Below are 60,948 nucleotides of genomic sequence, written 5' to 3' on the forward strand. Positions count from 1 at the left end.
CCTCGTTCCTGGTCTCTCTCTGCACAAGGCGCAACAAAGGTGTTACGCTGCTTTAGAAAGTATTTATGAAAGTGAAGATACAAGCTGTTTGTGTAATATGATATTAAAAATATGCCTTGCGTTAAATCAAAAGAATGGGGTGAGGAGTAATTAGATGACGTCCCGGGTGTGGTAGTGCATCACTCATCAGTAGAAATTCTATCAAAAGAACCAAAAAAGAAATCCCAGCCGCACATGTGACTCACAATCATTCCTGATTTGTGGGCGATGCATCGCCATGAGCTGAAAATAGTCACAATCAATATTCTCTAGATAAGTAATCTGCTATTTTACCACATTATAAAAGCTATTTACACAGTTTGAGTCTTGTTTAGCCAAGCTTCACCATACCGCACCCATGCCCTGTGCCCACAGATCTGTGCTGCTGCTTTCAAGCCAATAGGCCGCAATCATATTCACCTAGGGCGTCATGTGACACTGTGCCACCATGGGTCCTGAGCCAAGGCTGCGGGAATGGCAGAGCACTATCTACTCCCACTCCAACCATTGTTTCCCTTTGTAGTGAGCCCGCAATAAGCTCCTCATGTGGGTTGGAACGGGGCCTTTGATAAAGCCAATGCTACTTTATCCTCTGATCTATCACCTGCTGTCTGTAAAACTGCCTGCCGGTGTGTTTATACAGCACAGTTACATTTGAATATGACAAACACAGGAGTCCACTGTGGAGACTGCAGACAGGAAACGGGACAGATGATGCTCTGTTGTGTCAGCAGCATGTACTTTTGCATTTGACACAGTTCAAAATGTATTTTGAAAATAGCAGAATAAAGACTCACATGAACAAAATTGCAAACACAAGCAGGCAGACTGCACCAATCGCGTATACACTCAATGCACTCAAGTAGCACTACAGCGGAAACCAAATCCCCCTAGTCTTGTCACGAAATGCTCGTCTGTGAGCGATATAGAATAGAAATTATGTTATAAACACACACACACACACACACACAAGCAGATAGAAATACAGAAAAAAAAAGAGACAGTTCCTTCTCGGTTGTCTGCACAGCAAGCAAGCCACCAACCACAACCACAAAGCCCCAGTATGTCAGCAAGCACCTGGCTATACACCCGCTCCCAGACAGACAGCAGACACACACACTCACACACACCAATCTGCACATAAGCACCCAAAGATGCACACTTGGAATGGAAGAAGATTCAAAAAGCACCTGCTTCCTTCAAAGCACTGCCATATAATGTATATAGGTGGAGCAATGCATGGATCGCAGTGGGAGTCACATCGTTTCTGTGTCGTGTGTGTGTGTGTGTGTGTGTGTGTGTGTGTGTGCGTGCGTGTGTGTATGTGCATATGTGTACGGATGAACCCAGCAGCCTCTAGACCTATTTACAGCAGTGAGCGTGGGAAACAACATCAGAAGTGTTGTCTTCTAAACTGAGAGAGCGTACCAAAGCACTATCATGTGTTACATGTACATGAAATATAAACACGCTGTATATTCCTCTGGCTTTTATAATTGTTGGATCATTATTATGTAAGCGGGTTATGCATATCATAGTAATATATTCCATTCACAGTTTTTATTTCCAAGCTAGCAGAGGTGCCACACATTTCGATAAAGGCAGACAGCTATAGGCATGTATCCATATATGGACAAATACATGTGTAGACGTCTGCACACACACAAACACAGACACATAAGCTAGTCTCGGTAGATAGTAAGACAGATTCCGTAGATACAGTGGAAATGTTTGCCAGCGTTGAGATAATGACACACACGCAATCACGTGCTGGCTGAAACCAGCATGTCACAGAGGACGTCTCCCTCAATCACCTCTACACACACCGCTCACCCATCTTTTAAAAGTTTTATAGCAGCGGAAAATACATTTGGACTTGACTCGACTCGCTCGATGAATTCACTGCATCACTGTATTGTTCCTTATCACTGTGAGCACTTTGTATTCAAGGCGCAAAAGGTGTTAAAACCACACGACCAGCGTGGATATTCACTACTTCCTCATTTCCACGTTGGTCTCCGCCAGATAGGCAATGAAACCCAACAGATGTGACTAGCATTATTATCTCAAGTGGAGTTATCTGCCGCTTATCTGATGCCCTTTTTCTGTTTAGAGATGTTTTAGCAGGCGGACACCTCCTCGTTCATCATCGCTGCATATGAACAGAAATGTTTGGAAACAGTCATATTAGTCATAAATGACAATGAGCATGAATTTAAATGCAGTTGGTTGTTTTATTTTGTGTGTGTGTGTATGTGTTGGAGATAAACAGCAGGAAGTATTACTTAAAGTCCTAGACAATTTTGCGATTACAACAAAGTGTATGACATTACATGCAACCCAAAGCTACAACAGTAAAACATGGTGTTAAGTTGTCTAGTGAACTTTCTGGTCTCACTGCCTATTCACAGTTATTTTGGAATAATTCATGTGTTTCCAACAAAGAAATCACATCCTCACCAAAATGATCTTGTTTCTTTTTTTTTATATCTTATATAATCTATTACATTACAAACTCAATTCTGAATTGCCTATCCTTTCTGCTAAGGATGCTAATCTTAAAACGATCGCAAATCTACATTTTAATTTTTAAAAAGGCTAAGTAATTTCTTAAAAACAGCTGAGCACTGTAGATTTTAGTAAAAGTGATTCAAACAGGAGTAAATAGTGTATTTGTTTGGGACTTTCAGCTGCGGATGGAGATCTACAGCACAGAGAAACAAGCTACACAGACTGGTTATACTTGTTAGCAGGATCAATTCACTGCTGGTTTGGGTATTGTCGTGGAATTTGTATACAATAAGAAAAAAACTGTGGCCACAGAGATGGAGGCAATTCCTAGTGTCCAAGTGTTTTTTTTTGTCTGACTTCTCCGTGCTTGAGGTCAGAAACACAGTAAGCGTCATTTGCTGCAGTTTTCAAGGGGGAAGATTGTCTTCATGTAAACCAGTATGGTGTCTATGAGGCAAGTAATTGAACATTTAATAAATTACTATTTTCTTCTTCTTTCTTCTTTTGACAAACATTTCTAAATGTTTTCATAGGAGTGAATTGGACCCAGACCTGTTTGTAATCCACTCGACCTGCATTTCCTTCTGTGAATAGTAGCACTTCAAAGCCTGAGGAGCCCCCTCCATATCAAACGTCCGTCTGAGCAGGAGATTCATTAGAGGCGGTCTCAAGGTGCTCTTTGACACTATGTAGCATGCATGTCTTTAGACTGGGGGAGAGCAGTGTGAGAGGCTGAGTGAAGCAGGTTTATGCTGTATACCTACTCTGCTGGTGTGCACCCTTGAGCCCCACCAGTCATCCAGCCTGCCAGCCAGTCCAGGGGGCCTGGGATGCATTAGAGGCCAGGGGAGAGGCCGCCCTGAGTGGCCTTCATTAGGAGCAGCAACCCCCCCACCCAAACACACACACACACACACACACACACACACACACACACACACACACACACACATTCTCCTCCCACAAAGGAAACACTGTATGTCTCCCTCAGAATAAAAGCCAGCCCTGGATCATAGATCAGACATGTGTAGCGTCTGCTGAGTCTGGTTCTCTCCTAGTGAGGAGGGCCCGCCAGTCCCGCCGAGGGATTCACACACACACACACACACACACACACACACACACACACAGACAGCGCAGGCATGCATTGCAATGGATGACAAAGAGCAATGAGCTCCGATATTAAAGAGCACAGAGGATGAACGGGGAGGCAGCGAGAGACAGGGAGGCTTGAGAGAGTGTGTGTGTGTGTTCGGGGAGTTGAGACAGTGTTAGGGGCCGTCAAGGGCGCCCTGTGTCACCATCACCTCATAAAGCATCCTAATGGACGTCGCTCCTATTTGTCAAAGAGAGAGACAAATGAAAGAGAGGCAGTGCGAGGGAGGGGTGAAAGAGAAAGTGAGAACGACATTTTGGAGAAAAATGGAGTGCGCTATTATGTTACTGGTTTTCAAAAGACTGTAAAAGCTTAAGCGCATATGCCTACATTTAAAGTTACACGGACACACACGGACACAAGCTCACACATGCGCTCAAACATAACTGTGGATTTCCTGAGCCCCCCACCCCCTCCCGTGTTCTAGTTCAGTAAAACCCACGAGGTACTGAAATGTGTGGGCTGCCATATGAAAGCAGGTCACTGCTGCAAGCACACAAACACACACAAACAGAAATCAGTGGCAGAGAGTTGGGGGGGGGGTTCGGGGGTGCTGCCCATCACATCGAGCCACAGAATCCTTGGTAAGACAAACATGCACTTTTGTATTTGAGCATGTGCAGTGTTACTGATAATGAAGTGGGCACATATCTGCTTAATATATAAATTGACTTGTGCACTTCACAAGATGTGTTTTCATTTTCACGTGGCCGTTTGATGGCAGCAGCTTCAAAGCCACAATAGTTATGAAATGTGTTTAAGATGAAGAACAACATCACAACTAGATTTGTGTTCAACAAAGTTACAGTGACCAGACCTGTCAATGTGCGCACATGAGCATGATTTGAAATGACACACTGGACAGAAATTGCTTATCAATTATGTTGATTAACCACAGTTCGTCTTTTATGTTCATTAATTTTTATTGTGTAGTTTTAATGGGTAACACCAATATTTCTCATGTTGTTTTTTTTTAAATAGTAACTTCAAAAATAAATAATTTAAATATTAGTGTTGTTGTTTTTTGTTTTTTTTGTTTTTGTTTGTTTCACATGTGAGCAAATCTTAAACCACACCACTAATTTGGTGAAACCTGCTGTATTTTCAGTCATGTGTTATCATGCTGCAGACTCACGTTATGTCTCACATGCTCTGGTTGGTTATTCTGTCTACATGAGACAGTCAGGTACAAGTTGTCAAACTGTTTGTGAACGGGACATTTTAAAAAGTACATTTACATTACGTACAAGTTTGAGTAAAATGTATATGTAAATAACAAAAATGTTATTATATATACTGATATAACAATGAAAAGGGGAATTTGGCCGGCATAATGAACACTTTTACTTGTGATACTTTTGTGCATTTTGCTGATAATTCCTCTGTACTTTTATTTATTCTAAATGTAGGGATTTAACTTGTAATAGAATATTTTCACATTGTACTGGTGCAATTTTTACTTGAGTAAATGAGCACAAAACATCTTACACAACCGTGTAACTCGGCAACTTAGCACTTCATTTACATAAAATCTTTATACTTAAGTAATACTTACGTAATACTAAATTACTTCAATTGCTGCAGAACTACTCGAATTACAGTGTGAAGACAGGCCTTTGCATGCACACTGGACATATGACTGTTTTCAAGCAGCAATGAAGCGACACATGCTCACACGCACACAGTGTCTAAGTAAACCACTTTGCATCTGCTGTACAGGAACATCCTGCCCCACACAGACTTGCATGCTTGCAGGCTCGTCTGTCACATCCAAAACCCATGTCTGAACCACAGGAAATACGTACAAGCGCACACATAGACACGCACGCATACACGCACAGGTAATAAAACATGGTGAGAGTGGCAGTCTGACACACTAACTGCAACTCTGCAAAGCGAAACACTCAGCTACTCAGAAAATGCACATTTCTCATGAGCTGCATTTCAGCGGTGACGATCAAACGGGGAAAAGCAAAAGAAAAAAGGACAACACTGCAACATTCCACCTGTGTTAGCTCAAGAGATCCTGATGATGCACTGAGGTCAATGGGATCAGTTGGGTTTGTGGCAAGACCATGGTCTGCTCTATTCTGGTCTGGCTGGGGCTGAGCTGTGTGTGTGTGCAGCGTTGGGGCATTTGGGGTAACTGAGGTCTCGGGTTTACGGGTGCTTTTATGTGAGGCTGCAGCACTTCACCCTCCAGCTGCTCCGTTGCCATGATGTGGTGCCTCTGTGTACCTCAAAGCTGAGTGTAAATTTACCACTCTGGTGAAGACAAGTGGTTCACAAAACACACAGGGACAATGTGATAAGCATTGTGAACCAAAACATGATAAAAACTTGAGGGACTGCTTAGTTTGTTTCATCACTCATCGTCCTGATTCGATTTTCAAAGTAAAAGCAAAAGAATGCGATGCACATTTAGCACCCGACATGTCACATATGTTGTGTCTTATCACCAACACTTGGAAGCAGCATTATGTTATATCTAAAAACAAAAAACAGATAAAGGGAGCAGGATAAATCCCAGATTACTAAAACTCCCCAATGGATCCACAGGGCCATTTTAATCCAGGTTAGGTTTGCTTAAGAACTTGGAAATTGCTGAACAGAATTATGCTATCTTGAAAAAGTAACCCAGCTGCCTCAAAATACTGATACTTTTGTTTTTATATTTGTGCAACTGTTCTTCAGCTATGTCACCCTAACTTACCATTTTAAAGTACCAGAAATCAGATAAAAGTGTCAAGAACTGGACAGCCTAAACTGTAAGCGTAAATTCTTATCAAAGCACAGATTACTTAACTTCACTTGTTCTTTTTTGAATAGCTTTATTTAAATACTGAAATCATTATGATTGAAGACTGATGTGATGCTGCATAAAGGTACAAAGGAGGAACTATTTGACAGCCATAAATTGTCGAATAAGCCGAGACAGCTCATTTGCCAGTGGTTGCGAAGGCTTTGAATCGACCTGCTGTAAAGGAAGCTGGATGCTCGCTCTTTTTGTTGGCATGGTTTCTGAATAACAGGAAGAGCTTGGGTGAAGGGGGTTGGATGGAGGGTTTACTACCTGTAAACATGGTAAATTTGTCTTAAAGAGCTGCAGCAGGTGCCAAAGGTACAACGCTGCATTAAAGGAACACAGCTTCATCCCTCTCTCGGCAGCTGCCACAATGTTATGCACTTAATCATGATCTTCAATCTCATCTGTCCTCACACGGCTTATCTCCGATCACTGTTCCTGACAGTGACCTCTGCCGTGTCGACTTACTCCATAAATATCCACGTTGCAGCGACAGCGCTCCCGTATCAGACTTTCTGTTGTCTCGGCCCCCGCCACAAGTTACCGTACACATGTAGCGCTCCTCTTGAACTCTGGGATACGGCCTACGCAGTGTGTGTGGCGACATGGCGCTCCCGCTCCCCTCCTCTCTGTGTGGTTACCACAGTCAAGTCTCCATGTCTGCTGGAGCCAATAAATAAATAATGGGTCCGGTGATCACCTCCAACCGTAATACTGCACGCTGAAACCACTGCATCTGGGAGTGCCTCGCTTACAATGACAACAACAGAAACACATGTGACACACACGTGACACACACGTGACACACACGTGACACACACACACAGATTAATGCCGAGCTGGTTACAGTGAACTAATACAGCCGCAACTTTCTAACAACTTAGATCTCTTTAGAATAATGGCTTCAACTGTTCGGATGTGTTTTCACACCAGTTTATGGTTTATGGTAGTTTAAGTTAGGAATTTTTACATACATACATACATTTTACAAACTTCGTCTTTGAGGGTGACAGTGCTTCTGAAAATTAGCTTGAGAATTTCCAGAAGAAATCTCTCAGTAAAAAGTGTCTTGCATCAATATGATTTATATTTCTTTTATGTAAAACTTGTATGTTAAGTCAATGAAGACTCTCTTGCAATCTGTTTGTACATCCAATCTGTGCAATGTTATAAATCATAAGAACGGACTGTGCTGTACTGAAAGTGGACAGGAACATCAGTCAAAGGAATGAGCAGTGTAATATAATTAGAAGAAAATGGCCAGTATGAGGTGTGAGTGAGCTGGTGGGACATTGGACCCGTGTTTGCAGCCCAAAGACGGGCTCCCATGGCCTACCCTGGAGGCAGGCAGGACCGTGGTGTTTGATGCAATGACGGCCACTTCATTATAAAAGCCTCCTCAAGTCCCACGCTGCATTCCACGTTTATAGGGAACATATGGGGAAGCCTGCAATTTTTAGACCACAAAATAAGCCCCTTTGCAGCTGGACGCACGACCGCACTGGGTCCTTTTTGCCTCGCGAGCCACACCCGAGAGGCGTAGGACCACTGACAGTGATTAAACCACCACAGTTTTCTCAGCAAAACAGGAGTTATATTAAGCTTAAATACAGGGGCTTGATAAACAAGGCCTGGGCAGGGGAAAAAAAGAATTGAGTGAAAGACGGCCACAATGATCTTCAGACTATTTTCCCCTCACGGTCATGGGCAGCGCAAAGCCATGAGATACATTTCAAAACATGAAGCAGATGTTTACCTAGACAAAGAAGCAAAAACAGAGCGGACTGAGGACCGAGAAAAAGGCCTTGACTCCAGCGCTTTCTTCAAATGTCAAGTTCGGCCTACACAACAATGGAGCCAATTCCCATTCTTGCACAATGCTGTGGGATGGTCCTATATTTGTTTTGCTTTTTCTCTATACCTCATTGAAAATCCTGATCCAACATCTCTTACCACAAATGGACAAGAATAAGGAAACTGACAATAATCTGAAACAGTCTCTCCTTGTGAAAACAGCTAGCAGGAAAATATATTACACACTTAAATAAAATCTGAAAAACAAAACATGAATTATTACCAGAAACATGTCTCACTTCCACAAATGCATGCACGTCAAATGATTATAAACTGAAACAACCACAGGCCCCTGTGCTGTGAATACCAGCACTCTGCACTCTCGAGCATCCCCTTTTCTAAACAAACACAGATGAGAGCAGACCAGAACCCGGCAGAGACCCTCCACTCTAACTGTAGATAACCTGAGGAAAAGCACAAAAAACAAACATCTTACAACTACCTAATTATTTCTTAACTAAAGAATCTTAAATATAAGTCAGCACAAAGGCTCGGCCGTCACGTCCCTGGCAGAGAGCAGAGTTTCCCTGAGGGCCTGTGTGACAGCACTACCTCTTGTTGAGCAGAAGGACACAGAGCTGTAATCTGTCCCTGGGCTGGCAGGCCAGGGCCAAGGCCATGTCGGGAGGCAGCAGAGGTGTTAGAAGAGGAAGCCTCGCTGTGTATGAGGTTAAGCCAGAGGCCTGTAGTGGCCGCGTGGACGGACTGATAAAAGCCCTGGGGCCGCGGCTGTGGCCTCAGCGTTCGGCCACACTTGCCGACACGCCGTGTCATTTAGCCTGCGCTGCCGCCTAACTCAACGGCAACTGCTCATTTACAGGGCAGTGCGGGCTACCAGGAAGAGCGGCAAGCTCTCCCTCACACACACACACACACACACACACACACACACACACACACACCGAACATGGTACTGTATATACACATACAAACACATGCTGTGGTCCATGCAGCAGTTTTGTCCAGCAATTAGCAGAGGACAACGTGGGCTGACATCCATACACAAAACAGCGTGAAACAGCACAGAAACATGCACACAGCTACACACACACAGGTTTCCAGGGAGAGCAATTGGGTCACATGAGTGACCAGACAGTGGTTTGGGTCTGTTGTCCCACAGCCAGACATGGTCAGTGTGTCACTGAGAGACAGGAGAAAGGAGAGAGGAAGTGTGGATACCACAGGTTTGCAAATGCCAGTGATTTGAGCACTCACACACACACACACACACACACACACACACACAAACATGCAGAGACACACACATACTCGTGTAGTACTGCAAGATTGTCAGGTTAACAGTCCCACAGCAAACACTTAGTCTTTCCCTGACTGCACATTTATCACTCTGCTCGTCGGTTAATTTCTGTATGAATCTGAAGCAATATATGAATCATTTCCTGTTTTTCTCACAGCTGCAGAAGAAACTTTCAAATAAATAGCATCAAAACTACAGAAAAAGAAGAGGCCACATTGGTATCAAATCAGAGCCTGCGAGGCTGATACTGTACCAGTAGTAAATCAACCTAGAAAATGAAAAAATGTGAAAACCACAATCAGGTTAAATCGCTTTGCACTTTCAGAGGGGGGAAAGAGACCTCACTTGGCCACAAGGGTTCGTTTTTTCATACTGCACAAGGAGGCTCAGGTACAAATCACAAATATATTGTAAAAGTAAATGTTTTTATGCAAAGCCAAGATAACTTGAAATAAATGTGTTAGGGCGTGTTTAAATGAAGGTTCAAATCAAATATAAAAAAGATTGCGATAGAGTGCCAAAGAAAGAGAAACTATTAATGAGCGATGGAGGATATAACCTGAAAGATATTGAAACAGGAGAATGGGACAGGACAGTCGAGCAACTGGCAGCACTGCTTCTAATGAGACTAAGATTATGATACTATCAAGTGGTAAGTGAGGGTGGAGGTTTTGCAGGCCCAAAACCACCGGTTCTTCCAAACACAGATGTGCTGTGAGTCAGACAAACATAAAACTAGCACAGGACATACATACACAGTCAAGGACGACATGCTCAGTGTTGTTCTGCAGTTAGAGACACTTTCCTGTCTCCCAGCAGCGGCTGAAGCCACAGTTATCTCTCATTTTCTCTTTCTCTTCATCTGAATCGCTCCCGTCTTTTCCTCTCTCTTGTGTTTGTGTTTGGCTTAATGCATTTTTAAGCCTCTCCAGCTCCTCTACGGTGGTTTTAGTGCTCTCTGCAAACCTCAGTGAGCCACAGTGGCGCAGGACGCTGCCTGGTTTGAACTAAAAAGAAAATAGAACGTTTCCAAAAAACTTGGACGACCAATGAAAAGTGAGAGTGAAGACGGCGAGTCAGAGAAGGAGAAGCATGGAAAGTAAAAAAAAACCCAAAAACGAAGCAGTGAAACCAGAGAAAAAGCAAAGACGATAGGAGAAGAAGGGAGGGAGGGTGAGAGGGTGGGAGGGAGAGGCCCGGTGACCTCACGTGACATGTGACGTGGGCTCCACCACTCACGGAGGAGTGTGTGTGTCTCTGTGTGGAGGATGGCGAGGAGGATGCAGATAGACTGTGGCTTTTTAGCCTTTTACTAGCACTGACGCTCCAGTCAGGCCACCACCATCGTGGGAGAGAAAGAGAAAGACAGACCACGCTATCGAGCTAGCTGGCTAACCTCAGACCCTCGGCCCCCCTGCGTGACAGAGGACCACAAACCCAGCCCTCCCTCACCGGCCTGCTTCCACCACCCGGGCTCAGTTCGGTGGGCCCCCTCTCATCTCCAGCCCTGGTGAGTCCAACTTCGACACCTGGACACACAACTGCTGCTGTTGCCTCTGTTGAAGCTGCTTCTCTCTCTCTCCCTCTCAGCTGCCTCCTCTTTCTGCTTCTTGTTTCCTTTCTCCCTCTGACCCTCTTCTACCCACTTCTCTTTCAAACGTCTCCTGGTGCTGCTGCTAACACATGCTGCTGCTCTGTCTGCAGGCTTGTGGCTTGGGATTCCTGCGGTAGTCACAAACCCTAGATTCTTGGTTGCAAACGGGCTCTGAGCTCCAGGAGTTTTGTCCTCTCCGCTCTCCTTCCTTCTCTCTCTCTGAGCTTCATTTGTGTGTTCCAATCCTCCTTTTTTTCCCTCCCCAAGGTTGGTGGAGACCGACTGCAGCGAGGGCTCCTCACAACGTTCTGGCTTCCCTGTCATGGCATCCAACAGCATCTTTGACTCCTTCTCCAACTACAGCAGCAGTCTACTCAGAGGTGAGTGCTGACCCCCCCCCCCCCCCCCCCCAACTCATTCACCCTCCTCCCCTCCCCTCCCTCCCACCCTCTGTCCAGTTGTTTTGAATGTGCAGCTTTGTCAGTTTGACCACCTGTTTCTTTTGACAATGTGAGAGCTGGGTGCTTCTCGCAGTGTGTGAATCCATCTCTCCCACACTCAGACGTGAGGGAGGTTTCACAGAGGAGGATCTGATTTGCACGGTAGCCCTCATCCAGTTGACTGATATGGCCCTTAAATGCCTTTGCCTCCTCCGCTCCCGTGTTTTCTGTAGGCTTGATGGAGTAGCGCCATAATGGGATTCTCACCACAGACATTCATTATCAAGTGAGACTCGGCGCTCTCTCTGTGAGAACACGAGCTCAGAGGCTCCATGTGACTGGGCCCTTTACTGGAACACGGCAATACAATAAAAGAGCAAAGAAAAAAAAACATATTAGGCTCTCTCACTCTGCTTTACTTCCAGGAGGTACTTTTGGTCTGTGTGGTGAGGTGAGTGCACTATACTTGGCGACGCTAAACGCCAGCCTCAATGAAGAAGCCATTTGTTGCCATGGCAATTCCAATCAGGCAGCTTTTACTTGCAAACGAGGCTCTTAAGCGCGGAGAAGTGGAAGAAGTTTGAAGCGTTTACCTGATTTTAACTAGAATACTTATTGAGTTTATTCTGTAAGTGATGATGCACCTCTTGACAAACACTAAGTGGTCCTGACACAGGAGTTGTTACTCTGATGGCGGCCATGGGACTCAGTTGTTCCCACTGTTTGTCACGACCGCTGAGACAGCCACCGAAAGGCAGCAGAAAAAAAACTAAATCTCTTTCCCAATTAAGGCCTCGTTGCAGTGTTAATTAGAGACAGCCACAGGAGAAGCACTACCAGCTCCAAATTGTTTGCAGAGTATATCTTAAAATCTCTGGAGCCTCACACAAACACACACACACACACACAGTCAGACACAGACATTCGAACACACACACACACACACTCAGTACATCTGTGTCTCACATGAGAACAATCCTCTGATATCCTCAGTGGAACCGCAGTGACAGGGGATGATGTTCCAGTGTAGCTTCTACAGACACCCAGGCATTTATAGTTTCCTCCTGACAAGGCTCAGCCCCCCCCCCCCCCCCCCCCCCCCTTCTCTTTTCTTCTCTAACCGCTGGATCTGCATCCCTTTATCTCCTCAATGTTTACAGATCAGAGTGTCACTGACTTCATATTTCATACTGTCTATCAGACTTTTGAGCAGTTTTAACCTCTAACGTAATGTGCTTTCGGGTGCCTGATTTTGATGTTTGAACCCTACCAGAGCAGTGAGGCATGGGACGGGCTGTGAGACAGTAGGTCGGGGGGGTGGGGGTGCTGTAATCATCCATTGGAAATCATTAGTGAATATGCAATATCCTTTTACAAGTCGTTCTGTCAGGAGACTGAAACTGAACTGCTAGAGAACAAAAGGCCAAGAGTCATTAAATCCTCCAGTTCAATCTGAAAGCATTTCAAATCGGGACTACCTCATGTAAGCAAAATACCCCAGCGGTTAGTTTAACAACTTGCATTACACAGGCAAAGCAATTTGGCAAGTTTTCCTTTTTAGACTCAAATCAAACTGAAATTAAGAGGAACGGTTACAGAAAATCAGGGTGACTGTTAAATGTCTGGCCTCTCGAGCTCTGGCTTTAATACTGTGCGACATGAAGCTTATGGAAATAATGTATTCATCAATTCAGAAGTCAGCAAACACTGCTGCAAGCAACGTCTTCCTGAATTTCAAAAAACAATTCCTGATAAAAAATAAAATGATTTAGATCTCATCTTTTTTTAATCTTGCTCACTTGTCATTTCATTTATAATGAAAAAAGCATTATCACAATACAAACAGTCTGTGCTGAAGGTGTTACATTGGCAACTTATACATTTCAGCCTGTCTCACAGAACAGACAGAGAACACATGTAAGCATGTGATGTGCAACATCAGATGCACTTCGCGTGAGAAGCGAGAGGACGCCTCACCTCAGAAACCTCAGTCCTCCGCTAAAGCTCAGGGAGACACACACACACACACACACACGTAAAACATATGACACATGTACACCAAGTCACAAAGAGAACAGACAGAGCAGTTGTCGTTCTCGTGGCGTCCGGCTCGGCATCGAGTGCGAGAAAAAGCTAATAGTCTGACATTTAGCATGTTCTGAGAGAAAGAAAGAGAAAGAGAGATGGAGAGCTTCATGTCAACGAGGCGTTAATCTGATGCAGACTAACAGTGCTACTGCAGTTCACTGATAATAACCACAATGAGGCTACACCTGCTAACCCTCACATAGCAGCACCACTGTTTCATCAGAAAGCAGCGTTTCTGAGACACTTAAAAAAAAAAGGCAGTATAAGCTCCAAAAAAAGCACCGGACTTTCCCCTTGTGAAGCAGAATTGTATAAACTTTATTGAGTTTTCCGATCCTGACATATTGGCAGTGTCTGCATCAGGTGGGGTACCTGGTTTATAGCAGCTGTGATTGGGCCTGTGTGGTGGGTCATATCCTTGGCTCAGTTTCTGTCACCACATTTCCCCTCCACTTGGACGGGCCGCCGTGTTCCCTGCAGGCTGTTTTATACAGGGGTCCAGTTTTTTTTTTTTTAGAGTGTTACGCTCTTGGGAGCCAGCTCCCTTTGTGGCAGAGAAAAAAGGCCCCGGTTTATTAGGGTGGGAATGGTTTTATATGTTTGGCTTATTGCGCTGCATGAATGGAAGTGAGGGTTTGTGTGTGAGAAACGCGCCATGCCTCGCCACAGTTGTAGCGAGGTTATTTTGGAGGATTCTGGGAGGTGGTCTGGTTTGTTCTACAAGTTTCGGGGAGGGAAAAGCCTGAGAGACAGCATGCACAGTGTGAGAAAAATACACTTTAAAATGCATCGATATGAGTCATTCGCAGGGGATAAAACTCGAGACGAATTTCAAACTAAGAACCACTGACAAATAAAAAGGCGCTATACAGTAGCTCAAAAAAGAAAAAGGCTATAAATTTTACAGAACACATGGCCAACCTCTGGTGAATTTATTAATAACAAAGTCATATGGTGAAGATTTCTTTTTTCTCCTCTCTTAAATTAACATGCTTGATTGGAGCCCGTTCAAGATCCTGCTGAGTGTGAGGCCCCCTGAGTGACGCCAAAACATGAAGACTGGGCTGAGCGGGCTGAAATCTGTAACCAGATATTAAGAGTTTCAATATTCTAAAGTGAAAGCAAATAATAGAAAACTCATGACAGCAACAGAGCGGCGAAATCCTGTCTCCAATTTAGCCGAGTATAATATCTATTTATAAAACTCTGAAGGCATATTGGATAGAGGGAACGCTCTGGACTTGATTAGGTCTGTAAACGTTTTTGGAGGTACTTATTTACTTTTTGGTCCGTCTCGCCGTTTTCACCGTCTGTCAACACGACTTTATGGGGAACACTTTCAGGGGTTGCCAGTGAGATGGCTTCCAGGTAGTGTGCATAGGGGCATGCTGATTATGCGGTCGACTAATCCCAAACCTGCCTCCGCCCTTGTGTGCACGTTTGGCTCAAACCGCCACGCTCGGCGTTGTGTTGGTCAAGGTTAGAGTCGTGCTAAGTGCAGTAGTAAATACAATTTTCTGGTGGTCGGCAAGCAACCGCAAGGGACAGATTCTTTTCAGCCAATCTGATAATATGGATTTATGCTGTAAAGGTTTCTCTAACTGAGGGGGAAAAAAATGTTCTGAAAGGTTGAACAACTTCTTTCAACAAACAATCCAGGAGGGGGGGGGGGGGGGGGGGGGTCTGTAATTCTGCTGGAAAGTGAACAGTAGGTGCGTCAACTCCGAGGCAGCATCCAGTGAGGAGCGAATGTGATCTGAGGCTGGTGTCAGGCCAAGCAGGCACGACGAAATACTCGGCCCCCTTTAACACAGTTCATCCAGAGTTAGTCTGCATGTTAAAACTCTGTGATCTGATTATGCATGGCAGCTGTGAGAGCAGTGAACTCCCATTCACTGAGGTCACCCTCAGATGAAACAAAAAAATATGTACCATAGTCTTACATGATAATTAAATAGTGGCGGTTGATAATAATTGGTATGAAATGACACAAATGTCCAGATGTGACGTAAGAGGAATTTATCATGTCTAGACCAGCTTCTTTAACTGGGACCGTCTGAAGAGAAACAGGAACCAACTACATGTAGGCAGGAAAATATGCAGACTTTGAAAATGCTCGTGTTATTGGATAACGAGGTGGAAATGATCGCAATATAAAATTCTTTAGCTTGATTTTTTAAAAAGTAATGCCCATACCGGACGAGGCTCTTCTATTTCTATGACTCATTTCTTTACGATTAATTTGCTTCACTTACGAGCTGATAATATTTCATATAAACCCTTAAGTTAAAATGATTAAACCCACATCACTGTTATTAGACTCTTCATGATCTCATTCGTCCTGCGCGGCGGACGACTAAATTAAGGAAAAGCCTTTCTCGCAATTTTCTGTTTTTTAAATTTTGTTTTAAACCTACGCCCTAAACCACAGGCCAGCCCCACAGCTTATTACATGGTAAGTCTGGGATAGTAGAAAAAACACAAGTATTATTGTAAGCTAATTTATGTATTATTAACCTAAATTTATGCAGCAATTACACTGCTGTATGGAATTTGCTCGCAATTGTCGGCAAAGCTGGAAATAAGATAAACAAGTGAAAACCTGAAATAAAACATTTGTGTCGTCACCGGTTCAGTTTGTTTTCAGTAACTCTGGCTACAATTAGAGAGCTGTGACCTGAGTTTGACTCAGATGAAGAAGACTTATTGTTTAGACCCCTCCCTGTATCATTAAACAGATGTTGTCAACAACATCCTCTCTGTTGCAGCAAGACGGAGGAAAAGCAAAAACTGCCTGTGACTAAGCACAACGTCGAGTGCTGTGCACTTTTGTTTTTAACATTACAGTTGCATTCTAACCCACAAATTACTTTAATGGGCGGGCATGGGTCTGGTCGGCAGCACATAAAATGACTCAAACTTATGGAGATCCCACATGTTCTGAAACATATCAGCAGACAGCAACTTTTTTACATAAGATGGAACCCAGGAGGAACAGAGGGTTTTATTTTATCATGTGTGAAAGTTTAGCAGAGATCTGAGGCCCAGAGGAACTCATTCTGTCACCATCAAAGGATTAAAAGGAATGTTTTTCACAGATCCATCCTTCAGACTGAATCTTCACGTCATTATGAGCAACTTTAATCATCCTTATAGCCTTTCCCTCTTCCCATAAGCAATAAAGAAAAAACTTAATTACGATGGAGGAAAAATGCAGATAATGATAGGATGTGAGGAGCTGCAGGCTACGAAACGTTTTCAGATTCTCTATTTTCCCAGAATTTTTTTTTCTCAACTTGTTTACATACAGTTAATTGTCGTTGCTGCAATAAAACATGTTTTTGGGTTGCTTCTTCCCTCCCCTCAAACATAACTTTAACCACAGGGAATTGATTTTTGTGGAGACAGCATTTCAAAAATGGGATTTTAGTTTTCTCCAGGCCTATTCATTGGGGTGTACAAATAACTGACTGTGCTAACTGCATCAGTAATGGGCCACTTAATTGTGCTTTTCGACTCAGCACTGCAGAAGGGGAATGCAAATCTGAACATTTAGCGTCATCGTTTCAACTAAAAGATGGGTGAAGGAACAGGCATTTTGGGAAATAAGCATACTTGCTTTCTTGCTGAAGATTAGATAAAATAAAGTAATAGTCACTGATTATCAGTTAAATGTGAACCAGCAGCCAGTTAGCTTAGCTTAGCATAAAGACTGGGAAGAGGAGGAAAAAGCTAGCCTGGCTCTGTCCAAAGGTAACAAAATCTGCCTACCACCTCAAAAGCTTGCTAATTAACACATTATGTCTGTCTTATTTGTTTAATTCGCACAAAAACCAAAGCGTGAAAATTACAATTTATGGTTGTACGGGGGTTGTGTGCCGGACTATTTCATGGACAGATGCAGAGACTTCTTGAAGTGTATGCTGGCAGCCTGGTGACCGCCCGAAGAATGCCCATGCCCAGCCAAGAGATAGTCCCACTCATAACCCCACGTAAAACTGAAAATTGGTTTACATTTAAATTTTTTGCCCCAAATATGTCAAACTACTTCTCCAAGTTAAAACCTCCAAATTAATTAAAAATGTATTATCTACTTCCTCCTCAAATGTTACCCACATTTCCATATTCTAATCCTGTGCTGGCTTGTTCTGCGACATTTCTACATTATAAAGATTCATGCAGAATTTACAAATTGATCTATTATCCCTGTATTGTAGCAGGTTTTGCCCTCAAGTAAACTTTAGGGAGCTTGTACTTTCTCTACAGCTGCTCACTTCTGTATTGACTCAGTAGGAAGCACCATGCCAGGGATTCCCCCTCAGCTGTGCAGCAGAAGTGGCCCCATCTCTTCTCCATAGTCTGTCTGCTGTGAGGTCAGTCTGTCTGCTGCACATACTCTTCTCACGGTCCCAGACGCAGCCGTCACGAGCACAGGCGCACAGAGAACTTCAGGGTATACGCGTGCAAACTGCAACACATATACGCTACATGTACACACAGAAGTACAGTTTTTTTCCCCCATGCTGAGTAAGAGAAGAGCACTGCATGTCAACATGATGACCGTGACGTTTTCTTCCTCTAAATGCTGTCTGACCTCACCGTAATAGCTGGTCAGGACTAACATATGGTCTCCCGATGCCTTAGTCCGGCAGAATTACCCACATGGTGACTAAACAGCAGAGGACTTAACTGAAAAATATCAGTGAGTGCTTTCTTGATTTTATAAAGTGCCAATTTGTGTCTCGTGCTTAAAGAAATATTTAAACGACTACTGTGTACTGTGGTTGCTCTTGCACTGACAGGACTGAGACTTTCTCACCAGTGAGCATTTCCTGTGAGATACAACCTTGTTGAATTCACTTTCCACAAAATCTAAGTGTGACCTAGAAAGGGACTCTCAAACCTTTGCATGTCAAGGAACATCTGTTGCACTAAGGAGCTTGGTTTTTGCTGTTAGAAATGAACTGCTACATAATTATATAACTGTTTGTAGTTATGGCAGGAAGACAACATGAACTAAACAAAATAACACTGAATTTAAGTCCTCAATGAAACGGGGAGCCCTCTCAGCTCTCCAACAGCTAGCTGTGCTAACACTGCCAACCTGGCAGAAAGACGTGTGTTAGAAGGGCCTGACGGACCTGAACACAACTTTTCCCCTTTAATCAGTGTGATGACATAAGAGGCAGACAGCGAGCCAGTCATTCAGTCAGTATAGAGTTTGATTAACCTAATCACCAGGCAGTCAGGCTCCAAGCTGCTGATTGGGTTTACAAACGCTCCTTGTCATCGTTGTGTCATTAGCTCGTTGTTAGCCGTGGCCGCCTTGACGTGGAGCAGCGACGTGCTGCGCCTAAACACAGCAATCAGAGGATTAGTGTGCAGTTACAGCAAAGCCTCACTGGACGCCTCAGGCTCTGAGTCAAAGAGGGGAAAGTCCTGCCTTACTATGCTAGCTCTACGTGGCCAGGGTGCTAACTGTACATGGGCAACGCCACTGCTGATTAGCAATGGAGATGATGAGAGGAAACATTCAGTCACTTCGGACACACGGGTTTCCCCGGTGGTTGGTTTCCCGGACTCCAATTAAGCCAAGTCATTGACTCAAGCAATGATTTGAATGGAGGGACTCCATTGAAAATAACTTTTAGCCTCCAATTAGGTTTGCTTAATCTAGAACTGGGAATCCAGCCCAAAGACATCACAGCATTGCATGCAACACAGTGACTCTCTGCAGTCGCTGCAGAAAGGCTCAGTGACTCTTGGAGAGGATTCATTTTCTTTTGACTTTATTTGAAATCAGTTGGAATGATTGACAATCATCACTTACTGTGCAAAAGATTGGATTTATGAGGGGTGACAATATTATGTGTCTAAGTGCTCTCCTGAGCTCCTTGGCTTGCAGGCTGAGAGTCGCCACACCCTTGTTTCCTTACGATGAAAAGCCCTGAGGGCCAGCCGAGTACTTTCCAAGAGTTGTCTCACGTCTGCAGAGGAAAGTGGCACGGACACTTGTCAGGAAACCAGCACCGGGTTCCTGCTCGAATTTGGTTGGATTTCTGCGGTGAGTCAAATGGTGCTCGGGAGGCTGAACCCCCTCTGAAGAGGGAAATAAATGCAAATTCAATATTTGGGGGCTCTTTGAAGCCCATTTGCACTTGAATGAGTGTGACAGAACCTGGAATGACCCCTGTTGAAAGAGTCCCTGAGCAGCGATGAACAGAGTTGAAAGGGACAAACACTGATGACAATGGTTGAAAAGTTGGAAACGTGTACATGCTGTGTACTCGTGTGTGTTCTCATAAGGCTGTGCTTGAATGTGTGTGTGTAGTGGTGTTGACTAAGACAGTTTGTCTCCTTAAAACCATTTGAATGCCAATATACAATGCAGCTAAGAACAATACATTTGGGACAGTGCCTGGTTGGCAGAGCGCTCTCTGACTTGTGTTTTGCTGGTTCACGTTCATGCCATTCATTTCATACGTTACATACCTCACTGTGTTCCTTCCTAGTTAGAAGTAACAGGGACCTAGTCTCAAAAAATAAAAACATGTGGCTTTTGTTGCGGAGAGGAATGAACAACAGCATTCCATGTGTAACCACATCAAAGGTCCCCCTCGCCATGGGGCTAAATGAGGGCAGACTGTCCTGCTCGCCCCTCCTGACATGGCTGCCACTAATTAACCAGAGATCTAAAACTGACACTTCATCTTCATCACTTTTCCTCACGTCTTCACTCTAATCTCCGCAGTTTTTAAACACGCATGGCCTCTCTTTGGGTTCCAGCGAGAGGGGACAGCCACACAACAAGCACAAAGGGGCATTGTCTGCTGGTGAAAATGTGGTTTACAGGCTCTGCTATAATGGCTTGGTGGTTGCTGGAAGCCATGCGCACTTCCTAATATTCGACTCACATGCGATTTCATTTTGAGAAAAGACTGAGCTATGGGGCTTTGCCTTTGTGTGAGGGGGACGCCTCACAACTTATTTTCTGAGCCGACAGGCTCGGGCTCCCTTACCCCCTCCCTGCTTTTCACCCCCTCTTCCCCTCTCTGGTGGCGCTACTATATTTGTGTGGGATCTCTAGCGATGGAAGAGTAGACACAGGCTGCGTTGCCAGTCAAACGTGTTCGGGCTGTCAGACTGAACGGCTTCCAGCGCTGCGATCTGTCTCCTCTCCTCGTCAGTAGGAGCTGTTTGATCTGACAGAGAGACTCCATTAGAGACACAGGGAAGTTCAACTGCTGGGAGGTTGGATGGCTTCAGCAGTCAGAGTAGCAGCCCAGAGAGGAAAAGGTTTGCACACACAGTCTGGTTGCAATCTTGGTGTCTGTGCTGTGTATCTATAAATGTCTCTGAGTATTACTTGTCCGTATACTAGGTGTGTGTGGTTACACATGGACGAGTGCAGCGTAAGAAAGCTGGGCAGACATATTTCGGGGCTCTGTTGGGTAAAGGGGTGATGACGCAGTGGATAATGATATCATAAATGTGCGGCGCTGCTGAGCTGCAATGACAGAGGGAGAGAGAGAGATTATTTGCCGAGGCGGTTAGAAGAGCAAGTAAAACGGGCTGTCTTCTACAACACACACCATAGTTTACCCTTGGTCTCACGGTGGTGATGACCTCATAAACCTGCGCTGCAGTCAAACAGAGTTGAGTAGACGCTGGTGTCAGAGCGGTGAAATGATAGACAATGGTTTGATAAATATGCATCAATGGTTCAGCCACAGACCGTCACTACACTCCCTTCATTTAATGTGGCTACAACTTCCACTAATCAGGAGGAACTCTGACAAATGACTCAATCTCTCCAAGACGTAAGTAATATTAGAGGATTAGTGTTAGACGCGGGGTCATTTCATCACCTGCTTGCATTGTGTGATAGCTGTTAAGAAGGAGCAGGGAGAGTGACTTGATGTGGCTCCTGTGAAAGATTCGTCTCCTGATCTGTGGGTGGCAGCTGGGCTCTGGCAGGGCTCTGGCACCGGGGCTGCATGGCAGTTAAACTGTCACTGGCAGGAACTGTAAATCTTTTGCAGAAGGTGAATGCAGCATGACAGCACCACAGGTGTGTGTGTGTGTGTGTGTGTGTGCTTACCAGTCCCAAGTTTGTCACAATACTGTAGTTGCTTGTCTGTATGTCTTTGTCTCTCAGCCATCCTGAGAAGCAGTCTCCAAACGTTTAGCTGGACACATTTGGCAGAGTCAAAGTGAGTCAGGATACGCTTGTGTGTGTGTGTGTGTGTGTGTGTCTGTAGGGGGTGGGGGTGCTGTCACTTTGGCAACGCAACTGCACATATTGCAGCGATTACCACAGCGGAAAAATGTTTTTCTGCAACATGCAATTACTACAGATTACAGATTGCCGTCCTTGCATCAGAAGCTCTCGCTAGAAAAGGAGAAGCACAGTGTGTTTGTGTGTGTGTGTATGTGGATTTGTGTGCGTCGTTACACACAAATAGACAGACAGACACAGAGACAAAGAAAGATGAGAAATGATTATAGCTCACACTAAAAACCACAACTGAAAAAAAATGGGGGAGTTGACGTATTTATGGGACTCATTTAGATTTAAAAGTTATACTGACTTCCAGGGGTAAATAAAGACCCTGGAAACAAAATACAATCTGTCCTTCAGAGAAATGAAGAAAAGTAGAGCAGGGTACATTTTGTAGGCCTTTGTCCATCATCATTGACATTATGAAAAACATACACTGATGTCTTTGTGAAGTACACAACCCTAAACGGCACAAGTCGTATCAATTCTGGACTTTTACATTTTGTTCCAGGTTACAAATCACCATGAATATCAAAAAGCTTCCTTCAGGTCACACTAAACAATATAGCCCAAAAAGTGGTGCCCCGCAGCAAGGCAGGGCCCTATTTACAAACCCACCAGATCAAAACTCAACCCAAAGTGCTCCTATAATAGCACTGGGGCCTTCTGGTGAGCTTTCCATCCAATGCTACTTTTAGTGGGTTTCCAAAGAATAAACAGGCCCGGGAACCACATCACAGGCTGCTGACTGTCATCGTTGGGTGAGTGTACCCGACGGATGATGTGAGGGCGGAGCGACCATGACACTGGGTTTTACGGTGAGCCCCCCCCCCCCTCCCCCAACTGCCTCGGGTGTGGTGTGTGCCATTGAACTACCACTGAAAGGACAGGGAGGGGGCCTGACCACGTTCAACCCCCAAACGCTGATCACAGTGAACCCATCAGAGTGTGTCGCTGTGCCTTTCATGACTGAAGTGAGAAAGGATGCATTTTATTGATGATGAGTTCAACTTTTCATTTGTGAGACAAAGACTGTGTTATTTATTCTTTGAAAAATGACACAGTGTCCCTTTAAAGTGTCATAAGTACTCATTCTGAAGAAAAACTGCCGCTGTGCAGAAATTGTATTAGATTGTAGTGCTGATGCAAGAAGTATGTTACTGTTGCACCTGGTTTCGACAACTTTATAGGCAATTAGGTCATGGGCTCCTGGTTATGTTTTAAAATGGGGTCGCAAACTTGGAACGATACATAATTGTTGGAGGTCTGGGGGTCCAAAAATGTTTTCATTTAAAACAGATTTCCCGCCTTTCTACACCATTTAACCTCTTGGACTAAGTCAGGCGTTTATGTGTGTTTACCCTCCATCACATCCCAAATAATAAAATCAACAGGGCTAATGCAAATTATTAATAAAGATGTTACACTTAAAAGAGACAACTCTTTGATTCGGCTCCTCTGCGAACATCCCATCTCCACAGCCGAATCCGGTCCGGTCAGCGAGCTAACGTTCGGTGGGCAGGCGGGCAAAGTTAGCTAGCGCTGACTCACAAATTGGTTCAGCCTTTCAGCAGCAATACAATCCTTCTTTTGGCTAATTTAAAGTTTGGCTGGAGTCAGTGGACCAAGCAGGTTCATTCAACATCCACTCGCCTATCTGTTCCTTTGTTCTATGTTTCTCACCTTTGTAAACAGTCGGACTCCTCGACAGACTGTGACTGAACCGACTCAAAGCGTGGTCCAAAAAAAGTGATTTTTGTGTGAAGTTTATTTTTAAAAAGACAAAAAGTGGGGTAGCCAAACCATAACTTTGCTCCTCCTAATTGAATAATGGGGATGCATTTGCTCCGCTTGCTCCATCGCTCAGGCGCTTATGAGTTTGGTAGTTTAGTCAAGTGCTTCCCAACCTGTTGGTTGGCCCCCCTCCAAAGGGTCACAAGATAAATCTGAGGGCTCATGAGATGATTAAAAATGCACACACATTTGTATTCATGTTTTTAACTATTCTCTTGTCTTTGTCTTTTTAAATTAAATATAGGATATAGTTTTACCGCTGGGCATCTAACAGATATTTAATTGAAACCATCTGAGAAGTTTAGAGGGGAAATCTTCATTCTTTGGTGGAACTGGTCGCAAACCAAAAACATTGGAAACCACTGGTCTAATCTTTAATAATGTATTTTATAGGCTTATCATATTCATTGTCTGAATGTAAAAGCTTAATCTGAAAAGTGACTAATGCCTATACGTGTCAAATAAATGTAGTAGAATAAAAAGTACAATATTTCTAAATGTACTCAAGAAGAATTATAAAGTTGTATAAAATGGAAATGAAGTACTCAAGTAAAGTACAAGTACTTCAAAATTGTTCTTAAGTACAGTATTTAAGTAAATGTATTTACTTACTTTGCACCACTGCTCTGGAGAATTGGAGAACATCGAAGTGGCACCACTACCAAACTCCTCCCATAATTTATTCAATTTGAAATGAAGTGTCAGACACAAATACATGCCTGGTATGTTTGAAAATGAATGTACTCTTTAAAAAGTCCATTTACATTTAGCAGACAGAAATAAAAACATAGTTGGAGTCGTCCCCCAGCAGCCATTATGCTGCTCAATTGATTCAGAGGGCTTTTATAAGCCCTTGGCTCCGCTCTGCACCTTTTATAAAATGTAAGCAGAATATTAAAGATGCATGAGATCAATGTGCTCATTGTCTCCTCTGGTGACTGCTACATCTCAACTCATCACGCTTACATAGTAATTAGCTGCTGGGTTTGGAAACGTCACTATCCTCTTCATCGTGTTTAGGATAATATATACTCCAAACGCCTTCAAGGATCTGGAATCGGAGCCCGACACTCTCATGAGTTACTGGATATGTAAAGTACAACGAGGGGCAAATTATAGAAGAAAACTATAGAAATTAAAATAACATTTTTAGGGTCATTAAGAGCAAAAACAAAGTTTGAATACACAAGTGCATTCCAGTGATAATTAAAACAGACAGTGACAGACAGCCCGGGTGGAGAAAAAATAACATACAAATTTATATGATCAAAATTGTTCAATGTGTTTCCTATTTTCTTGTCTGAACATCAAAATGGACAAAAATGACCACCAATTGTGATGTGCTGACACATCATGTAATCAAAATTTGAGAGAGAATCAGGCATCAGAGCAGCAAGAGCCCAAAACCCAAACAGTCTGTACCCACTCACTGTTGTTTAAAAGTTTCTCCATATACTTGTGTATATAAACACTCCAACGCTAGAATATGATTTGGCTTTGAGGGGACTTGCACAAATGGCTTTGGTGACTTACATCATGCTCAGGAGTCTAATCACAGACACTCTTGTCATATCAAGCAGAAAAAGTCCATTTCATAGCGAGCTACGTCTCAAAAAAAGAGGAGGAAAGGGTAAACAAGCCCGGCGTTCCACAGCCACCGCAGAATTCATCATTCATACAAAAAAATACCCCGAGCCCTAAAGTAGAGCTAATTTAATCCGAGAGGAATAAAACTCCATTTCATAGAAGTCGTCCATTCAGAACACTCATATTTCCACTGAGCAGAAACCCCCGGCTGAAATTCGAGCAGACACTTTTCGGAAGGAATGCATTCGGTGGGTTGAGGGCCAAAGCTTGCCCTGTAATTTGTGAATGTACAGAAATGTGTGACCGCCACAGCTCCTCTAAAGATAGAAATCTTTGTCTTATGTCATCGCCGAACCTCAAACTATTTCTAATTGCCCCCATAGCCCCCTTTTCCAAATGAATAGCTACCCATCCAAAGGCTTATGTGTGCAAGTCTGAAAATAGCCCGGGAGTTTACAGAGGCTAATAGATCATATTCAGTAAAAAAAAAAGAAAAGAAAAACACTTTAAAAGGGATCTCCATGTATCTGAGACTGTCCCCATCTTCAAAGTGACTTTTAAGTGGCACTGAAAGCAGTGTGGGTGGCATTTAGAGTCAGGTATAAGTTTACAGACCCCAAAGGCTTCTCTGCTAATGGGGATCATACTCATATTAGTTTTTACAATCTGACTCATTACACATACACATAAAACCTACAGTAAGCGGGGTTTCCTTTGGTTTCCTACTCACAGAAGAGGAAGTGCTTCTTTGTAAGGACTCCAAGGAACTTTAGCATTAGTTAAACATCATCTTGTGCATTCAGAGCCGTTTGACTGTGGTGCTGATTCATGGTGTCTTTAGACAACAAACCATTTTGTGATACCACAGGGAACCCTTTCTTTTTGTTGTTATGAGCGTTCATTATGCTTCAGGTCAGGAGGGATGAAGGCAACCTCTCTAGTCATACCTTTTCACAGAGCAACCATCAGCACACAATGATGTGATTTCTTGATTTTTATCTGAAGGATCCATTTTCTTTTCATCCTCGAATGCTTAAGAATCATATATGCTGAGGCCTATTTGAGGTGGGTCCGGGGGTTTCACATATCCTCCGCGAGTTCTGTCTTGATTTCAGGCTCAACCCACCCGGATCATTAAAAATCGTTCAGGGGCATGGCGGGCTCTGTCCTCGATGCCTGTGCGGCTGAAACTGTAGAAACTGCATGTTGAAATGCAGAGGTCTAAATGTGACAGGCGCCCGGAGCGTACATTACGGCTGAGCGGGGTATAGCTGGGGCGTGTGGTCACATATTAATAATGAACTAGGGCAGGAGCACGACTAAAATATCACCAGCATTGTCATTGTCCCAGTTGAGCTGCACTCAAAATAGAGGCCGCATGACAGGCGATCTGATCAGAGGTGATTTTTTGCAGTTAGGATTGTGAGGATTTCGCTGCTGCTTCTACATGGAGTGATTTGAGCTCAACTGTGGAATAAGCTTCTGCCATTTGGGGTTCACCTACATGTTCAAGTCAAAAACACCAGAATTTAAACACATTAGGCCACAGAGCATAAGGGCTTTCTCTGGGACTCTTACCAAGGAATATTTCTGTTGTTGTCTACACTGAGATCACGATTGAAATTACTTTGTCACCATAATTTAAATATTTTTCTATTACTGATAGGTAACATTTCTAAAGTAAAATGGTGAAATTGTATTTTTTTTTTATTTAATTTTGTTGGTAACCCGTTTGAGTCACCACACCCACCTGAACCGCTGTCCTAGATCACCAAAATAACAAGCAACCACAAAGAAGGAGTGTCAAGAGTGTTATTCAAGCTGATAGGTTAATATTTCTGTGACCTAAATAGAGAAAGACTGAGGGAAAAGAAGATAACATTTTAAAAAATTAGAAGAGAGACATTGAGAGAAGTTTTGATGTGGATTTGATTTATATAACTAATGTTTAACACTTTCTCGGGGCAGATAATTCAGATGGATGCATGTATATAAACTTAGGTTTATACTATACTATACTACAGGTACTATAGATTTTACTTTTCCTACACAAGTGTCAGCACACGCTGCATTGACACAACACCACTGATATTGTGAGGTTTGTGGCCAGGTTTGATCCCACATAAAACGCAAATTGTGAAAATAAGCTCTAATATTTCTGTAATTAGGAATTGTCTGTTGCTTTGTGTTGAACTTTTCCAGACTTCCCTCTGCATCTCTCTTTGACTGTGGCTCTGATTTAGTGTGACAGAGAGAAATTAAGGGGAAATCTGAAGCCACTCCGATGACTCCTCACGCCACTTAACTGCACTTAATTTACTCGCATGCAAGTAAACAACTTAAAACCCGCCACACACACACACACACACACACACACACACACACGCAGAGGCGTTTTTTTTTACTATTAAAATGAAACATCGATTTACTGAATGCATTTTAAAATGCGCTTCAACGAAAATCCACGTGACTTGTTCATATTTGTTTTACTGGCATATTTCCTGTTTGCATGAATTAATTTAAAACATTAGTTTTTTTTAAATTAGGTTTCTTTGACCATTTTAATTTATTTGATCAAAGCTGCCAGAAATGTCTAAATTAATTAAAAAACAGTGAAGTCGCCAAATCTTTCATAATGTTTATTATCAAATTAATATTGCACACAAGGTAAACTTGTATACAGTATTTTAAGAGATGTTTGAGAATGTGCCTATTGCATTTACAGTGGAAGACACGACACAATGAACCAATGGAGCCTCTAAATGTCATATTTCGAGGAGGAAAGCTTAACTCTAATCCATCACACGGCTTCACTGTGCGGTTATTAAACGAATAAATGTCAGTGCTTTCATAATAATTACATTTCTCAACAATAATTAAGATTATTGTGATTCAGGCAGAAAACCAAATGCAGATGTTAAAAAAAGAAAAAGTGCTTCTTTCGACGACAGAAACACCTCACTGAAGGAATTCGTTTAACTGATTTGGCGAAAGTCGAAATTAATTCAGATTTCCGACAATCTCAGAGGGCAGATAAAAGTTTCCTTCCCTCTGCAGATGTGAAATGTCTGCCTCAGACTGTCGCAGCTGACAGCGATTGAAAAGGCAAATGCGCCAACTAGTGTCAGAAAGCAGCATGGCGGAGGGTTTGCAGGGTGTGCCGTCATTTGATGTAACCATCAACATTTCAGGTTTCTAATGAATTCAGCCTCTGGCACACACACACACACACACAGACAAACAAACACACACTGATTACTCTGTTGCACCGTTTGATGTGCATGAAACACACTTGCCTGGTTGCTTTAATGCTCTTATTAATTCAGCTCAGTCAATTACAGTGATACGGATCTGTCTCACCAACATAATTTCACTTTGTGAAAATATTATTTACCTGCTGAGAAGGTGTAACGCAGATATAATAGCTTTTCAAAATGAATAAATGATCGGAAAACCGCAGGCCTCTGCAGTCTGCAGATAAATTATAAACAACAGCAAGTAAAAATAGGCCAGTGACAAACCAGTGTGACGGGGATAAAGGTGCTCATCTTTCACTTTATTATATATTATTTAATCAATTAAACTGTCTCCCTGGAAGGCGAATAATTCATAACAACACACAGGTTGTTTTGCACTGAACCAGAGTCAGTTATTTTACATATTTAAATCCATCACATTCAACATTTTACACATTTAACAGAGTTTCTCGCTCATACTTACTGGCTATAATTTAAAAGAAATGTACGTCCAAATAATCATCTTTTTATACAATTCTGTAAAAAAAATAAATTAAAATAAATAAATAAATAAATAAAAACGTGTTTCTCCTTCTTAAAAAAAAAAAGACCTTATACCTCTTTATTCCTCTCTGCATCACGCTAACGTGCGTCTGTAAAAAGGCAGGCAGAGAGAGAAGCACAGATAGGTATCAATAATTCAGCTGGTGTGTAACAGCAGCGCAGGGCTGGAGACGCAGCACCGGAGAGTGTGATTGGTCCGGTGAAAGCCCAGCCCAGCTGATTCATTGGTGGAAATCATCTCCGCACTCCCGACCACTAAACACTAAAATGACTCGGGTAAAATAATATCGCGGCACTCTGCACTCCGTTCAGCCTCGCGGCTCCTTCTCTGCGCTACAGGATAACTTTAAAGGAGATTCAACAGGAGCGACAGGACAGTTCCTCTTATACCAGAGTAGCGTTGTTGTTGTTGTTGTTGTTGTTTGTGTGAGTGTGTGTGTGTGTGTGTGTGGGGAGGATCCAACGAGGATAAAGTCTCAAGAACTTCAACGCAAGAAAAGGACACTGATGTGCTTCAGCGTCAGTTTGACTAGAGACATTCGGGTTTGATACATTCAGTTTTACGGGGTTTTTTTCCCAGCGGAGTCTGGTGAGACCTAAAGAGGCGTCTGGCAAAGTTTGGCTGTTTAGTCGAGACCATTTAAAAACAAAAAGCTTAAACCGAGAAAGTCAGTCAGCTGGATTGTCTAACTTTTTGTACCACGGATTACTTTATTACTGCCGACAGATTGTCACCGATCGGCAGCAAATGATTTAGGGGATTCACTGACTGATTTGAGATTTCCAAGTGAGAGCTCCAGTCGTCTGTGCTGAAACTGTCCGTCAAGTGTGCGACAGGTAAGAGTTCAGCACTGAGAGACTTTGGAGACGTGCACGCTGTTTGCTGAGGTTAGTGAAACACAGAGCCACCCTGATGTTCCTCGGGCTGACACATCCTGTGCAGATGATCTAGCGCACAGTTTGCTGTGTCTGATAAGGTAGCGAGGCTCTCTTCTTCACTCAGACTTAGTGCGCTCTCGCCTCCATCCTTTGCGCTCTCACGCGGCGGACTCCTGAGACCATCAGCGTCTGGAGGGAAAGAAAAACTGTTTTTCTCCCAGAGAGACCCTGCTCCTCCAACTCAACCCAGTCAGGTGGCACTGACCCAAGCTGTTGTGATGCATATTCCCGTAGAGCCGCCCACCACCAGACGGTTCACGCCGCCCTCCACGTCCTTCCCCTGCAGTAAGATTGGAGACAGCAACGGGGCCATGGCCACCCCGGGGCCCCTCAGGTCAAGACCGGACACCAGGAACGTGGTGGACGTCCTGGCGGATCACGCCGGCGAGCTGGTCCGGACCGACAGCCCCAACTTCCTCTGCTCCGTCCTCCCGTCTCACTGGAGGTGCAACAAGACGCTCCCCGTGGCTTTCAAGGCAAGACACATGGCTTCTAATTATCATTTATTATATTTTCATTTTTTATGACGCTCATTGCGGTTTTCTAACTGTGGGAAATGCACGAGAAAAGACCAACCAGATACATTTTAAGGAGAATTTAATTGCATTTATTTATAAATAAGAGTGGGCTCTGGAAGATGTGCTCGTTTGGTTTCTGAATGTTGTATTTGTGTAGGATATTAAATGATTAAAACGTCGCTATGAATAAGCTCTGCCTTTATTGGCTTAAAAAGGCACCGTCCAGAATAATAACATCCTCAATAAAATGATTACAGAGAAGAGGTCTGAAATTACAAGAAGTCTGAGCAAAAAGATCTGAACTCAAATATTTATTTTTAGATTTTTCTGTATTATATATGATTTTGATGCTTTCTAGGTAAATATTCGAGGTTTGTGTCAACATGACGCCTTGTATTGTCTACATCGTGTTTGTGGATCAGATCCGATGAGAACACAAGGAAATAAATAACTTTATAAATAATAGCCTAGAATTTATATTTTAGTGTCCTTAGTCTACACCAGAGGGTCCACCTCACGGACTCTCCCAGTTGTGTGCTTTATGTGATGGTCTATTGTTGACAGTGTGGTGAAACGGTGGCGATATTGGTGCTTAATATTATGGGAGCCGGATGCGGTTTTACGCGCGCAGTGTGTACATTTGGTTTGGTGACCCATGACCGCCCGCTTTCTCCGGTGCAGGTCGTGGCTCTCGGTGACGTCCCCGACGGGACTCTGGTCACCGTGATGGCCGGCAACGACGAGAACTACTCGGCCGAGCTGAGGAACGCCTCCGCCGTGATGAAGAACCAGGTGGCCCGCTTCAACGACCTGCGCTTCGTGGGCAGGAGCGGACGAGGTGAGCTGAAACTCACTCTCTGTCTGTCTCTCTCTCTGTCTCTGTCTGTCTGTCTCTCTCTCTGTCTCTCTCTCTCTCTCTCTCACACACACACACACACACACACACACACACAGGCCTGCACACATGACATTTGGAAAAGCGCTTATGATAATATAAAGGATCACATTTCTGGTGTAACGACTGACATCTGACAGCATGTTATTATTTTTTACTGAATGTGAAAAATGACTAAACGTCCAGATCACCAAATATGCAGCACAGACGCACAGATAGGAAACGCTGGCCCGTGATACTCCTTCAAATATAGCTTTTAAAATATATTGTTTTACGCCAGTTGAGGCCTGCTCTCTGCTGTCTATCACAAAGATACAAGTCGGGAGTCATTCAGGTGAGACTTTGCCAGCTGACGTCCATGGGTGTCCAACATCTGGCCTGCGTCACGGTGAACAGTCGCGATGACTGTAATTTTCTTAATCCAGGGGAATACAAATAATGATCCACGTTGTGTCCCGGGGCGCTATGTCAAACAGTCCCCGCCACCAAACAGGCTCCCGGCCTAATGCCTGTTATTTAGCATGGGTATTGTTTTTAATTGCCGTAATAAAATAAAACAAAAATCCCTCATCAACAGGATGTGATGTTGCGGTTAATGCGCAATGCCCGCTGAACAACGTTATTGTGATATTGAGTAAAACAAAACCTCTCCGTTACCAGGAACAAATAACAACAGATCCTGGACTAAAAATATTTTTAAAAGCCTGATTGTTCACGACACATCTTCCAAGCAGAGGAGGAGTTCCCACCCCCCCCCCCCAGGAGCCTCCTCTGGCCCTTTCGTCGGCCTTTTACATTCCCCTTTAATGTTAGAATAGCGGTGGTTTGGTGAATGGGGAAATGGGCCTCGTCTCCAAATTAAAAAGTAGCCAACACCTTTCATTTCTCTAGTCAATTACCCCACCCGGAGGATTCGTCTTCTTCGGCTCTCCTCCCACGCAGTCTCTGTTTAACAAGAGATGCCTTTCTCAGAGCACCGGACCCGCTGCATGACGCAGCCTTCCTCCCCCTGCACGGACTCTGGTGCAGAAGGGAGCAAGAGCCAGCCTTGTTGAACAATAAACTATCGCTGTAAACCCAATCTGGAACAAATTCGCCCAATAATCTAAATCATACCCGCAGTCAGGCCATCAACCACCACCATTTTTTTTTTCTTTTTTTTTTTCTTCTGTCCCTTAATTCAAAAAGCTGCAGCGGGACAAAAGCCGGGGATGATTTGAAGTTGAACAAGCGAGGTATTGTTGCAAACAAAGAGAAAAGAGTTTACAGATCATTCGGGGAGGCTATTTATAAAGTGGAATGACACGTCTTCCATAAACCTCATGGCCGTGTTGCTGTGCTGCAGGAAAGAGCTTCACTCTGACCATCACCGTGTTCACCGGACCGCCACAAGTGGCCACCTACCACCGCGCCATCAAAGTCACCGTGGATGGACCCCGGGAACCGCGCAGTGAGTACACGCACGCACACGCACACGCACACTCTCACGCCCACCGACACTGCTATTGTTGTTGCTCAAGTGCATTGTGGTGTGATGTGAATGTTGCAGAGCCACCCGGTGAGAAGCAGCTAATCCTCGTTCTGAAAGTGGTGGGTGTCAGTATCTCTACATGCTAGAAGAACTGCATGAGTCATATATGCAGATGTTATATGTAAATCTGATACTGTGATGTGCATGTCTGATAGTGTGTGTGTGTGTGTGTGTGTGTTATGCATTCATCACACTGTGGAGGTAACATTTTCACACAATCACATGTGCAAAAGTTCGGTTTCCACTTGATTTGCTGTGGGATTAAGACTCGGTTTTGGGGTTGAGATTAGAGTTAAAACTAGGTTAAGGTTGGGGTTAGGCATGAAGTGGTTATGGTAAGCCTCTAGAGGATGAATGTAGGGCGGTGCATTGTCCTCACAAGTATACAAGTGCAGGTCTGTCTCAGTGTGTGTGTGTGTGTGTGTGTGCAGCAGGGGAACAGGGAAGGGCCCAGTCAGAGGAAACTGTAAAGCATATTAAAGCATAACCCAAGACCACTAAGAGGAGCCGAGTGAGTCTCCAAGCCGCAGGTGGCTCAGCTCAGTCGACCCCCCTGCCTCCTCCTCAGCCACCCCTCACTCCTACCTTCCCCAGAGCTGGTCAGAGGGGCTGTACCTGACCGACCACATAAGTGGCTCGTTGATTTAACACAGGGCAGACTCTGGCCACTGTTAGCCCTGGCAGGGAGGCTCGGCGTGCTAAAGCTGTTAGCGCCGCCGTTCAGCCGCAGCTACATTCTCATGTGGTTTAATGCTGCTGGTGTGAGGGATGGTGGAGAGTAGTGTTACTCAGATGAGTCAGGGGCTGAGGGCTGGTGGCGTATGAGCCCGCCTGTATGAATCTTTCGTGAGGTCAAGGTGGGATAGAGGAGGTGGGTACGTTTTCACGATCTACCTACAGAGGGGTCGTGGTTTTAATGGTCCTGGAGTGCTGGGTTTTAGAGGTCTCTGAACAGGCGGATAGCTGAGGCTTGTGCTCATGTCTGTGGAGGGGGATATTTGGGACAGGGTGGATTTAGCCCAGTCAAAACAGACCACAGCAGGGGAAGAGAGAGTGGTAGCAAGTGCCACATGAGGGGGGATATGGCTGGCAGAGAGGGAGAGAGTTGAGGCGCACACAGAAAGGGGCATCGTCACCCCCCCACCCCACCTGCCAGGCTGGATGCTATTTGTAGAGGCCTTAAAGAGAACAGTGACTGCACAGGAGGGAGGGACTAGATAATAATAAACACAGTGCGTGCGTGTGGATGGTTTCAACTTGATCGTCTTTTGTCAAAAGAAAAAAGAAAAAAAAAAGCCCAACGTGTGACTCTGTGCATAAACGGGTTCTCATGTGCGTCTGCGAGCGTCTCCGCCTGAAATAACTGTGTACATTAAGGTTGTCTCCTGTCTGTCTGTCAACGTGCTACGGCTCTGGCTGAGGCGTCAGAGTGGCCGTGCTACTTTTACACTGGCGCTGGGTGCTATAAAGTGACACTGTTTAATATAGGGCAGGAGGAATTTAGGGCTCCATTAAACTCTCTTACACGGTGCTGAGAGGGAATTCATAGAATGACAAAGTAAACTTCGGCAAAGGCTGATTTTTTTTTACATGCATCAGTATGATTTCAATATGTACTAACTAGAACCTCCTTCAGCGTAACCCTCTGGAACCAGATATTGTTTGATTTGTGCTAAGTGTTAAGATGGCTGAAATACTGAGTCAAAGCGGCTCTGAAATATGAATAATACATCTAGTTACTCCGCAGTGAAAACAGATCCAGGAAAAAAAACAGCTGATCACAGTTAATAGAATAATCATTTGGAAACGCAGCACATTTATACTGTTCATTACATTGGTTTGAATGAGCTGTCAGATGCGAGGCTGAGATGAGGTTTCAGTCCAGTTTAGTGTATTAAAGGACTTGTAGCCTCAAAATAGAAAATCACTTGCGAGATGAGATAAAGGAGCTCTCATATTTAAACAAGAAGCACATTCTAGGAGTATTATATCAGTCATGTCCCGGCACAGTCAAAGCACAGGAACACACACTACCATTCAGACATTATTAGGGCCATAAAAATAATCACATTCTTCTCTAACCACAAGGCACCACATTATATCGGCTGTATGACGTTTAGAGCCAAAGCAGAGAGGCACTTTTGCCAACACATAAAACTAACAGCATTTTTTCATTACAAATGTCATCCTCTGAGACAGTTATATATTCCAACGCTGCTTTGATCCCAGTTTTTTTAACCACACAACGTTGCCTGTACGTCTCAGCTTTATCATTCATAGAGTGCAGACAGCCTGAAGCCAGACTTGGCCACGGATGTGCTCACCTGTCCGCAGGCTGGCAGGCTGCGGGGGCCCAGCCTGCACATGGCTTTACAGGCTGTTTGCGTAGGGCCCTGCATTTGCATGGCTGCCAGCAGAGCCACGGCAGGAGTTGGCACTGAAGGGGGGGGGGGGGGGTTATTAATGTTTACTGATCCAGTCTGGAGAACCTGACGGACAGGACTGCAGCGGTGCCTCGCCTGAGGCATGTGTAACAAAGAACGCCATGCCTTCTGAAAACACTTGAGCAGTAAGATAGACACACACATGGGCTCAAATATGTACACAGATGTAGTTTCACATGCCCCCACACACACACACACACACACACACACACACACACACACACACACACACACACACACACACGTAAATGGATATAAACACACAATGACAGCTTTCTGTTCCTGAACAGAAAGTAGGCTAAATGTTTTTGCTAAAGTATTTTTGTCTCCCTTGCTGCTGATTTCCTCATCACACATCCGGTATTCGTCATCATACCCCCCCCCCCCCCTCCCCAACACACACACACACACACACACACACACACACACACACACACACACACACACACACACACACACACACACACACACACACACCCCGATATATCTGTCATACGACATTATCGAACTTCTGCTGAGGCCAAACTGCACGCACTGAAAACTCTCCCTCCACTTCTGTCTGAGCAGCAGCTTTAACAACGTGCCACATCCGAGGACGACAAGAGAGAGAGAGCATGCCAAGCTAAAAAAGAAAGAAAAAGGAAAGCAGATGACTTAAGTGTTGAGACCCTCCCTGTTTGTCGCTGCTATCAGATGCCTCCGCACCACCGCTCACACACGTGGTGCACCCTGCAGGGTTATTTGCACCAATTAATCCCACAACTATATTTTTGGTGCCCTTCTCACTCCCTCAACTTATATATGACATCAGCCGCTGCCTATTTACCCACGGCGGTGGAGGGAGGAGGGGCTGTTTGTATTTCTGTATCTCTTGACCTGAAATGAATCAGTCCCAGAGAAAAAAAAAAAGATGAACTCACCGCAGGTCAGGCTGGGTCAGAGAGATCAGAAAAGGGTCGGATATATTTTGAGCTTGAGAGATGATGTTCAGAAATAATTAGCACAGCGGGATTTGTGTCTCCTTTTTTAGAGCCTGAAAAGCATTTGAATGAGTGAACATGTAAATAAAACACTTTCACAGAAAGTTTGTGAATGTGTAGAAAAAAGATTTGTGCAGACAGATATCCTTTACAGATGTGTAGAAAAGTTTTACAGTACACTCAGAAAGCAAATTAAAACTTAGAATTACGTCAAACTGTCCAGCCAAATCAGCTAATGATTCTGGTAGGCATTTATTATTTATTCAGAATTGATTTTTAAATCAAACTCTTGTCAGTACCCACCCAAAGGTCTGTGGGTTGAGGAGGTTAGAGAAACTGAAAGGAGAGACAGTCATTTGCTGAATGTATAGGATGTGGAGGCCTGTGTGTACGGTGCCTCGGTGAGGTCAAAGTGGCAATTTGTTGTCTGATGAGACTTGGAAATGATACACATGAATACACCCTAACCACAAGTATACAGTGTACATGCAATACCTGCATACATTCAGATAAAGCAGCTTGCACACCTTCCCACCCATAGGCCCACGCATCCACCGAAATCACACAAGTGCTGTCGTGTTTTGTTGCCTCTATTTGCTCGGCTGGGTGTGTTCGCACAGCTCCAGGAGGAGAATGGCAGGCGTTAGGGGGGGGTGGCATGGGTGGGTGGGTGGGGGCGCGGGGGGGGGGGGGGTGCATGTTGGAGTTGGCGGGTTGATTCTATTTGCATTTGGCACACAGACTGTACAAAGTATGCAAATAGACAAACAATGACATTTGCTGTGTTATTTTTCCTGTGATATTGCAGTCTCTCTGCAAAGCCAACAATAAGATAGCATGCGTGTTGTTGGGTATGTATTTGCGCGTGCAGGTGCTCAGTTCATACACCTGCCAGGTGCGTCCATCTCTTGAAGCCGGCCCCCACGGGCCACGCCCATGCTCCACAAATCACATGAAAGGCTCACCCTCGGTGCGAATTGCTCTCTCAAAGGCAACTTTGATGTTTGAAAATGGAGATGGGTGTCTTTGAAAGAAAGGCCTACAGGTGTATCAGTGCCAGGGAGGGGAAAAACAGTGGCATGTCTGATGCTGGGAGACATAGTGGCCTATGCAAGCACACAATCACACAAACACCCACATAAATAGTGTCTAGCCTCTACAATCAAACTCATGACTGCCATTTATAATTTCGTAGAGAAGATAGTCTTCCTTAATACCACTGACAGATGGGAACAGATGAAGATGAGATTTTATGTCTTCTTCAGAGAAATGACACTCTGTGGTGTTGGTACTTCTTGGAGGCCGTCGACTGCGGCGTTCCTCTTCCCTGGGGTCACTCCAGATGCGTCATACTTGGTCTCAGTGATTAGAAGTAGAGCAAATATTGGCCAACTGATAAATCCACTGGAATGTGTGTATTGAATAGGTTTGGACTGGTTTCAGAGAGGAACTTTGTGTGTTGGAGACAAAACATCCACAGCATTCTGAGGTCTGAGGCTTGTGATGGGTGGGAGGATGAGGGCAGTTTCCTCCGGTAGTCATGCAACATGTCTGTGTCTTAGAGACGAGCAATCACACCCCACTGTTAATTATTTTTGTGAGACATTTCTATGTGTTTTTATGTCAGATATGAATGAATGCGGGACTGTTGCTGCCAGAGTCATTAAAGCATGATAGGACAGACATGAAAGCATCTAATAATATAATCAAATTTTGTTGTGGGAGGGTAAATAAAGGACTGAGATGGAAGCTAAGACCACTGTTGCCACCTTAACCACATCTAGAAGCTTTGAGGCCAACTCCCTTTGAGGGCTACACACACACACACATATGCAGACACAGCTGTTGGTAATCCTACTTAGGCTTTTGTACTTAGGCTTTCCTGTGAAAGCAGAGCTAATGAGTCTAAATACCTCAACTAAACAGAGATTTAAACAAAGAAATACATCCATTAGTCTTATTACTGGCACTCCTCTTCTCCCCTCGCTGCCTCCGTTTTCTCTTCGGCGTGTTTCCGCAGCGTCAATGCACAAGTTTCTGCTAAAACAGGAAAAAAGAAGAACATTGTCTAACATTTAGAAACAGCGCGATGTCTCCTCCTCGGGCCAGATGATGACTGTCGAGACACACGCACAATAGCCTCGGGGTGAAATGCCCTTTCTTTTTCCACTCAGACAAAAATTTCCACCCTGGATTTGCTGACGCCAGATAGAACAGCAGGGCGCAGTAGGAACTACCGAATTATTTACAGAGGCCCCAGACAGCGCTTTTAATTCATTCTGATGATGCAAGTAGAAGACGTTTTCTCAGAATCACTGACGAGCTGGGCCAACGTCGCGACTCAGCTCTCTCTCTCCCTCTCTGTCTCTCCACCTACTGCCTACACACTGCCCTCTAAACTTACCAGCCAAGCGTCTTTCCTGTTTACCTACCTATGAAGGGAAGTAAAATGCCCACTCTGTGTGTGCTCACTCTTCCTTATTTACACTGACCCATACAGGAGGGAGCCATTACAACCTTTCAGCCGTAATTCAATAAAAGTTCCGTTCTGCATTTAGAAAAATAAATGGCCCATGAGTGGAGGAATATTTTCTCCCCCGCTGCATTATGACAATAAACTGTTTTCTGTGTTGGGGCAGTGGGGACGGGGGTGGAGCGGGGGGCGGTTTGTGGGAAGAAGGCACCTGCTGGTTACTGGAAAAGACGCTGTGTACCACCACCCTGCGGTTTTTGGATATTTATTTCTTCAGGCCTTAATGGTTAGGAACAGTGAGCAAATAATAGGTGTAGCGAGGTCTTTCTTTTGCTTCCAGGAGCGGAGAAGGTTGTAATCCTCTGTGTAAACACAGGAGGAAGTCTTGGCTCTTCAAAATAGGCTGGAAACATCACAGAGAAGGAGAGGTCAATCGTCATTACCTCAATACTTAACTGCACAAGTCCACTAGCACGATAACCTCAGAGAAAGCAATGAAAGTGAAGTATGTTTATGCCTACACAGTGGAAAATTCACACATTTCACATTTCACACATTTACTTTGACCCACCTGGAATATTAATTGTCATTCTGTGGAACTGTGTGTGCGAGTTTAGGGGCAAATGCAATGCTTGTTGCACATTATTGTGTGTGAGCTAGTATGCACGGAGGTGTGAACGCGTAGCCGTTTGACACATCTGCTGGCGTTGCATTGATGTATGTGACAGCGGCAGCTTGCTTTCCTTTCCCACAGCCCTGCGAGGCCCCCACCTTTCCCCCGGCACCTCGCTGCTTAGAACAACCTGACTACCACGTACATGCAAACATGCATCACACACAGCCATGCACAACAACCCCATTCACCATTAGAGTCAAAATAACACTCTCGATACGGCTTCCTTTGCTTTAATATGATCTGTCACTGGTGCCAAATAGGCCTTCTGTGCTCGACAAGGCCAAAGCAGCACTGGGAAATCTAGTCAGCAGGCAAGCAGCCAAAAGGGCCTGAAAAACAGCAGCGCTCATATCAACCCCAACACGCCTCAACTCCCCAACTACAAGACAGTTACACACACACACACACACACACACACACACACACACACACACACACACACACACACAGTGAATGGTGGGACAAAAGAGGGATGATTGCTCTCAACGTGCTACGGGCCTTGTTGTATTGTTAGAGAATCCGGGTGCATTGGGCCTGATTTTGGCACCCCTTCACTCTCTTTGCCTGCCTCAACCTGCCTCGCTGTAGGGCTGTCCTCGTGTGGCACTGCTTCTGTTCCCCACACACACACACACACACACACACACACACACACACGCTCAAAGAGCTTTATCCCCTTATCAGAAAAGGAAGGCTGCGCTCTTTGCTCAAACAGCCTCATGTAGCAACTTCCGCTGTGAGCGGCTTGTTTCAGGCCTGCGAGGGGGATTTTCACACTGCTGACGTCCCCAGAGACAGCCTGATGCATCTGCCTGAGGGACCAGACGATCCCCCAGCTGTGGTCAGAGAGGGTGAACTACAAATAAAAGCGTGCCAAAACTTTTGCTGACCTTTTCCTGAAAGCTTAGACGGACATAATGTTTTCCCAAAACCCCCCTCGCCACTTCGTATGACATATACAAGAAATAAATAGTCTGTGCATTCAATCCATGGTAAGTCGTAAAACTTAATGCATTAATTCTGAAAGTGTTGCGAGAGTGTTATGTAAATGAGTATAATGTCTGTGTGTGGCTAGCATCGACTCATTTAGGCCCAGACGAGACAGCCACAATCACCAGCCAAGGGTAAAACCCACTTCCTTCAGGGTCAGCCTCAAAACAAGAACTTTGATTTGTCCCACAGTAAATACCCAACTGTGTGATTGGTGGCCTTGGGAAACGCGGTGCCAAATACACTGCTGCAATGATGCTTTCTGAGCTGCGCTGCATTGCCAGTAATAGAACGAAAGGGGAAGTATAAGAAAGAGTGGCGGAAAGAAGCAGGGTGGGAACGAAAAAACGTAGGGGGTTCAGGTCTGCTAGAGAGGAGGAAGAGGAAGACAGGTGTACACGACTTTGCTCAACAGATGTTGAAACGTCCCCAGTGTCTGTTGAGGGCAAACGGAAGTTCGCTCGCAGGCAAGTAGGCCTCCCTGCAACATGTGTTCAACTGTCGCTCCACATTGCACATTCAAAAGTTAGATAAGGATGCTGCTCTTGTGTTCACATCTTTTCAACACTTAGCTTTCGATACATTAACACATAAAGCGCAGGCTTACCTTACCCACGAGGAAAGCTACATGCATTGCAAGTTGTGGTGCTATTGTCTTGACTCATCAATGCAAAGAAGAAGCTCATCAAAACATGTAATAACCTACAGAAGAAATGTCACAGCTGCTCTCACAGTAGCCTTCATATCACAATCACAAATGCTCCGTACACTGCCCAGACATTTTTGTATGTAATCCTATAGCATACTTACATAGACTTTACGGTCCAGACATAGTTTTCAGTGTTAAGTGTGATACCTGCACTCCAAATCAATTCTAGTCTGTTATCAGGGGCCTATCAAGTCCATTTATACGTTGAATACAAATATTTACACTTCAAATATATTCAGTGCAGACTTGGGCCGGGGCCAAAGCACGTATTGCCCTTTGCCGTCCAGATAGAGTTTCACTTTGCCCCTGAAAAAGCACCCAGCCCTTTACTAAAAAGAGCTTGTGTTTAATGTGTCTCCCTCTGGACGGGAACATATGTTTCTTTCTTTCAATGGAGACAGAGACAAACAGACAGAGAGACAGAGAGGAGAAGTAGAGAAAAAAAGTGGGGGGGGTGAAGGAAGGAAACAGGTCATATTGGGTGATCATTCAGCTGTGGCGTTGGTGTTTAAGGCCTGGCTGTCACCTCACTGAGCAAACACTGTCTCTGTGTTGAGCTGATATAGGCTTTGTGGAGGGAAGGCTGGGCAAGACTCGGTGGAGTTTGCTGTTCTGGTCTTAGAGCACCGGGTGCAGGGTTATGAAAAATAACTTTTCACATCACTTACCCTTGAACCTGTCTCCATGAGCTTCAAAGCACGAGCGCAAAAGAGCAAAGCATCTCAAGTTATTCTGCAGCAAAGATAAAACACTATCAGGAAATAAAAAGACACACACACACACACACACACACACAAAACAAAGCGGAGCTGAGAGCGGCACACCCATTTCTTCAAAACACAACCATCGCCTTTCAGTACATCGTTAATACCAGACATTTTATATCAAGCATTTTATTTGTTCTTCATAGACTTCCATAATGCTTTCAGATGATGCGACCGCCACTCTGAGAGGAGGCTAGTAAATCTACAACCTTTAGCATCCATTTCGGCTCTGGGTGCGTATTGAGCGCTGCTGTTTAGGCCTCATGTGTGCATTGGCCCCCATCTCCCAGCTCTATCTTGTGGTTATGATATCATAGAGAGAAAAACAAGGGCATTCTCTCCTAAGTGCACCCTGACACATTAAATATTCATTCGACCACAGAAACCCCTCTGAAATGGGGCTGGTGTGATGGCACCCCTCTGGCCCCCGGACCTGCAGAGTAGAAGTCAAATGTTGGCGGTCAGGGCAGACACACTGTGGCTAAAGTCCGGGTCAACTGGCCAAAGAGAGCACATTAACACAAGGTTTAAGTGGAAGACACAGGTCGAGTCTCTCTGCTGCAATCTTGCAGAGATTGTAATGATTTAGAACTTTTCTATAGTGAATAACAAGGGAACAAATCCAGAGGCAAAAAGTTTAAAAGGACATGGCTCTTTTTTTTAAAATCACTTTTAAGTATGTTAACTCAGAATCAAAGAACTCCTGTGTGTCCAAAAAATTGAGACTGAACAGTAATTTCTATTAAGAAAATGGAAAAAATAATCTTCAAATAATTTAGCACAACAAGCCTCTGAACTTGTCACAATTCCTATGGTAGCCACAAAGTTTTAAAAGACTACAGTGCCTTGTTTAATTCACATGCAAATTAAAAGAAAAAAGTTAAAAAGTTAAAGTAGCTACAGTTAAAAATCAATGCTTCTCTCCTGACAGGCAGTATCCAAGAGACAAAGGCAGAGAGGAAAACAGAGGAGAAGGGGAAAAGAAAGTTTCGAGCCGCCTCCCTGTTGATTAGTGGTGTTAACAGTAACGGTGGGCCCCGGGTTAATGAGCTCCAGGCCTCATTTTAACAAAGCCTCCGCTACCCCCCGAAAAATTTGCCCTCTCACAGCCCACTAAACCCCCTACCGGAGGCTCTGAACAGTGTGTCGCCAAATGCAGCCCTTTCCCTGCCAACTGGAACTGGGCCACGGGATCCACAGCTAGGTTCAAGTGTGTGCATATGTGTGTGTTTGTGGGCAGCTGAATGATCACTTTCATCCCTAAAGAGCTAGCCAATTCATCTTAGACCACCACTGGCCACAGAAAAACTGACCAATTATCATTTTTTTCCTTGCCGTCTGTCTTTTTTTTTTCCAACCAAAGAGTGGTGGGATGTATCATTTCCCTGACCTCAGCCGTTTGAGGTGGTGTAAATCTCTTAATAACTACACAAGGACACATATAGGGGCTATTTTTGGAGGGCTGCTTCCCCTGGCCGCCCCTGCTCTGGCCTGGAACAGACAGTAGCCACAGTGTCTATGTGGGTGATGGAGCCTGGACCTGGCACTGTGTGTGTGTGTGTGTGTGTGTGTGTGTGTGTGTGTGTGTGTGTGAGAGAGAGTGTGTGTGTGTGAGAGAGAGAGGAGGAGAGAGTGAGAACGCAGGCTTTCATTCCTTCCATCACAGTTTAAAGAGGAGGCAGACTGGCCACATATGAGTGTGAATAAAAAAGATATCACAGAGTGTGTGTGTGTGCCGGCGTGTTTCCGCCCAGGACATGTCCCTTTGTACCTGTACGGAGCAAACTAGTGGGCCGGTGGGCGCACGCGCACGCGCACACACACACACACACACACACACACACACACACACACACACACACACACACACACACACACACACAAGGTGCTTTCCTTTGGCGTTTAACGTCCTAATGCTCAGGAAAACAAACAGCTGGAGAGCAGCAACAGAAGTGCTGTCTTTGCTCAGACAGATTAGTCATGACTGAGTCTCTCCCTTTCTCACACACTCACACACGTAAAGTGCAACTGAACTGTTGATCAGTGGGTGTGAGTAAAAAAAAAAGTACCCATGTACTCTGTGCTGCACTTTGAACGCAGGAAGCCACTGAAATCTAAATCCCTGCAGTCCAAAGTCAGACATTTCATGCATCAACGAGCGCCTGCGTGCCCTTTGTGTGTGTCTGTGTGTGTTGAGGGCCGTCAACGCTAGATATTTCTATATAGTTTGTAAAGAGAGGATGGAGGGGAGGTGGTGGGCACAAACAAATGGACAGAGCGGTAAACGAGGGGAAACTTTACCCATGGGTCAACCTCCGAGGGAAGATATATTGCCCATGGGTCAGTGGAGAGAAAGGACGGGCAAAATCCATATTGGTCCGTCTGCCTTGCCCCCTTTATATAGTGATAAAATATTCAAATCCAGCCATTACTTCACATTAGGCTACTCTGTAGAGATGCCAGGGAGAAAACCACAGAATGTATACATGCTGGTTCACACACAGTTTTGGTGCATTGATAGTTACATTAAAATCTCTTCCTCCCCATTAGAGGCATAGCCCTCATCCGGACTCATGTCTGACATTTAAGGTGTGTTCACATGTTGAGCATGTGCATGTATGCGTGTGTGCGTGTCTGTGTGTATGAACATGTGTATTTGTACATGTCTGCCTACATGTGTGTGTGTCTACATAAAAAGGCAGGGGGGGGGGTTTTCTTACCGTCTCCCTGAACGGGAGATCAGAGTGATAAGGGCGCTAAGTGTGTTGGTTAGTCTTCTCAGGTCTGGATAAAAGAGATGCAACAGATATGCTTCACTTACTCAGTTCATTCGCACCTCCTGCACGCGCACGCACACACACACACACACACACACACACACACACACACACACACACACACACACACACACACACACACACACACACACTCAGATCTATGAAAACTCTCTGTCTTTCTCTTTCTCTCTCTTTTTGTCCGTTATGTTTAAGACTGATGACTATATGGTCTGGTAGCCTTGTCTGGGTGTTTCCTTCTGACTAAGTCCTGTGTCAGACCTGAATGTGTGTGTGGGTGTGTGTGTGTGTATGTGTGACAGAGAGGGGTGGTTATTGGGTGCAGATTTACTCACTATTTATAGTTTTTTAAGCAAGATGAAAATAAAGAGCCCTTCATCAGTTCATAGAAAAGTCTGATGTCACAATTCAGTTCATGATTTCTTAGACTTCAGTGTTTCGGGGAAAACAGAATTCCTCAAGCAATCGTTTTCAACCACTTATGCTATCGTTATCTGCAGATGACGCGGCAGCAGGTGCAGTTTGGATAACACATAGTGTCTAGCCAATGTATTTCAAGGTCTGCTAACATTCAAATAATATTTTTGTATTTGGAAGTTGAAAACATGGTGACAATGTCTCTCTCCCCCCTTATATAAATTCATCCTGTGTGAGTGTTTGTGAATTACAATGTAGGATATTGATGGTCCACTCAGTCCAAGTCAGTTTTACAATAATTACAGTACAAGACAGGCAAAGAGAAGTTTTGTGCCAGGGCATGTCTACCTGCCCGGCTCCATTAAGAAATTTTGGAAAACAGAAAAGTTTTCCAATAGGACTCGTGTTACTGTTTTTGCTATTTTTGTACAACTCTGGAAATATAAAGTGCCATTTTGTGCCATTTTCCTGGTTGCGTAGGTGGTAAATTGGCATGTCCTTGATTTCTCTCTTACCCGTCCTCCTCATGTCGCTGTTTCAGGGCACAGAGTGAAGATAGAAGACCCCCAGAAGATGCAGTTCTCGGACAGGCTGTCAGAGATCGAGCGCTACCAGCGGAGTATGCGAATAGGCCCAGTGAACAATAATCCCCGCCCCATCCACCAAACCCACCTCAGCACCACACAAGGTGAGGACCACTGACACATTCAGCCACAAGCAACCTACATCCTCATAACCAAAATCAACAAAACTGTAAAATCAGCTCACATTAACCGCTTTTACTTAGAAGCAAATAACTCCTTTAATAAAGCAAACATATTCAGTTTCATTTGGCCAGAGGGTAAGTAATCCGTAACACAAATCTGTTCTACATCAACACAGAACATGAAGTTCACCCAGCATTAAACTAAGCCAAGAGCCCTTCATGTGCATTTCCTCCACAGGGGGGCTTTCGAGTTCTGTTCCACTAATCTGAGAGCTGTTATATGTGTTGGCCATCCGAGAGGAAGCTCATGTCAGTTCTGTCCCCGGATGCCCTGCGTTGGTGGGTCCGGGCCCCACAGCGTGCAGGGTTGAGTCTGTGGCCAGGTGGCATGGCGGTTGCTGCCAACCGAGCTTGGCCTGGGTGCTGAAGCTGGCCTCCGCACACTACAGCCTCAGGAATGTAACAGCCGCCCGCTACCTTGGCAATCACGTCACTCTCAGACTGGTCAAATGTGCGGGGGCGAGGGGGCGGAGGGGCTGAGACTCAGAGTGAGGTGGTGCGATGGAGGGGAGGGGGTTGTTTCATGCATATGTGTGTGCGCTGTGGACAGCTGCGTGGGTGATGGTTGGAGTGAGGATGAGTGTTCGCTCTCCGTCATATGTCAGAGCCTCTTTAACAGGATGCCATGTCTGGAAGCATGCAGACTAAACACACACACACACACACACACACACACACACACACACACAGTGTCCTCTCCCACCCACTCTCTAGTTCTCATGCCAGCTAATGAAGCTCATTACCTTTGTATCAGCATGCTGTTGTGTACAGGAGGGCTTGTTTAGGAGCTCGTGGCCGTGTGTGGGTGGAACTCTATCAGTGTGTATCACAGCCATACACCGGTGTTTGGCCTTGTGCTTAGCTGAGCCAGCACTGAGTCACCACTATGGGCCTATCTAACAGCTGACTGAGGAGAACACAGGGTCTTTCACCCTGCACCCCCAAGTCCTTACTGCTGATATTGATTTTGTTCCCTTGCACAGCCTGTACCGAGGAGAAAACATGTCAGCCATTTTAGAAACACCACCGACCACTTACGCTGAAAATAAACACGGTGCAGCTTCAACACAATACAGCCACTGTGATGATGATTTTCTGATGGTTTCGAGGCTGCTGTGAGCTCTGTAGGTTGTCTGCCAATAAAAAGCCCCCCGCAGCTAAGCTTATACAGGGGAGCTTTAAGTTTCTGAGGGCTGACTTGAATACGGGAGAGGAGAAGGGGGGTGCTCTGGTCGGCAGGGAGAGGTGTACAGACTTGGTCCAGACAGCAGACAAAGAGCAGCTCTTTGCTTTGCTCTCGTCTGCCTTGCACAAGATTAAGGCAGGAATTAAGAGCGTCATTGGTTTGTCAGGCTTCAAAGGGCTGTGATGTTGCAACACACACATGTACAGCACCATACACCGGGAGCAGACACAACACATTAACATCAGTTGGAACTGTCAGAGACGGTAAAGGCCTTGAGCTTCACGTTACAGCTGCCAGCAACTGCAGGCCGCCTATAAGAAGTGTGTGTGTGTGTGTGTGTGTGAGTGAGACAGACGAGGGGAAGGGCTGTAAAAACCACACACCTTAATCTGTGGTATTACCATCATGACGGCATACCGCAGGGCAAGAGTGGTAAAATAATTAAATAACAGAGCAGAGGGCTCTTCTCCCTCCCACCTTGTCTATCTGTTGGAGCGTCTGAGCAGCAAACTGGAAATGTACGTCACAGCACACATCACACAGAGCGCTCCTGTATGTGTAGGAATAGTGCACAGACAACAACACTGCAGTATCACTACAGTATTACAAGCGGAGCTCAAACATAAATAGACTTGTTGTAATAAATCCCATTTAGAGACACAGGGAGGTGTTTACATATCAACAGAACACACGTCTCCGCTTTTGGCAGCCCTGCCAGACGCTGTTGTATTTTGCAGATACTTTAAATCCCGGGCCCTGTTTGTTTGAGAATTGCCGGGTGATAGATCGCCCATCAACACGTTATAATTAAATGGATTCCCGTCTTGCTGTTACAAAAGATGTTTTCCACTATCCGCGGCTGGAACCTTGCATTTTCCCCCTTGAAGACGACTAAATAAGAAAATACAGTGTCATCTCCTCCTAAAGCCTCCTTGCTTCATTTTGTTGTCTGAGCTATGAAATACTGTCTCAGTTTTCTTGTCAACAGGACGTGTCTCCAGACATCTGCTCAATGCTAGCCTGGATTCTTAAATCACACACACACACACATACACAGAGGATTGCACCATAGGCACATTGAAAATACAAAACACACACACACACCTACACTATTCTGTGCTAGTGTTGCAAGTTCTCCGCTAGTGCCCCAGACAGACAGGGTAATTAAGAGCTCATTACAGTGCATGCAGTGACAAGCTTCCTGCACGCTGGCAGACGCTGCATTCGCTGCTTGTTTTTGTTCCTCTGTGGCCACAGGTAAGCCTGGTAGACATGTGGAATGATTCTCAGCAAGGGCGGAGGGAGTGTGTGTGTGTGTGTGTGTGTGTGTGTGTGTGTAGTTGTACAAATGCGTGGTTCAACTAGCGCAGTCAAGCAAATCTGACACTCAGACAATCAAGTACTAAATTGTTATTCTGGTTTTCAAAACCTCAAGTGAGGTACATGTGTATACTATATGTGTCTGTGGGTGGCAGCTTTTCTCTTCCTCTGATACAGAAGGTAGTTCATCCTTTAACATCTAACCGTGACATTGCATTTATAATATACACACAGTTCTTTCCACTCTTAAGAAAAGCAAACACATGACAGAAAATTTGATTGTGCAAAGTGGAAAACAGATTCCAGTTTTACCTTGTTCCATTTTAAATGCAGACAAAACTCAACAAGCCCCTGGCACAGCCTCTAACAGACAGCCGAGACGAAAGCGGCTCTTTTAACTTAAATGTGTTTTAACAGTAAGAGAGGGAGGGGGAAAAAAGAAATACAGCAGCAATTTAATCATCCAAAAAAAGTCCTGGCACTTTTGAGGTGGTATCATTTAACATGTTATTTGTTCCAACACCTGTGTGTTCCTCTCTGAAGATGAATATCAGATACTAGCATAACGTTCCGCCATCAAGTCAAGTGCTCAATGCTTTGATGAGGGCCCAAAAGTGTGTGTGAGTGTGTGTGTACAAGTTTCTTTGTGAATGTGAGTGTGTGCCTGTCTGTCTGAACGTGACACATGTGGTGATTTTATGAAAAAATATCAATAGAATCTTGCACAAGTAATATATTACACACTTCATTTTTTAAATGTACTCAGCAACCATCCTGCAAATTCTATTTAAAAAAAAAAAGAAGCAAACCTTCTCTATTAATGACACTTTTACAAATGCTGGTACCACTGGCTTCCTCCGGCACAACTGGCACACGTCTGCTGCAGCTGTGCTTTGGCCCTCTTGTTCAGTACGTTCAGGCTGTGGCCTCTGGACTGGACTTAACGTGAGAAAGTCCTGTTTGATGGAGGACCAGCCCGATGCGGCCGTGCCCCTCCCGCCTCGTCCACAGTGACCACACTGTTTACTCCACATAAACAAGTTGGCCGGCCCCCCAGGTTCGAGGCGGCACTCGGCTACTGCCGCGGCCGAGAGGCTCACACTAATTCACACATCCAGAATGACATGATCAGCCAATTAGAAGCAAGAGCGAGACAGGAAATTAGCACCGTCAGGTAGCTGTGGTGTGGACTTCTGAGTATAGCCGTCACGCTAGTTGGGTTTCATGCTCATTTCTGCCAAACCCAAGCAGGAAGCTGGCCCTCTGAGGCCAATACAACCAAAACGAGCAGGAATCTGGACCAGTCCTTTAGACACTCTGTTTTACTTCTGCACTCCACTATTTACATAATATGTCAATGGCCGCCACGGAGTTTATTTGTTATGGTGCCTGAAAGCCTCACTTGTGGTTACTCTCTTTTTGTGACCCTGAGATGAATAATTCAAACTGAAAATGTTTTTGTTCTTCAACAAAAAAAAAAAATCTTTTGAAGCTGACTCTTTGGTGAAAAAAAAAAAGAAAGAAAAAGAGAAGTGAGAGCAAGTTGTTTTTTACTAGACTCAACTGTTTGTGTAAGTTATAATTTCACATCAGAGTCGGGCTGAGTTTTACATTTCAGCAATTACAGAAACTACATGTGTGCCATGAACAGTCTCTATTGAGTCTGGGGAGAGGGGAAGGGTGGGAGGACGACGAGCTCTCAAAGAGAACATAGGATTTTTCAGCCCATGTGTTTGTTTTTGCTCACGTTATAAGTGAGGGCTCAAAAGACATATCAAATGTCCCACATAGCTGAGCCAAGGCCGTGTTCCTCCCCTCTCTAACACACTCTCTTTCTCTCTCCTTCCCTCGCTGGCGTCTTTCTTTCTCTCTTGCTTGCTCTCTCACATTCTCTCCCCGTTGCGACGCCTAAGGCCTAAGCGAAACAGGAAGCCAGCACAAGGACCAGCATTCACTGTGTCTCAATGACACGCTTCATTACGGCAGGCGCATTACATGTCTCAGAGGCGTTTCTGGATCCGGAGTCACGAGGATGGATGCCATTTTGGCTCAAACATCTTCTCAGCCACCCCTTTCATCTACACATGCACTTCAAAAGCAGTGCATGTGTTTATTTGTGTCCTCCCCGAAACTACACTGGCACCACCCCAAAGCCTCTTATTAGTGACGCGGTCGCCGCTTCTTCCCACTTCAGCCCCTGCCTTCCACACTCCTCGGCTCCGCCCAGGGGGCTGGTCCCCTTATTAACAGGGGTAATCTGTGCCTCTGGTATTGACGTTGTCTGCTGGCCAATCAAAATATTTGAAGGAAATGTTTATTTTCTTGAGCGAATCGCACCAGCTGCTTGGAAGCCTTTCTGAATAAGGCCATTTATGTGTAAGAATTTGCCATTGTGAGGCATAGTGCAGGACCTCTCAGTGACTGAGTGCTGATTTGGGCCTTTGCAAAGGAAGTGGAGGAGCTCCAGGGGAAGCACAGATCTTACACATGCTGAGCCCAGTGCAGCTATAGGTGAACAGCCCAACGCCACCCCCCCCTCTCTGCTCCTGGCATCCTTCTCCTTCCTAATTGCCACTACAGGAGGTTAGGAGTTTACTATATTGCGGTATCTCAACAGCGGAGGGCAGAGTCATAGCAATACTCCATGGCTGACTGCTCCTGCCAGTAAAAGTAGAGCACCATGACAAAGTAAATATGCAGGTTTCTGTCTTTATGATGAAAACATTTATGAATATTTGAGGAAAAAAGTTTTGTAACACTGTTCAGAGGCATGTAGACTAGACTTCTGTACTGCCCATGTCCACAGAGCTCCGTGCAAGTTGTCTTGTAACAACTGCACCGTCTCAGACCAAGAGCAAACAGCCCCTGTTTGTGTCAGCCCTCCTGCGGTGTGGCCGCTGAGTGTGAAGCAGGGTCCCACGCGCTGGGCCAGCAGGTCCTCGACCCTCCTTCGCTTCCTGACAGCTCGGCTGGACAGGCTAGCAAGTATCCTGCACTTCACAGGTCCCCGCTGCCCCTCCAGTGTCTCGCCTGAAAGACCCAAAAATATCTCCCATGCACCCATCAAGCATGTTTTTCCAGGCCTGGTCTCACTCTGGTGAGAAAACCACCCCTCCTCTTCCCAGTCTTCACTGCTCAGTCAGCAGAGGCCAACCTGTGACAGGAAGACACATCTCCAAACCGCCAGATGTCAAGACAGTTTTGACAAGTCTGTCATAAGGAGTTTTTTTGGGCCATGCTTTAGACTTCTAAGGCACAGTTAGTGACCCGTTGTACACATATACAACCCACACACTTCCACAAAATACTAAAATGTTGCATTCCCACATGAACACAATTCCTCCTCTGACTTATTTGCAATAAGTAGATTCTAGTGTTCACCTATTGTTCATGTTGTGTGTTACACCAGCCCTGTGGCAGGAGCAAATGGACACCCCCGCTCTGAAGACATGCAAGGTGGAGGAGGACCTGAGACCATGGCCAGGTAAGACACTGCAATGCCCTTCTTCCTAACTGTTTTACTATGCCACAGATTTCTGTGTTACTATGCTTTTCCTCTCATAAGGCACGGCTTTCCCAATTTGACCCCAAACTTGAGGAAAGTGCTTATTTGTGCATATCTGTGCATGTTAATGAGAAAATTGTTTTCAAGGATATTTGTTAGTTGCTAAGGCATAATCATAATGTGCAGCCCAATCAACAGGCAGCATCGGGGTGAGATCACTAATAAGCAATGGCCTTAATTACTAAGTGTGAGCAAACTATAAAAATACAGAGGAGATAATTGAGGCACTTTGGACTGCCAAAGGCAGTTTGCACGTTTCAAATGGTACATCAAGAAGAACATCTCAGAACAAACTGAAGATTTCCAAACAAATCTATTTTAATTAGTAGACACTCCAACAGCCTTTCAAATTGAAACAAACAATACTGAAGAGGAGAAGCGGGAAAGGCGGGCATAACATTGGGTGTGCCATTCGTTGTGACAATTTTGGAGTCTGTTTCGTTTTGCCCGTAGGGCCCTACTACACCCCAGAACATTCCTAGGACGCCACCACCCTGCCTGCCTTCTTCTTCTCGCCTCCCTCCCGCTCCCTCTTTCTTTTATTTGTTTCTTGGCGATTTGGACCTTTGCTGCTGTCTGACAGCCCCCTCAGTCTCCTCTCCTATCCGTCCCCTACCCAGAAACCACCACACCACACCAGACGTGCTGAGTCATCCACTCACACTGTGATGAGCACACACATTCAGACACACAGACAGAAGAAAGAATAAAAACACTTTTAGATTTGGCTCACTGAGCTTGCTCTCTTACGATTCAGCAGATATAACACAATGCCTGAAGCAGAGTATTGACGCCGGGGAATTACATATTTACATATGTTACTGCTTGTGCAAGGCATTTTCTAACCAGAGATTCACTGCAGAGCAAGACACTCATGATGGTGTAAAGAATGTGGCTGACAGTGATGGCTAGTGAAAGCATATGTTTGAGACCTTACAGCCTAAACTTGAAATGCCAGGACATCTAGACAGTAAAGACAGAGATGTCAAAAAGTGTAATAAATGATGATGCTACTTGTGTTCATAAACCTTTATCCTTACAATAACAGTACACGTGGTCTAGGGTCAGATAAACACACATCACGTCAGTGGCTTCACGAGGAAGTATCATATCTCTCAGAGAAAAAGATTTACTTAACAAACATATTATTCATGTCACCTTGCTTGTCGATGCATTAGGAAAATCTCAGGTTTTTTTGCAATCACAATCTTCCCTTACCCTTGCTTGTATTGCATGTCACAAGTTGGGGACATGCAAAATCCTCTGCGCTCACATGATGAAGCGCCTAACATGGATGAGGCTTTGGGGCTGTTGACCATGGTGCCACAGAACAGAGGTGATTATCATTTGCATTCGACATGATGCTCCGGCCCCAAAGCCTTGCTGCTTAAAAAAACACCTGGAGATCATTTGTGTTCATTTGGGTCTCCTATTCTTTGGCCTGCGCAGCGGCAGCGGCAGCGGCAGCTCTGCCCTGGTATGGTGATGCTTTGTCATCATCACCCTGTTATCAACAATGACTGCTCATCCTCATGGCATCCACTGTTAAAACCACCCAAATAAGTCTATATATCAAAGAGAAGCTCTCTACTTCTGAAAGGAGTTGCAGCGCAGCAATCCTTCTTTAGGGACCACAAGGTTAGAAAACAGACTCACTGCACAGCGCAGTGTGTCTTTAAGTGGAGCTGGACCAGCCTGGGGTTTTCTCTCTCTCCCTTTCCCTCCACTTATTTGCCTGAGACACCATTCCCTGGGCGCTGGCCGTCACAGTTTGCATCAAGCCTGAGTAAACATTTCACAGGTGAGCGCCTGGATTTGCATCTCTCCATCGCCGGCCCACCACATGCGGACACACGCGCATACACGCATACACACACACACACACACACACACACACACACACAGGACTGTGCGCACAATTACACACACAGACGTGACCGCCTCAAACTTGCCCTTATGTTAACAACCAAAATCAGTTTCTCCCATACGCAAATAAGGCAAACCTCCTGTCATATCTGGGTTACACGCTTGACTGTGGACTAGTGGACTTCTTGAGCTAAGCAGAAAGGAGGAGGAGGACTCCACCCTTAGTGTTGCAGAATTAAATAAGTGCGTGGCACTACGCTTCAAAGCTAGAGGAGGAAAGAGAGGGCTGGAACACTATGTTCTCTATAAAAGCCCTGATTCCCAGCTACCCGCTTCATAGACTGGGAACATCACAGACAGCAGACCGTGCCAGCTAGCCCTCTGGGGTCCATCCCCTCTCCTGTCCCTGCAATTTAGTCAACACGTTTCAGATGAGCCTAATGGAGATCATGTGTGGTTTTGGGCTGTAGAGGTTACAGGCAGCTACTACTAGGCTCAGTTAGGAAGACCCTCTCTGCCAAAGATACACCACGGTTACCACAGCCACAACAGCAAAGCCTGTACTTACACTGGGTGGGGGAGGGTGGGGATGCAGTAAGGTATGCAACAGGGTTAAGAGGGAGAAAAAGCAGACTGCAAAACTTTGCCCCTCAATTACAAAACAGTTTGTTCAGCCCTCTCCTCCAGAGGGAGCTACTGTGCTGCAGAGAGTTTAAGGTGGTAGCAGGCTCCTCCTGGCCCAGAGCCAAGAGCTTGATACTGCACAAGCCCATTAAGGTGTTGTGATAAGTGTCCAGTCCAGTTTCCCCTGACAGAACACAGGAGTCGATCCCCACCGCAGTTTAGCCAACACGTTTCCACCGACTCCAATTAAATGGAGATCATGTGCGGGGTGGGCTGCAGCAGCCAGAGCCATCAAGTCCCCACGCTACAGATCCCCTCCCCAGCCCTCCCCAGCTTCACCCTGAAGCCTAAATTTAGCACAGACAGAGAGAGATGAAGGGACAGACAGAGAGAGAGAGAGAGAGAGAGAGAGAGAGAGAGAGAGTGCAAAGGCTTTTTGGGAGTCCGGTAGGAATTAGTGGGCCGACTCCACTTCACCCGAATCAACAGCAGCTGAAGGCTTGGATTTTCCTTGCGTGAAATCAGATACGCAGCTCGACTCCGGTGCCTGGTAGACTCTGGAAAAAGAAACAGCCCCCCCACCACCACCAAACTCCCTCATCCCAAAAAGAAGAGGAAATTCAACTGCAGAAATGTGTTGTAAAAAAAAAAAAAGAGAATAGCAGGGGCCGTGGAAATTGCAAAGGAACAGTTTTTTTTGTAGTTGAAAATGGACCCAGTTCTCCAGACATAGGGAAAAGACATTTCAACAAGACTGTGGCACGCAAGTTTGGCATTCTCCCCCCTCAGGGCTGTGGCGTGCAAGCGCTTGCTATTTCACAAATACAAGCTCTCTTTTCTCTGCCATCCAAATCCACATTTTACACTTGCAGTCATGTGGGCACATTGGACCCATGAAAGCCACATGCGGACAAGCAAATACCCATGGACGGAGGTGTGTGTGTGAATGTATGAGTGTGTGTGCAAGCAGCAGGTGTGGATGGAGCGCACTGTTTGTTGACATCAGGTATGAGGAACTCTCCCCTAGTCATTGTGGCACACAACCAGGTTAAGGGCGTTTACAGCGCCAGAGTGTTTCGGCCTGGCTGTTAGCCACCTTAGCTTCTTCCAAAATATCTGAGTGTCATGTGCACAAAGACACAACATGCTTAACTTGTCAGGCAAGAATTATGATGCAGTGTTTGTAAACCCAAAACAGCTATGGTGCGAGTGTGTGATTTACCTGGATTTTTAGTGACCAACATAAAAACTACAAACTGACCTGAGAAGACGGAAATACAATAGAGGTTTACAGACTTCACTCATAAAACTGATATAATATCTTCTAACTTACATAATACAGCAGAAATATGGAACATAACTGTTCCTGTGCCAGATCCAAACCCAAACACTACAGTAGGTGGCAGCAGGCAGCGCTCAGAAGTCCTACAGAACTGTGAATGGGTTCAAATCCGAAGCTCAGGATGTAAGCCAAGCCAAATCAGCCAAATAATACTCCTCAGTTAAGTGAGAGGGGCAATGTGGTGTTTGACTTAAGGAACTAAGTTGGTGACAGTAGCGGCCCCAAATCTCAGAGAAGCAAACTGCCAAGCAATATTTCTATTTCCTGTCTCTCAGCTGAATAAATTAGAACGTGTGCAGTGAAATTGAAGTCCTAACAGCTGGGTTCACAGAGCTGTGTTACCTGTGAGATTACACTTAGCAGTCACCTCTGACAGGTCCTGGACTGTGATACACATTAGTTGAGCAGATATTCGCACAGAAACACTCTTTTTTTTTTCTTTATTTCTCTTCCTTCCTTCCCTCTTTCCTTTCATTTTCCTTCTCTGTCTGTCTCTGATTGTGACCGTCTGCCTCTGTCTGCCTAAGTATGATTTATGATGAGTTGCACAACAGCGCAACAAGCCGTTGGTGTTTATACAAAGCACCCCTCAGCACTGACAATGCCTCTTTTCATTGCTCTGAAAGACAGAATACTGTACGTTGCGCTCTTGAAGGAGTGGTAGGAGGGCTGTGGCGAGGGGGCCTTTTCATAACTTCAGTCTTGTGCACAGGGCTGTGGGGTGATGTGCTGTCAGTGTTTGATGACTGTTATTAAGCAAAAAAATGTCTCAGTTCATTACTTTGAGCAAACATTTCCATGGTCAGGCATATCGCAAGAAATCTGAGCTCAGAATTGGGGGTTTGGGGAAGTTTGCTGCTCTGGAGATGAGGGTTGTTTTTTTTAGAATAATAGAAAATGAGAAATCTCAGAGGCCCTTGTTTCATAATCACAACAGCAGTTTTCATTAATGGCTGAATGTTTGTTGACTCTCAACCTTTTGTTTCTTCGTTTGTGCCAACAGGGACTACAGATCTCTTCCAACAGAGGACCAGCTTCCCGTCCCTGTCGCCGCTGACTGACCCTCGCTTCTCAGACCCTCGCATGCACTACCCCGGGGCCTTCCCCTACTCCGCCAACACCTCCAGCACTGGCATCAGCGGCCTCAGCATGTCAGCCTCTTCTAGATACCACACCTACCTGCCGCCTCCCTACTCAAACAACCAATCCCAGAACTTCCAGTCCAACTCCTACCTGTATTACGGCACAGGCTCTGGATCCTACCAGTTCTCCATGGTGGCGCCGGGGAACACCGGGGGCGAGCGCTCCCCCACCCGCCTGCTGTCCTGCTCGGGGGCCACGGGCGCCGGAGGGACCAACAGCCTGATGAACCCGGGCCTGAACACCCAGAGCGAGGGCGTGGAGGCCGACGGCAGCCACAGCAACTCCCCCACTGCCATGAGCTCAGGCCGCTTGGATGAGTCCGTCTGGAGGCCTTACTGACTGACAGAGGGCTAGACAATCAGAGGGTGCGGGAGAAGTGAGGGAGGAAGAGTAATGAGGATGATGAACAAAAAAAAAAAAGATGAACACTGAAAGAAAAAAACAAACAAAAAAAAAGAGAAATGCTGCATGTTTGTCTTTTATTTCTCCGGCACTCGCTTTAAAGACTTTCTGCGTTTTACCAACTCTCTCAAGACTTCCATGTATTTTGTAAATTTTGAGTAAACTCCTGCACTGTGCTACAACATGTACTCTTAAAAAGGACTATAAAAGCCATATAAGTTGAGATGATGTTCAGCTGAAACTGTAAATAGACCTGAGGGTAAAACCAGGGACGCCATAGTAACCTTTCAGGATCATTTGGTGTAAACAGGTACTCATTAAGGACAAAAGACAATGGCGGTATGATCGATCAGTACAGCTGAAAACCACAGCAGACAGTTCAGACTCCCCTGCTGGGTGGAGAAGAAGCAGTCGGACAGGATGTTTGCTCCCCACGTGACTCCGACATCCTTCCAAGGCATGGCTGCACTGCTGTAGCAAATCGGCCCTTTTAAGCTTTAATATCTGTAAAAATTTGCAAAAATATTGTGTCAGTTGTGATCTTCAGTTGCATCCAGGGCTGTTTCATGCGCTCACAGTACTTATGCAGTACCGTATTGCCTAATTTATTATCCAAAAGGACACATTAGCCTTTGGTGCTACGGTATGCGGTGGACGTTTCGACACAATCGCTGCATCTTTGAGAGTAAAGCATTTTATCTGTCACATGTTTAAGAAATGAATTCTCCTCTGCTGTGTCATCGGTGTGTCGAGTTTCAACAGGACAACGGCTGATGTGTGGAGGAATGTAAAAAACTAACAGAGGGGTGTTTATTGGTTTCTTTTCCTGCAGGAATATTTAAGTCCTGTTGCGTCTACTCTTCAGTTTTTCTTTATATTTCTCATCAAGCCTTTTTCTGGAAAAAAAAGCAAGTCCTAGTCTGGTATTTTTGAACTGGATGACACCGTTTACTTTTGATATTTATTTGAGCCAAATTGTGAGGAAATGTGCGCATATACCCAAAACTTCTTAAGCATTTCTCTCTACCTTTCCTTTTTTATATATATATACAGTATATATGCCATATTTTGTTGTTAAGTATAAATTTGGAATTTGTGTAATATATTGCTACTAAATTATAAAAAACAAAACCTTTAATGTAATTATTTTGTCTTCCAAATGTAGCTTTGATGCACTAAAAACTTTTATTCCTTATGAACCACGCCCAACAGATTCTGTTAGTGAGATGGTGTATCTAGAGCCGTAATCTTTTAAACTATTTCCAAATTGCCTTCCTGCGCTAAATAAGCCAGTTGCTTCATTTTTTGCACTATGTTTGAACTTTAATTTCTCTTTTTTGGTTATGTATTTACGGATATCTGAAACTCTGCCGAACTAAATAATAAATATTCCTTCACATATATTTGCTGAACACACTTAAAAGTGTCCTTTTAAGAAATCCTTCACCAAGTTATTAATGATTTCATGATTAGACACACACACACACACACACACACACACACACACACACACACACACACATTCCTGCACCACAGGTGTGTGTGCACATTCCCTGTGTCCAGAGGGCCTTTTCCCTGCAGGTACACATGTGATCCCTGGATGAGGAAGAGTGTGAGGATGAAGGGGTAGAAGGAGGACGTTGGGTCAGAGTGGTATCTTCTTACCAACACCAAGGGCAGTTATGCAAAAAAACCTTCCCTTGTTGTGCACAGGCCCCTTTGTTCTATATAATCAGTGAGAGCTTTGAAGCCTTTATGGCCCTGATTCTGTCTTTTCTAGTCTAATTTACTGATCACCAACACCAGGGGCTCTGACAGTAGTTCATACGCCTGCACAGATCATCTGGGTATGAGGTGTGTAAAAGGCATTTATAACAGGTATCAGGTGGCTAATATTTACTGAAAAAGTCCTCCACAAGAAGGAAGCATTATGACTTTGAAAGATGGATATTTAGTTGCTACAAAAGTGAAATTTAATTTCAAAGTGAATAGTGATCCAAAAAGGCTTGCATTTGCAGCTCAGGTAAAAAAAAATAAGTTATGCAAGGTGTTTTGTAAATCTCACATAAAGACCCTCTGCCTTATTCCTCTTTTATTTTTTTAAACAATCCGAAACAATGCCTCATTCCTATATCCCTTTGATTTAGAGGAAAAGCATGTCTCCCTGCTCTCTCCTCTGGAGCCTTTATATGGTAGAGGACCTAACTTTATTATGGGCAAAAAGAATCATGCAGCTAGAGAAACCACGTGTACTTATATTTGTGTGGTTCCTTCAAAATAAAAAACCAAAGATCTTCACAACTGCCTGTAATACTGTAAGGATGTTAATGATGGGAAAGACGTGCGGCAAATGAATCATGTCTTGACTGATGTCTAATATCATTCTTTATGCAAAACTAGGAAGCCAAAATGTACAAGTGAGTTGCATTTTTATTGTATATTGGATTAAAGAGCACAATGTTACTTTTTTCTTTGTGTTTTCTTTTTACAAGATGCCCCCTTTCCTTTTCATATACCAAAGTGTTCATTCATCTTGCTCCTTCTTCATTTCTTTTTATGCTCAAAGCATGTATATCTGAAACTGATATGTTAATTTAAGAATCTCATCTATGTATGTAATGATATCGTTAACGCTTCCATATTGAGTGCTTGTAAAGTTTGCGGATAATGTAGTTTTTAATCATTTTAATTAAAAAACATGTGTCTCACTTTCGCCTTCACAACTGCTGTTTGTTTAATAAAAATGACTTTAAAAAGTTGAATTAAAAAGGAGCTTCAGAGGAGAGTTATGACAACACATCATTTTTCTTTCAGCTTTAAAAGGCACCACCTGCCCTCTTGAGAAAAATCACACCCACATTAGATTTAGGTTCAGTATTTAAGGCCACATTCTTCTACATTATTCGCTTTACTATAAAAACAATTGCATACCATGAGAGTTCTCTAATTTTGAAACTCAATGCTCAAAAGTCTGGATTGTGGGGTCTTTTATGGTTTAACAGGGGGAGGTGTTGAGAGTGAAAACGTTAAACATGCAGGCACAGGGTGTAATTCACCTCCAGGAACCCAGACAGCATCACATCAGCTGACAAATGAGCGGACAAAAAACACGAGAAAAAACAACAACACACACACACACACACACACACACACACACACACACACACACACACACACACACACACACACACACACCATAAACGTTCATGGGACCCGATTTCATGCCAGCACATTCTGATCGACCAACTTCTTCTTTAGCCTCATACAGTAAATGCCACACATGCCACTGCCTCCATCTCGTAACCCTGGCAGTTCATTGGAGGTTCGTTCCCAATAACCCGCTTTAATAATTATCTTCTTCTCTTCCATTAGTGAGACTCTCGCTGGCTATTACC

General features: G+C 44.6%; 1 protein-coding gene across 1 annotated transcript; it reads left to right on the plus strand.

The window, feature by feature from the left end:
• The first annotated feature begins 29,914 nt into the window (after nucleotides 1-29,914).
• Nucleotides 29,915-58,607, plus strand: runx3 (RUNX family transcription factor 3). Its single transcript, XM_070919776.1, has 6 exons — nucleotides 29,915-30,623; nucleotides 31,347-31,503; nucleotides 32,906-33,010; nucleotides 45,881-46,027; nucleotides 51,979-52,095; nucleotides 57,012-58,607. The coding sequence occupies exons 1-6, from the start codon at nucleotides 30,366-30,368 to the stop codon at nucleotides 57,488-57,490; spliced, it is 1,263 nt and encodes a 420-aa protein (XP_070775877.1). The 5' UTR covers nucleotides 29,915-30,365; the 3' UTR covers nucleotides 57,491-58,607.
• Nucleotides 58,608-60,948: the final 2,341 nt, after the last annotated feature.

Source organism: Enoplosus armatus, chromosome 15 (genome assembly GCF_043641665.1).
Source record: "Enoplosus armatus isolate fEnoArm2 chromosome 15, fEnoArm2.hap1, whole genome shotgun sequence".
NCBI lineage: Eukaryota > Metazoa > Chordata > Actinopteri > Centrarchiformes > Enoplosidae > Enoplosus > Enoplosus armatus.

What these genes read in the sequence shown, in the direction of transcription:
- runx3 (XM_070919776.1), top strand. Translation starts at nt 30,366, where the DNA reads ATGCATATTCCCGTAGAGCCGCCCACCACCAGACGGTTCACGCCGCCC. An exon ending in CGCTCCCCGTGGCTTTCAAG is followed by an intron (nt 30,624 to 31,346) that starts GCAAGACACATG and finishes TCTCCGGTGCAG; the next exon opens with GTCGTGGCTCTCGGTGACGT. An exon ending in CCACCTCAGCACCACACAAG is followed by an intron (nt 46,028 to 51,978) that starts GTGAGGACCACT and finishes TGCAATAAGTAG; the next exon opens with ATTCTAGTGTTCACCTATTG.